Source organism: Nycticebus coucang, chromosome X (assembly GCF_027406575.1).
Source record: "Nycticebus coucang isolate mNycCou1 chromosome X, mNycCou1.pri, whole genome shotgun sequence".
NCBI classification, from domain to species: domain Eukaryota; kingdom Metazoa; phylum Chordata; class Mammalia; order Primates; family Lorisidae; genus Nycticebus; species Nycticebus coucang.
In genome coordinates, this window is record NC_069804.1 from 16,743,349 (window position 1) to 16,815,437 (window position 72,089).

Sequence of the window (72,089 nt, forward strand, 5' to 3'; positions counted from 1 at the left end):
GGAGAGAAATCTACTAATACCATGGCTCACTTTAGTTCAGAGACTGGAACAGTTTCAGCCCCCGTGTGGCCAAGTCAGGAGCAGCTAATCAACTGGTCCAAATTAAGATCATGTTAGATGCCAAGCAAGGTGATGAATCAGAAAATATGACACAAACTAAATCCTCAGAAATGCCACCTCTTGGGATTCAGAAGCAAAACTGCTTAAAAGACATAATAAGGGCTGTTTCCATGTTTTCTTATTGAATTTTTGTGGTTTCATGCATTACACTTAAGCCTTTTATCCATCTTGAATTAATTTTTATATATGGCGAGAGATGCGGGTCCTGTTTCAATCTTATGCATGTGGCTATCCGATTTTCCTAGCAGAATTTCTTGAATAGGGCTTCCTGCAACTTGCATGGAACTAAAGAAACCTGTGTGACGTATCTCGGGAATGGAAAACCAAATACTATGTGTTCTCACTAATAAGTGGGAGCTAAATGATGGGTACACACGGGCACAAAAAGATATAAAGGACATTGGAAGCCAAGAAGAAAGGAGGGGAAAGGGTGAATGACAGGTGAAAACTTACCTATTGGGTCAGTGAACATTATTCTGGTGACAGGCACATTGGAAGTCCTGACCTAAGCATTATACAAGGTATCCGTGTGACAAAAACTTTGTACTCCTTTAATATTTTGAAATAAAAAAACTATAACAATAATAATAAAGACATTAAAATAAGAATCAAGCGTGATAACTTTATTTTCCAGTTTACTGCTTTTCCCAGATTCCTTTTTTTTTTTTTTTTGCAGTTTTTGGCTGGGGCTGGGTTTGAACTCGGCACCTCTGGCATATGGGGCTGGAGCCTTACTCCTTTGAGCTACAGGCGCCACCCCAAAGCAAGTGGGCATATTCTTTTTTTTTTTGCAGTTTTGGCTAGGGCCGGGCTTGAACCCACCACCCCTGGTATATGGGGCTGGCACCCTACTCCTTGAGTCACAGGCGCCACCCCCCAGATTCATTTTTTTATCTAGTTGAAAACTGCTAACTTCCATTTCTGCTGTACTTTTGCAGACATTATTAATTCATTTGATGCTACAATAAGCCCGTGAAGTAGAGAAAGTATTATCAGTCTTAGTCAGTATTATCATTCTTAGTATTATCATTCTTAAACCAAAGTAAAAGCAACCTGCCTCTTTCCCACAACCAGAAAAAAATTATTTGGCCATAGAAAACTCAGAGTGTGTTGAAAAATATCTGCATGTTATTCTAGATGTCCAATAGTATCTTCGTGACATTGACCCCATTCCTAATCTATCAGCATAAAGCTCATTCTGCCACCAGGGCAGCAGGCTGAAAGTGCTAGGAAATTAATGGTCACCGTCAGTTCTCAACCCAGTCCTTACCTGACAGACTTTGGGATACAAAAGCTTTGGCAGGTGGGACAACACTGAAGTATTTTTCATTGATACATAACATTTGTATGTCTTTATGAGGTATGCGTGATGTCTCGTTACATGTGTAGAATGTGTAATGACCAAGTCAGGGTATTTAGGATGCCCATAACCTTGAGTATTTACCATTTTTATGTGTTGTGAACATTTCAAGTCCTCTCTTCCAGCTATTTTGAAATATACAATAGCTGGGCTATTAACTGTAGTCACCCTACTCTGCTGCTGAACAATAGAACTTACTTCTTCTTTCTAATTGTAAGTTTGTACCCATTAACCCACCTCTCTTCACTCCCCTGTCTAGCCTCTGGTAACCATCGTTCCACTCTTTATCTCCATGAGATCAACTTTGTAAGGTCCCATGTAACAGTCTGAGTGAGGAGATGTGATATTTGTCTTTCTGTGCCTCGTTTAGTTCACCTAACCTAATGTCTTCCAGTTCCATCCATGTTGAGGCATGTTTTTTCACTCCATTTTTAAGTTCTCCAGCAGGTTTAAGTTCCAGTACCACCTTTAGAGAGAGAGATTACAAATCAATTTAATATGTGCAGGGGGAGAATCACAGAGTGATTACACCATATCCCAAAGGGACACAGAAATGTATACACCCTCATTTTAGAGTGGAGGGACAGATGAGGACTACAGGTAATTCTTTTGAGAGGCAATAAATGGTTACTGTGGAGGATGAATACAGACTTGGGGGAATGAATGGGTGGGGGAAAACACACTGATTTGTAAATGGGTCTCTTTAGAAATTACAGTAAATTATCCAGAACCACCTTGAATTGGCTTCTTCCTTTTCCTGTCTCACTTTCCACTCCCAACCAGTGTTTTCTTCATCTCCCAATGAAAAGACTTGTGCTTGAATCCTTGTCTCAGGGTTGGCTTCTGTGGTAACCCGACCTAAGACAATCTCTCATTCAGGAAAAAAAAAATTGCAACATGTCTTACACAATTTCTACTTATTATTTAATGTCAGAAATAATTTGTTTCTGATCTCCTGATAAGTAAAGAATTTGTGGAAAAATGTAAGCAACGAACACATTATTTAGTGAGCATCCCTCAGCATATAGAAGTGCGTACTGATGGCCTTATTTACCACGGAGCAGTGCTGCTCAGGGCTAGTGCAGAGGGAGACAGGAAAATAGAATATTGAAGGTTGGTATTCACAACTGAAATTTGGCAAGGATGTGGGACCAGGGATCGGTTAACAATTCTTTATGTTAGAGATGTCACAAATAATTTGCCTGTGTGTGCTCTGAAAAGCTGCTAACTCAGTGCTCCAAAGACTTCTGGGGAACACAGTGGAGTTTTCCTCGGCCCTGTTTCCAGGTGGGAATTGAGACACGCAACATGGCTGACACTTTCAGGAAGGACTGCTCTTTCCCTGGAGACTTTCTGTGAAAATGTTCACCTGCTCATTCTCTGTAAGATCAGAGTGAACCTGGCTCTAGACTGCCCAACTCTATAACTTGCCCCACTTTTGGAGGAAATTTGTTCTGTTCTTTATTCTTTTTAAGATGATTTGCTATCATTCATCACTCATTCCTTACAATAGCCCTATGAACAAATGGAAGGGAAAGCTAGGAGATTGTGAATGGGTTATTCAGTTCAAATTACCCCTTGCAGCATCTTCACACCCTTCCTCAGACAGAAGAAAGTCTCCAAAGATCATGCCAAATCTTCCTTTGAAGTGACAAGTAGATGAAAAATAGTTCAAAAGGATCTTTTCTTTTTCTAAGAATTTAAGATCCTACTGCACCACTCTGTAGTTTAAACAGCTTTACAGAGACTTTGGGGTTATATTTACATTCCTCCTTCTGCTTTATATCTGTTTTAAAAGGCCAAATCCATTCTAAGATAAATAAGGCTTTATCTCTGGGAAATATGTCATTGAGTTCTTTGCAATGCATGGGCTCTGCTTCTGGGACTATTGTTTTTTATCTCCTGTGGGATAATATTGTCCCCTTGTCTGAATAAACGTAGCACATATTAAAAACTGTGGCAAAGAAGGAAAAAAGAAAACCAGAAGGAAATAAGCACTTAAAATAACAACCAGGAGAGAACTTCTCTTGTTCTTTCTTGTCCTTACTCCAAAAAGGGGCTAATGCAGGCAAAAAGGGCCTGGTATTCTTGCTTGGTTTTGATAAGGATGATGTCATGGCTCAGCAGGGGTGGATGCCAATTACATTTAGCATCACAAAAGTTTTCCTCTTTTCAAATTTCACATTCCATATTTGGACGTCACCTTGGCTAGAGACGGGAGAGGGCTTGCAGACAAATGGCTTTCAATGAGCAAATTCCTTTCTATGCAAGATAAATCTTATTTGACTTTTCATTATATGTGCATATGAAGCAGATTTAAAAGTGGTATTTTATTTGTCTAAATTTATTTTCTAAGTTCTAAGTCAGGTAAGAAGCACTTGCTATAGTTTGTATGTTTGTCCCCTCCAAATCTGGTTGAAATTTGATCCCCAGTGTTGGAGGTGAGGCCTAATGGAGGGCATTTGCATTGCAGGGGTGGATCCCTTGTGAATAGATTAAAGCCCTCCCTAAGGAGTGAGTGGGTCCTCTATTAGTTTCTGAGAGAGCTGGTTGTTAAAATGACACAGCTGGTTGTTAAATGCACAGATAACACCTCCCTTCTTTCTCTTGCTTCCTCTCTCACCCTGTGATCCCTGCACACACTGGTTCCCCTTCACCTTCCACCATGAGTGGAAGCAGCCTGAGGCTCTCACCAGATGCAGAAGTTGGTGCCATGCTTATCCCTGCCACCAGCAGCTGCTGTGGATGCTGGAGGCTGACAGCATTTTGGGAATCGCCCTCAGCCAAAGAGAGCTGCCTCACCAAGGTCATACATCCATCCTGGGGGGTAGCTCATATCCGATGATTGGTGAGTGAGGGAGGATAAAGTCCTGGGCCCTTTGTCTCAAGGAAATCAACTAGGAAAAGACATCCATGCAGAACTCTCATGAGTTTTACTGAGGCCTTTGTTGTGATTGTGTCATGGTTCAAATATTCCCCCTACTGAATTCTACTGCCTTGGCATCAGACCAGCCATCACCTTGTTAGAGTGCCTACCCTACCTGCATACATAGTGACATACCTCAGGTCTCTAAATTGGCTAATATCTCTTTAAGAATTGACAAGCTGGTGAGTATGCCAAGGTGAAGACATCTATTCTCGGGCCTGTAGTTTGTAAACTGGGTAACAGCTTTTCTTTTTTTAAGGCTGATATTCTTAGGAAGATCAAAGGGGTGTTTAAACAATAATTATTCTTAGAACCCAGTGAGTGAGTGTGTAAGTACAGCATACTGCATTGCTAGGCCCCGCAAAAACATACCAGTGTGTTATATCTTCCTTAAACAGACAGAATTCACCACTTAAGTAAACCAACAAATAGGTTGAAAACGTAAGTGCTAATAGAGCAAAGTGATATCCACTAAGATGTAAAATTTATTTCAGGAACATCAAGAAAGTGACTTACATGGAAACTCACTGAAGTGTTGCCATTAAAATCTTGAAGTGTCAACATTCTTTGAAAATGGAGTCTATTAGCAATGCAAATGTACAATTGCCTCCTCAGGCTGGGCTTGGATGGTCCTGTTCAAGCCAGAGTAAAAGGCTCTAATGACTTTGAATGGATATCTCAGTTAAGTAGGAGCCTTATCCAGCCATTTAGGGGTAAGGAAAATGTATTGAACCGTGAATATGCATATATATATGTTCCCCCCCACCAAAACAAACAACCCACAGAGGTTCAGTGCCTGCGTCCTAAGTCTGGTCTGAATGTGAAAGATCTTCCTAAGGAGTCACTTGTGGCCTACTTAAGGAGGCTAAGTCTCTCTTAACAGCTAGAGGGTAAAGCATTGCTTATCCCTGTGAACTAGCCCTCAGGTCTCCCTAAATTACAGGGCAAGGACAAACCAGAGGTCAGAGCAGTGAGCTAAGCAGGGAAGAGCTCAAGTTACTAGAGCCAGTGGCTTTTGAATATTTTTTGACTGTGACCCCAATAAGAAATCACTCTACATGGTGATACGGTGCCTACATGCAGTATAGCTACAAAGTAAACAGAGAGGTTTTACAAAATAATATCAACTTCTGTGTTTTCTATTTTATTTATTTTATTATTATTATTACTATTTTTTTTTTTGCAGTTTTTGGCCAGGGCTGGGTTTGAACCCGCCACCTCCGGCATATGGGGCCAGCGCCCTACTCCTTTGAGCCACAGGTGCCCCCCTATTCTATTTTATTTTTTAAAAAATTTAGGTCTCAACTCACCAAAGTGATTTCACCACCCACTAAAAGGAGATGACCTGAAATGTGAAAGAAGCAGTGCCAGGGGGCCAAGACCAAAACTGTACTTTTTGCCCTAGACTGGGATTATGGTCTGAATGTTTGTGGTCTCCCCCAACATTCTCATATTAAAATCCTAACACTCAAGGTGACTATATTAGGAGGCAGGGCCCTTGGGAGGTTATTAGGTCATGAGAGTGGAACCTTCATGAATGGGATTAGTGCCTTCATAAAAGATACCCCAGAGACCTCTCTTGCCCTTTCAACCATGTGGGGACACAGTGAGAAGATGACTATCTGTAAGCTAAAAAGCAGGTCTTCATCAGACACCAAATCTGCTGGTGCCTTGATCTTGGGCTTCCCAGCATCTAGAACTGTTAAGTAATAAACGTCTGTTGTTTATAAGTTACCCAGTCTAAGGCATTTTGTTATAGCAGCCCAAACAGATTTGAGACAAGTGGATTCACAGAAGACCATTGGTCATGGCTTTATTTAGAGCTGACTAAAATCCCATTGTTTAACCAAAGGAAATTTTTCTCATAAGATATCCAGTTGCGATCTCAGGGCCAGCCCCAGCCCAACTGTGTACCTGTCCTTTTCATCACTCTTCTTCTAGATCAAATATTCAATTTTCTGTTCCAATTGAATTAGAATTGGCCTATGTAAAATTATGCGTTCATTTACATTATAAACTATACAATTATAAACATTATACATTATAAACAATAATGCCTCCCCATGCCTATTCCTTTCCACTCCCCAGAATTAACAACAGCAAGCATTCAGACAACTATCCTCTTACCTGTGTGATGCATTTGCATATTATAATTAAATACTCACCTGAATTTTATAATGCAAATGTAATTGTATTCCATTTATTGTTTCATGACTTGCTGTTTGAATTTAAGAAATATGTCTTTGCAAGTCAGGACATGACTTTCAAATCATTTTATCTAGATGTACTACATTCTTTTTTAATAGTACTTTGCTGAGGTACAATTTATTTACAATCAAATGCACATAACTGAAATACAGCTTGAAGACCTTTTACACATATACTCCTCAACTTACCAAGGGGTTAATATATCTCACTAAACTCATTGTAAAATGAAAATATCATAGGTAAAAAATGCAGAGAGTCTTTGGTCAAAGAATCACTGGTGCTTAAAGTCTGAAACCTGTGGTTGCATCAATTTCACATCATCGTAAAGTCAGGAAATCCTAAGTCCAGCCATGTAACTAGGGACCGTCTGTGTTCCCATGTGACACTCAGATCTCAGATCAAGATGTAAAACTGGCCCTTCCAGTCACTATCACACACACACCCCCAGAAGCAGCCACTGCCAACACCATGCAGTAATTTAGCCTGCTAAATGTCACATTCATGGACACCTAGAGTAGACACTCTTTTGCGTCAGGACTCTTGTATACAACATCATCTTTTGGAGAGTCATCCACATTTTTGCATGTATTGGTAGTTTGGGGGTTTGTTGCTGTTGCTGAGCTGTCTTCCCACGGTGGTTTGGGAGGGAACACTACTTTGGGACGCCTGGAAATAAAATTATTATGAACATTCTTGTAGAGGTCATTTTGTGCGGACATGTGCCCTATTTCTCTTGGGAATATACTTATAATTGCTGGGTCATTGGTCCCATGCACTTAATTTTATTAGAAACCATCAAACAGTTTTCCACAATGGCTGTGCCATCCTCACTCCTACCAGCAGTATATGGTGCCCCAGCTGTTCCACAGCCTTGCCAGTACTTTGTTTCCAGTCTTTACGATGTTAGCCAGTCTGATAAATGAATACTAGGATCTCATTACAATTTTTATTTGCATTAATCTGATTATTAATGATGTTAGGCATTTTATCATGTTCTTATTGGCCATTCCTATATCTTCTTTTAGGATGTGCCCAGTCTAAAATTTTGCCTACTTCTTAATTGGGTTGCTCATCTTCTTATTATTGATTTACAGAATTTTTTATATGTCCTGGGTACAAGTCCTCTATCAGACATATGTCTTGTGAATAATTTCAATCTATAGCTTTCCTTTCACTTGAATATCGGCCACATTATTTTTAATGAGAGCACATTTTCCCAAAGTTGTGGCAATTTCTTAACCTGTGCCACCACTTTTACATTCATAAGGGAAAAAATTGTGCTTTAGTAGAAAACTGTGCATTATTTAGACTCTAAACTTTAGAGCGCACCTTTCTCGATCCTCAGATTCTGATTCTGCACCTGTTGTGGTCTTTCAGCCACTTTGGGATTTGGTGAATTGTGTGTAACTGACAGCAATGCATCTACAGACGTGCACATAAGTTCTGTCTGATGGAGATTCAACGGACTTCCCTCCTTCGCTGTAGAAAAAGCCAATTTTTCCACCATTTGCACATTCACTGTAATATTCCTGGTGTATACAAGTGTCTGCTCCTTGGATCGTCCTTTGAAATAGTTATAGCACATTAGCAGTTCCCTCATTAGTAATGAGTTAAATGAAATATTCCGCACGTGTTCATTTTTTTAATCTGTATGACAGCCATGATTTTTTATAAAAAAGTTAACACACTATTTTCAATGTTTTTCCCTTTTACGGAGGATGCTGCAGCCCTGTGGCATATTCATCTCTGTGCAGAAGTCTCTCCCAGGACTAAGACGTCCTCATGCTCTCTTCGCGCTCCAACTCAAGCCAACTTTGAGGAATGGATTCAACAATTTAATGAAGGCATAAGGAATGAGTATGGACAAAACTTACATTTTTATAGGAGAAAACATCAAATGAGGATCAAACCAAATAAATACTACTAATGGAATTTCAGACATGCTAAGGCAGGGTGACTGAGGAATGCCCTTGCTTATTGGATACTATTTCCTGACTGCTATGTTAGGCACCACAGACATAATCTTTGCCCCTGAGGTGAAAGCTATATTGATTAGTTTGATGTAAGCACTCCAATTTGTACAAATAATCAACACACTGAAATTGGCATAAATGTATATATGATCTATGTACAAAAGACTTAATAAAAAAATAATAATAATGATCTTTGCCCTCAGGAAATTCAGGCTAGTGGCAAAGACAAATAGGTAAGCAGGTAAGTGAAGTTAAGGCTGGCTCTGTGTGCTCTGATACCACCAGCTGGAAGAAAGGAAATTTATCAGTCTCTGGTCCTCAGATTTCTGAATGCTTTCAGAGTGTCTGGAAGCGCTTTCATATGGAAACAGCCTTTTATATTTGAAAGATAAAATAAAAGAAGAAATTAAATTTTGATCTTCATTCTTTTCATACAAGAACACACATTCTGATAACGAAGATGTTCCACTTTATGGCTAAGAAGTATCTGAAATATTCATTAAACCGCTGTTTGGCAGGTATAGGCACAAGCAACTTGTGAGTTCCCCATTTCAAACGGCACCTTCTCCTGGGGTAGTGAGAGGATCAAATGCATTAACATGTTATAGTACAGCAGGGAGCAGTCAGAAAAACAGAAGCCATGCTGAATGTACAGGGCAAAGGGTTTTAGCATGGGAATTAGTGCCTTTACAGGACTAGCAAAAGAAGTAGGAAAGACAAAGTCAAAGAAGATGCCACCAAAGGTAAAAGGAACAGACATCGAGACCTCAGCTTGAAGCATCATGGGGGAAAATTCTCAAAAGATTATTGGGAAGCTACTGAAGTTCTCAAGAATCTGAAAAATCCTCTCATCCCTGGCCCCACCTCTCTGTGCAGCTGTGAAAGGTATGTGTCTCGAGTTCCTCAGGCAGTTTCTGTAAATCTCACGTCTGTCCATGTGTCCGGCTATGGAGAATAATGGCTTCTCTTTCTCTACTGCCTTCAAATTTCATGCAAGTTCCTCTCACTGACAAAATCTAAATTGGAACTATCCTGGGACAGAGGGTGGGGTGGGGGTGGGAAATGGGCTTCTCGGCTTCTCTCCTGCAAAGCAGATTCTAGACAGGGGAGGTGGTGTTGCTGAGTTGAGGCTGGAGTGGCTGGCCCCCATAGAAAGCACACTAGCTGACACACAGGTAGGGCTCAGTAAGTGGTGACCATCATCATCACCATTCGTGAAGCATCAGAAATACCGAGCAAGAACTAATCTTCGTAATGTCTGAAACTACTATTTTTCTTCCAGAATTTCTTTCCATAGCCCAGCTTCCCCATGTCACACATGTCACTATGGGTGCAGCAGCCAAACAAGGGATCAGCCATCACAGTCCTAGAAGACTACTGCTGAATAACTCGGTAGTACCAAAACACGCACGAAAGGATTTATGGGCGAGTGGTAACAACTTTACCATAAAAGCGAGACTTGAGGTCTAGTACTGTCTTTGGTGCTAACAGCTCTACAATTTGGGGCAAGTGATTGAACTGTTTTTCTACTGATAAATTCAAAAGGCCACAATACTGAGGAGAGTGCATCACCTTGAGGGTTTCTTCCCCAAAAAGCACATTCTCAATCTAATCAGGAGAAAACATCAAACCCCAAAAGAAGGACACTCTATTACACAAAGCAACTGACCAGTAAGTAGTCTTGGAAAGTGTCGAGGTCAGGAAAAACAAGGAAAGACCAAGGAGCTGTCAGAGATTGGAGGGGACTAAGGAGATATAACAGCTAAATGCCAGGTAAGACCTTGGATTGAATCCTGGAAGCCAAAAAAGAACTTTAGTCTGGGGTTCACAGCATTGTACTGATGTTCATCTCTGAATTCTGATCATGGTACTATGGTTATGCAAGCTGTTAACATCAGGGGAGGCTGAGTGAAGAGTCTAAGAGAACTCCCTGTGCAACATATTTTTGTAGCTCTTCTGTATGTCCAAAATTAGCCCCAAATAAAAAGTCAAAAATTTAAAGACTGAGATATCCAAGAAGTATCAAGAGTGAATTCTTTGTTTTGCACCCACAAATTATGTAGCCAGTCCTACATGAACATAGATGGAAAACTGGAAAAAACATTACTGTGATGTAAAATTATGAGGCAGTAGCAAAATGATTCCCTGGACTTGAGGGGGTGCTGGGAGCAGCAGAGACAGGAGCTGCTCCATGTGAATGAGCCTTGAGGACAGGAATAAGGATGGCTATGGGCCAGTGGCTGAAGACCAGCTGGGACAAGGCACATCTCAGCTGCTGATGGCTAAGGAAAATGGCGAGAATCTGATTCTGATGCCCGCTCCCCAGCTTGGCACTGTAGAAGGCCCCTACAATTTAGAAGCAAGTCTGGAAGAAAAGACGAAACACTACCCATTGGCATTCTCCCAAACCTACCCCCATTCATGCCCTGGATTATTTCCTTGCCTTCCAAGGAAATCAAAAGCCTTGAATGACTACTCCCAGTGCACAGAGGCTCAAAATAGAAATTAAGTTGTTATAGAAAAATAGTTATATTGCTTGCCCAACTGTGTTTGGAGACTGAGATTTATACCTGTTATTCATCCATCTTCCCGATCAGTTTTGCTAATTATCTGAGATTACCAATCATTCCACCTCAAAGTAGATGACCAGATATTTTTTAACATGGTGAAAAAGGTCATTATAAATTTAGTGTATGGTGAGTTAAACTATTATAAGTTAGGGTGAAAGGAAGGGGTGACAAGTGCTTTATTCTTACCAAAGAGTGAGTATCACTCAATTCCCACAGGGAAGTTATTCTGCTAGATGAAGATATGGGCTATAAGGAAAGCTGAAAGGCAGAGGCAAAAATCTTAGCCTTGATTGCCAAAATTAAATATTACCATATATCAAAGTAAATATTAAAGCATAAAATGACATGCTTTAATAACACTTCATTCTACCCAGGAAGGACAAAACAATGCTAAAGTTTTCAATAGCCTTATAATTATACCCATCATGGTAAATTATTGTTTCTGGGTTTAACTATTCTGTCTTCCATATCAAGGAAGAAAGCAAACATTCTAGCTGTGTTACATTTATTAAACTAGCTGAAAGTATATGTCGTTATTAACATAAAACATTGTAGAAAAAAATCTGAGCATTTGTATGGAGAAACTGTAAATGTTTATTGATTGTATTTGAAAAACCAAACAAAATGTTGAAGACAACTTAGCAAAAAATAAATCTTATGCACAGCCATTTTAAATGTTTAACATCGAAAAACTGTTTGACATGGGACTATTACAATAATAGAATTAACTTGTGAAATTTCGACAACAGTAAAGATCCAAATTAGTTTAAAGTAAAGTGCAACAAAATTTACTTTGCTCAATAAAATGGGATTTTTACAGAAGTTATTTTGTATATTCCAATTCAAACCATGGGAAAGACTTTATGGGGTACAATGTGTGTCTTGAACATAAAAATTACAAGCAAATACATTTGCATTGTCCAAATCTGTATGTGTAAAATATGGATTACTTTTCTGCATGAGCTCTATTGCCAAGAGTTTCAAAAGTTATTTGTGAAACTGAATGGTGAAACCGAAGACTATCTTAAATGAATGAACTAATCTGAATAACCCTAGACATAACCTTTTTTTTTGCCCTCTATGGAAGATTTTGGATGCAAGAGTTTTTGAATTATCTAGCTTTCAAGACCATAATAATAATAAAAAAATAAATAAAAGAAAAAAATCCTTTGTAGGTATAACCTAAAGATGTATGTAGAAATACTGTGGTTTTATTCCGGTAAAGTCAACTACTATGGTAAATTATTTTCTTAAAGAACAGTCTTAACAACAAATCCTTAACATCTTATCCTTATGTAACTATGTTTCACTCAAATTCTAAAAGTTTAATTTTCAAAACATACTTGAAAGTTTAGAGAATAGTCTTAACAACAAATCCTTAACACCTTATCCTTATGTAACTATGTTTCACTCAAATTCTAAAAGTTTAATTTTCAAAAGATAGATTTAGAAGTTTAGAGAGACTTAGAAGTTTAGAGAATAGCCTGAAAAACAAATCCTTAATACCTTATCCTTACGTAACTATGTTTCACTCAAATTCTAAAAGTTTAATTTTCAAAAGAGAGACTTAGAAGTTTAGAGAGACTTAGAAGTTTAGAGAATAGCCTGAAAAACAAATCCTTAACACCTTATCCTTACATAACTATGTTTCACTCAAATTCTAAAAGTTTAATTTTCAAAAGAGAGACTTAGAAGTTTAGAGAGACTTAGAAGTTTAGAGAATAGCCTGAAAAACAAATCCTTAACACCTTATCCTTACATAACTATGTTTCGCTAAAATTCTAAAAGTTTAATTTTCAAAAGATATACCCTATGAAAACAAAAATATGTATCCATTCTATGAAATGGTCGTTTAAAATTATCTCAGAGTCACAAAAATTTAAAAAAAAAAACTTCTCAATTTTCATATGAATTATTTGACTCAGTGACTCATTACTTTCGATTGAAATTGTTTCTCTGCCTCATAAAAAATATGAATTAACATCAGTTATCTAAAACAAAGCCATGGGTCATGAGCACATGGCCATAACTAAAGACTGAACTCTTACATGGAAAAAATTTGCCTTTTGAACAATAACTAAAAATGCTTAAAATGAGTATAACTGAACTGTTTGAGAAGTTGGAAGCAGAGAGATGGTGTTAAAACTGACAAAAATGTTTCTCAAACACAAATTATATGTACTTCCTATGGCTCAAACATTCGAGAGCATTCTTAATCCTATTTAGGAGCAAAAAATGGAATTACTTTTAAATTCTCTAGTAATTCCAGCAATATCCTTTAAGACACTTTTTTCTCATTGAATTTCTGATCTGTTTTTTTCTCATTCAATGTGTATGCATTTCGACTAGTAGAATCTATCAGAAATACACAGCAAATGTATTGAAATCTTCACCTAAACATTTCAAACACCAAGCCTGTTAGTGTCTGAATTAGGTTAGGTTCTTGTTATTCGTAGTGACGTTTTTCAATTTAAATTGTAAAGATGGAACCCAAAACTCTCCTGATATGATTTTCTAGGTTCGCCCTGAGCAAACTTCTGTGAAAAAATGTTATCAGGAGGAAACTCAAAGAAGGCTGTTGTCATCAGAAGTAAATCCAAAGAATATAGGTCTCGTCCCTGGAAAGCTTAGGTCAAACACTATGACTTCATCCTAGGATACTGGTGGCAAAAGCCACTGCAGGTGTTTTGATTGTATGTAAATCATAGCTTGCTTCCAAATCAGTGGACTTCAGACCTAAGCTCATGTTCCTATGTCCAGCAAATGCTGTGTCTACAATGTCCATGCTTGTATGTAAATGTTTACATGTTTGTATGCTCAGCAGTATGCTTTTCCTGTCCAAGTTCAGGTTTCTACCTGACTACCTTGGTCTGCATTGCTGATGCTCAGAGGTCATCTGTCATTAAGTGCTAAGAGTACTGCTCTTCTCACTCCGCATTCAATAGCAGTGGAAACCACCATGAAAAAATCACTTTCATCCTCTCCAGAAGAGGGCCTCATCAGATCACTGACCACCACTTCACTCCCAAGATAAAGCATCTCATGTCTTCCTAATGTAATTCTGCTCCCTTCCAGGCAGAAAAAGAGCCTTGCCTATTTCTTCAGGTGTGAATGAAAAACTACTCTACTATTACAACCAGCTAATTCTGGAATTATAACTTGAGAAACACACAAAATGATGTAACAGGATTTTTAAAGTTACATGGTTGACATGAGGTACTATAGTCAGTTAAGTCGGTTTATCTCTTTGGCTCTGACCCTGATGAGCTAGCTGCGGCATGCGGCTGTGATTTGCCCACGGACTTCCAGAGGCCACTTCTGAGGATACAGATATAGCTGTTGATAGATGACACACACATTCTCCAATCATATCCAGCTTCCGAGAAATCACCAGACGGGTAGTTGTCTTGGAGAAACTCTGGTGGTTAAAGACCCAAAATGCAATAGTTACTTAGCAGTCACACCTCAGAGAAAGGAATCTATTCAACCTTAATTCTACTGCTGTGTCTGTGAAAGGGTTGCTAGGACTTTAATTAAAACACATGAACTGTAATCATTATTAAATTAGCTAAGCAAATCTTTTAATCTAAAAGGACAAATTACATGGAATTGCACCACTCTTAAATCACAATGAATCAACAATCTCCCATGACCTTGCTACATACCAAAAGAGAAACCCTCTGTTGCCTTGAGGACCCAAGGTCAACTTTTCTTATTCTTAAATGCATCAAATACGCATCTAGGGTGTCACTTGCCATCTAACAGAGACAGGCTAAGCCTCTGTGATGCATTATGAGACAGCAGTGTCTTCATGCTTAGAGAGACAAGAAGCTGTGACTTCCAACTTTTTGGTACTGCTGGATTTACCTCTGGCAAAAGGAATTGGGGTCCTTAGATCTTGTGGTTAGAGGAAGAGTTCTCTATAAGGGAAAGTGACAGAGTAAGAGAATTCAAGGAGACAGAAAGTGGGAGGACAGACAAAGGAAAAGGTGAGAAAAGAGGTGCTTATTAGAAGAGCAGAGTCACCCTCAGATACTTTTTAGGTGATCGCCTAAGTGCCTCTGACCCCCAGAAAAGGATCTGGTGGTCCCTACAGGTCACATTAACTTGCTGTATTAATTCCATTTGTTTTTCAATAGGATTAATAGGCTAGTAAATCAGGACAATGCCATAAACACAGCATATAACCAATTTTTTTAGCAAGGCCTATGTCAAAGTTAAAAGGGTTTTGTATCCAAAGGACTAATTAATAAATCAGGGGTAGCCTGGAAAGAGGCTTTCGTGAAGTGTGTGGGACTGGATTCGGTATCTGGCTCTATTCTGACACATGTTTTTCTTAACCAAAAAGAAGTTATAAGAAAGCATGCTTATCCCATCTGCCCGTGATAACAAAGCTGGGAGAGATAATTAACACACTGGAAGACAAGTACAACACTGGCAAAGCTTTCAACAGGTGGCAACACAGAGCTTAGACTCGGTGGTGTTTCCCACAATGTGTTCTCTGGAACACCATCAGAAATTTCTTGTGCAAATGGGAAAAGCTATACTCCGTAGTTAGTCCACACATGGAGATTTACATTGCCCATAAGCATATTCAAAGCTCTGAAAAAGCCCACGGTAAAAACATATGAAAACACCTTTCACTGATTCAAAGGTTCCAGATGCAGCCATTGTCGGTGGGGTACATAAATGAAGGACGAAGGACATGGCCGAGCTTAAGACAACAGAGGGTCAGGGGTCAGGACCGGGGAGATCCAGGCAGCCTTGACAGCTGAAGGCATTAAAAACATGTTTGAAAAGTGAGAGTCAGCGAGGCTCAGTGTCAGTGATCCGAGCATTTTGGGAGGCCAAGGTACAAAGATCATTTGAGGCCAGAAATTTGAGACCAGCCTGGGCAACCGAACAAGACCCCATCTGCACAAAAAAAATAAATTAAGTAAAAAAACATTAGCTGGGTGTGGTGGTGTGTGCCTGGAGTCCTAGCTCCTAGGCAAGGTGTTATATCAGGCCCATTGCACTTCAGTCTGGGCAACAGAGAGAGACCCTGTCTCCAAAACAAAAAATAAAGCAACCAAACAAATCTGAGAATCAAGTGAAATCTATCTAATGACTGAGGACTTTGGGTGTTGGCTTAACATCTTTCCTGTTTGACCGCAAGGTACTTCATTCACGAAACATCTGTTAACATGCTGCTGTCTTTGAGAAACAGTTTCAGGAATACCGACCCATACAAACAAGATAAAATGCAGGAGGAATATATATTTTTATATTTGTATTTTTTCTGTGCTTACATTAAAAAAAATACTAACAGTATAAATGGTAGCAGCCTGAATGTTAACAACATAAGTACCGGATAAGTATCAGTATACAGGAAAAAACCCTAAGGGTCCTAGTGGACCATAAATTTTAAAATGGCAAGTGTATTAATGGCCTAATAGCTAATAGTACTATTGTATCATCTGAAGGTAGTCATTGAGTCAGATCATGAAGGATCAGGACATTTCTGTAAGGAATTGTGAAAGGAAACGATGGAATTTAACTATGAAAGTATAAGGCGTAAGAGGCCAAAGGTTGGGTAGAACATTTTTTCTCTGACCCTTATGCTTCCACGTGGAGAGATCTGTCCATTGGAAAGTTTGGGCAAACTGAGCATATACGGTTCACGAATGAAGCTGCTATTTTTATCTCCACTTGCCTGACTTGAGTAGCTGTCTCTTCCTCATTTCTGAACGTAAAAGAGAGGGGAAAGGGGTGCATTTATGATCTCCTAAAGTCTCGGCTGGAAATAATAGCTGTCATTAATTACTTGAAGCTCCAGCCTGTGATTGGATGGACTCCGTTTAGCTCGGGGAAGGGATTCCCAGGACAAATGTATTATGACGTACAGGGAGGTACATTTTGAGTCACTGGAAGGACTTTGCCATGAATTGGAACTCTTTTAAAACACAATGGACTCCCTTACTGTGACAGAGGAGCCTCACCAATGGAAGTGCTCAAGCCCAGGGCAGGCGATTCTATGTCAGAGCAAAGATGGGAATTCCTGCTCTGGGTGGAACATTGTATTAGAGGACCCATAAAACACTTCTGTTGCTAAGATTCTACAGTTCTGGAATATGAAGACATGTACAAGGAGTTTAAGGAGTGAGAGTTGTGTGTGGAATAAAAATCTGTAGCCTGGGCGGCGCCTGTGGCTCAGTCGGTAAGGCGCTGGCCCCATATACCGAGGGTGGCGGGTTCAAACCCAGCCCCGGCCAAACTGCAACAAAAAAATAGCCGGGCGTTGTGGCGGGCACCTGTAGTCCCAGCTGCTTGGGAGGCTAAGCCCAGGAGTTGGAGGTTGCTGTGAGCTGTGTGAGGCCACGGCACTCTACCGAGGGCCATAAAGTGAGACTCTGTCTCTACAAAAAATAAAAAAAAAAGAAAGAAAATCTGTAGCCTACTAACTTTCTCCATATAAATTATACTCAAGAATCCTTAAGTGAGGCTCCGCGCCTATAGTTCAGTGAGTAGGACGCCAACTACACACACGGAGGCTGGTGGGTTCAAGCTTGGCCCCAGCCTGCTAAACAACACTGACAGCTGCAACCAAAAAATAGCCAGGCATTGTGGCAGGCACCTGCAGGCCCTGCTACTTAGGAGGCTGAGGCAAGAGAAGCACTTAAGCCCAGGAGTTTGAGGTTGCTGTGAGCTGGGACACCACAGCACTCTACCCAGGGCAATATAGTTAGACTGTGTCTCAAAAAAAAAAAAAAACTCCTTAAGTGATACTGAACTCTCATCAAAAAGTATAAGATAATAATAGTACCTTATATAAAATCAATACCTTTGGTGACATAGTCTCCTTTGATGACTAATTTCCAGAAGAGTTCTCCCCAAATAACAATGTTTTAGGATGAGAAATGATATTAGAAGAATGAATTGGTTTATTCATTGAATGAATGGGGTACCAATCAGCAGTTCAAATATATGAACATGTCTCAAAAACATCATGTTAAGTGATAATGTAACTGGCTTATTGTACCCTCAATGAATCCCCAACAATAAAAAAAAAAAAAGAAAAGAAAGAAGAAAAAAAAATGTGCAAAAGGTATGTACCATACATCCCCATTTATGTACATCAAAACAACTACAGAACAATATTACATATTATTTATGGATCTATTAACATAGGTAGCAAAAGAAGAAAGCACACATGGGAATGATATATCCAACTCCAGGACTTGGAGTGATTACTTCTGGGGAGCAGGAGAGGGGAAAAGGTTGATGGCTTGGAGTATTAATTATAGCAGTAGTACTTTATTATTTTTACAAAAAAATCAGGTTCACAAAAGACAAAATGTCTCTATCAATGATGGGGAGATGGGTGTTTATTATATTCTTATATTATCCATACATTTAAATGTATGGAACTCTGAACTCATTTAAAATGAACTAATAGCATTACAGAAATTATATTAGAAGCCATAAGCCCAGTCTCACCGTAAGTGCAGAGTTGTCCCTCTTCTCTCTTTGCTGGTCACCCAGCCTCTGCTGTGACTCTTTTCATTCTCCAAGTCTTATATTAAAGTGAAATATGCTTCCTTGTCAGCGTCTACTGCTTGGGCCTGGCTCTGCCCCTCGGGACAATGACTCTACTGCTTTCTCTCTGCTGAACTAACTCACACGACTGCCCTTCTACAAAGCAATAGAACTTCGAGTCTTATGGGAAATTTGTTAAAATCTGCTCTATGTGGATAGTATGTCAAACTCATGCTGAGTATTTTTTACTGCAAAAGACATCGTCCCAATTATAATATAATTCAGTAAAAGTTAAAACAAGATAAAATACTTAGGAAAATAGTCTTCATCAACTTTTAAGGGATTAACATATTCCAGATATTAAAGAACTATAAAAGTCACTTTCACCCCACATTAAAAAAATTTAATAGAAAGATGCTATTTCTTGCATAAACATATTCATTTCAGAATTGGCTATAAAACTGTTTTTACCATAAGGTAAGAGAAATTGGGTTCGAGGTGGTTTTTACGTTGTTTTCTTTTTTTTGTTTGTTTTTTGCCTGTTGGGTTAGTTTAGAGATGTTCAAATTGTAAGTTGCGATCAATTACTAGGTCGTGAAATCAGCGATAGTAGCACTTTAAAAAGAAATATAATAGAGCAGAAAACATTGAAATGCAAGGCTCACAAAGTGAACAGTATTTGTAAAACTTCTGCTTTGGTTTTTTAAAAATCACACAACACACATACACAGAGGCATATATACCATGTCCCAAAGTAAAATATATTTCTTATTATGGGTTTCAGCCCCCCAAAAAGCTTAAAAACGATTGGGTTAAATGCTAGCAAATGCTTCTACAAAGGTGTTTAGCCCGAAACACCAGTGCTGTCCAAATTTATTGGATATGAAAATATGTGATATGAAGGGTAGAAACCAAAGAGGGGCCAACTGAGATAGGTTGGGGCTCAAAGCTACATCTGTGCTAGGTACCAGCGACATAAGGAAATATTCTTCCTGTGAAGAGCTTCCTGCTTTGTCCAAATTTAAGATCTCACGAAATTGTTTTTGGAAGCTTTATTACTTCCTTTACATATGTCATAGAGACTATGCTATGCTAATGTGCACAAGAAAAACAGCACATTAACCTGCTCTGCTATTGTTGACACTTCTAAAAACTGATGAAGCCCTTCAGCTTCCACAATGACCCCGTCAGTGAATGTATTTGAATTCCCATACCCCTGGGTAGTGCAGACCAGGGAGCCATAGTCAGTAACACCTTTCCTGTCCTTGTAAGAGCCATTCAAGACAGAACGATTGGCCCTAAGAACCCAAAGACAAAGAGAAATACAATTCATAAACCTGCTCCTTGGTAGACCCTAATGGGAGACGCAGTATGAGCCCCCCCCCCCAGAACATACACACACTGACTGGATTTTTCTGTCTGCCCTTCCTCTCACACACGATTGGCTTTTATTCATTCTGACATGCTCTACATGTAACAAACCTCGCAGAGCGTTAATCCTGTTGGAGTTAAGGGCACTCATGCCATGAGCCAGATCGCCATAGACGGTGCTTCTGATGAGGATGTCTTCAGTGAACAGGTTGCGAATAAGGTGTCTCGCTGCCAGCTCTGGGCAAGACTTCCCTTTGGCTACATCCAGTATTAAATGCGGCATCTGTATATTTCTGCGTGGATTTCCCAAATAGTCTAGGAGCAAAAGCAAAAGATGTCAATTTTCATTGCAGATGTTAGGTTGTAGTTTTTTTAAAGGCTGTAACAGAAAGATAGATTTTTCTGAATTTTTTGGCTCAAGAATATGAAAAGTTAAAAGAATTTAACTTGCCCTTAGTGGTTTATGACAGTATTAGAGATGAATAGAAATCACTGCTAATGTGATTGCACAAGTTCCCACGTTCAAGGGGAAAATTTAGCATTCTGCTACCTTTTATGATATAGTAAGTTTTAAAATTACATTTAGTTACAAATTATAAATAATTTTAATGCACTTTTCTCCTACTTAAAAGAAAAGCTTTTTCAAAAATAAGCACCATGATTCTTGCTGAAATATTTCTAAGTATTACAATGTAGGTTTTCTTTTTAGTATTAAACTCATCATTTAAAAATCAACAAACTGGGGTGGCGCCTGTGGCTCAGTCGGTAAGGCACCAGCCCCATATACCAAGGGTGGCAGGTTCAAACCCGGCCCCGGCCAAACTGCAACCAAAAAACAGCCGGGCATTGTGGCGGGCGCCTGTAGTCCCAGCTACTTGGGAGGCTGAGGCAAGAGAATCGCTTAAGCCCAGGAGTTGGAGGTTGCTGTGAGCTGTGTGAGGCCACAGCACTCTTCCGAGGGCCATAAAGTGAGACTCTGTCTCTACAAAAAATAAATAAATAAATAAAAAACAAATAAAGTTGATCTCATAATTAAAAAAAAAAATCAACAAACTGCTCAGTCATCTTTGATAATGCATTTTAGATGCCTTATTTGAACTGAAAAATAATTTTTAAGCCTATTTTCATTTCTCAGCTCTATAGCTTAATCATCAACTTCAGTCCATAGTAATTCAATTAAACATATTTGAAAAACATTATACTTTGCATATAATAAAGGAACTATTTGTTGAAGAAAATATATTTAGAGAAATATGCTATGATTCTTACAAGTCAATAACCATATTTTTCATCTTGGACATCCATCACTTAATTTGAGGCAGTAGAAATTGTTGAAACATGCAGATCCAACATTTAGCAAGAAAGACTATTTAGAAACACTTTCAGTGGGTCCATAGACTTAACATCTGGGAGATTAACTTAGCAATATTTATCAACAAGAGTCAGAAAAAAAAGTTAACAATCTTTAACCTGGTAACTCAATTCTGAGACCTAAGCCTAACTTAAGAAAATAATTCAAGATATGGAAAAAGCCATCTGAATGAAGATGTGTTTGTGATAGCATGATTCATAACCCCTGTCCCCAAACAAACAAAAACCCCTAAAGTGGGAGGCAGTTAAATAAATTGGGGTACGCTTATTCGTGGAATGTTATATACCTATTGAGAACAATGATTATAAAGATTGTAGATGGTTGAGGAAAAACATACACATACTACAGTGTTAGAGAAGGAGGCTAATTATATATAGAGGTCGTAATGTTTTATGTAGAGCACACTACCCACAAACTGGTGGCTTGCTTGGTTCACAGTTGCCTTGTGCCCTCATTATAGCTGAGTCAGGGTTAGAGACACGTGACTCAAGCTTCCCAGATGCAATTCTTTCTCTTTCTCACAGTCTTGGAGCTGCTCTGGCTCCTGTCTGCTTGTGGCTCAATTAGTTCTTTGCTTCTTTAGACACAGGAGCTATTGGTCCCATGATTTTTGTCATCATTTAATTTAACCAGTCTGTTTCTATAGTGTATAATCTTAACAAATACAGCAGTCAGCTTGCTTTCATCATGGAAGAAAATAATACGAAGACCTATCACTTCAGTAATTCTCTTTGACCAGGATCCCGGGTAATGTTCTAGTAATTGTTGGGGTTAACACAGAGGCAGGGTAAAGACAGAATCAAGTTCTTCTGCCTCAGCTGCCACCCATTAGTATCAGTAATGCTAAAGTGCAGCATCCCAGGCAGGACACACTGGGAAGCATGAGTGACAGGTGGCACAGTCACTTACTGAACCACTGCCACACAGCACTAATCAAAGCAGGATGCGCCTTCAGCAGCCAGCTCAGCAGTAGGGGCACAATGTTCTAAGGAAAAGGATTCATTCATTCCTGCCAATAATCCTTCCTGAGCACCTGCAACGTGCCAGGCAAGCACACAGAAAACAGGAACTGCGTCCGGGCCGTGGACGGCACCACATCAGAGCGCCCCCATGTGTCGGGTGAGTTGGCCCAGGGCTGCTTTTCACAGGAAAAATACCAGATTCAGCTTCACATTAAAAGTGATCAGTCTCAGAAGTCGGCATCTATAGTTCATTAACTCATTAACGTAAGAGGTTGAATTGGTTTGTTTTCTTATGAAGTTTTTCAAACACACATAAAAGTCAAGAGAATAATACAATGAGCCTCACAAATGCATCACCCAGATTCAACATCTATCAGCAAGAGAACTTATTTTTAAAACTCACCCAGTGCTTCATAAGGTATCAAGGAGTTGTCAGTAGAAGGCTGATTCATTTCTTCGGGGGCAGCATCAGGGCATTGCTGAGGATCCCCACTTTCGTGTGTGCTCGGGGCGCTTGCCTGCGGAACTAACTGAGAACTGCCTTCCACGCTACCACCACTTTCATCACCCTGACCCGCAGATGCCGCTGCTGCTGCTGCATCAGAGCTGGTAGGGCTTTTGTATCGGCCAACATTGTTCTGCTGAAACACAAAACTGGATCTATAAACAAAGTCCTACAGCGAGAAAATAAGTACGTGCTCCATTATCTACCAATGGCCCCGGTAGATAAGGGAAGCAACCGTCTCTAACAAGGTGAGCTGAAACCACAGGACTGCTGTGTGCCACAGGCTATCTGAAAAGGGTAAGTGTGGATTCTTCAACTGCTGCTTCTTGAGGACCTTGGTCTAACCAGCTGTCTAACAAACTGAACGAGAACTGGGGGCATAAATGAAGTGCATAATAAACATTTTGTGAATAAGTAAATAAATTCGGTTTTTGGAGGATGACAACTTTTTGTTTGTTTTTAATGTTGTGTTTATTTATTTACTCTTTCCTTAGTGGCTTTCAAATCTGCCTGCACATTTGAATTACCCTAGTGGTCTTTAAAACATATGGCTGTTCTGGGCCCCACCCTCAGCAAGTTCAACCAGAATCTCTGGTGGTACAAGGGGGAAGCTCGGGCATCAGTAACTATTTTTCAAAGTGTCCCATGTGATTCTAACATTCAGCCATGGTTGACAATCACTGCTCTGGGCTTCTTACCTGCACACAAATCACTGGGTCAGGGAGTCTTGCTAACATACAGATTCTGCCTCAGCGAGTGCAGCATGGAACACAAGACCCTGCACTTCTCATAAGCTTGCCAGGCTATGGACCCACTTTGCGTGGCAAGGACTCACCCCATTCCTAGTCAAGCACACAGCAGGCACGTGGCAGATGCTGCCTCTCTTCTGAGGCCTAAGCAAATATGCAAATTACCATTTTCCAGGCAGTATCTTAATTTTACATTCAAATTGTTTAGGGTGCAATTTTTGAAGGCTATAAAATGGAATGTTAAAAATAAGCAGATTTGGTTTCAGACAGATGGTGCTTGAGCTATCACTGAAATCAACCCGTTCACCAGGAAAACATGAGCTCAGCTACAAATAGTCTTGGCAAATAGTTACCATAAACTTACTCTAGAGACGCAGGAGTAACTAGACGCGGTGAGCATAAAATGGGGTTTTCAGAGAGGGTGCGGAAGTTACGAATTGTCATTAAGTTAAACGCTTCGTCAGAAGACAATAGATAGGACGCTCTTCCCAAATAGCCCATTTATTGGTTAAAAAAGAATCTCCACTGTAATTTGAAGACAGAATGGATGAGAGAGAAACCGCGTTCTTGTTAACACATGCCTATACCGAGTGTAAAATATCTGTGCTAGTTTAACCTCACAGGCATGCATTACTTTCACCAGGTTCCACCACCACCAAAACCGGGCAAGTAACAAAGAGCCTACGTTTTCTCCCGTGCCGACCTCAGCCACCACTGAAGCAGCCAGGCAACACAGACGGCCTTTTGTGTTCCCCGGGGAGATGCTGAAAAAGTTTGCCAAATACCTTGTTAGCTGAAACTTTTCCCTAGGATTGTCCTTGGCTTCAAATATACTAATGAGATCATTATATTTATCTTTAGGATCTTTTTATACAGCATAAATATAAGACAAGTAAAATAAACAGGCGGTGTGCTGTTGAAAGAACACCCCCTGCCTCCTACCTTAAGTAAATGAGATTTTAGCCATAGCCTGAAGACCTTGTGTGTTGTGTTATCAGTTTTGGAATGTATACACTGGACAGTACGAACTTACGCAGCAGTTACCATATGTAGATGAGAAATAACTTACTGATGCTCTTCTGGATTTATAATGTAAATAGCGGATCAGAGAACTGATATTAAAAAGACAGGTTTTCCAGTCTCTTCCATATTCCCTCAAATCATAGGTGCGAAAAACTGTTGTCAGATATTCTGCAAACAGCAAGAAGTATTCATGAAAATTAGAACAAAAATTAACAAGTAAGACATTTTTAATTTAAAATAAATACTAACTTTTTCTATTTCTAATGGTCTTTTGTTCCCTCTAACTCATTCTGAAAGTTTCGAAATTTCACCCAATGAGGATGTTTTGCTGAATTATGTCAATTCCTCTACTGTGAGATCCCTAAAACTGACCTAAGGAGTCAATACTGAGCTCTTGGTACTTAAGAAAAAGTGTGTAACCAAAACTCAATTCTTTCAGGGTGCTTGGACCATTTAATAACCAAATGGATAAGTCAGAACTAAAAAGAAAAAGAAAACATGCAAAGGGAAAACAGTATTATTGCAAACATTATTATTACTGGGCATTTACTGTGTATCCTCCAGAAGCTATTCCCTTGGCTGAGAACCTTCCTATTCCCCTTACCTAGCTAAGGAGTCTAGACTCCAGCTCAAACGTCCTGTCCCTATCCAAGCCTTCTTGAACTCCCTCAAAGCTGCTGTGCTCTGAGACTCCCCAATACTCTGACACTGGACTGGAATTCATGCTTCCACCACCATGTCCCTTTTGAGACTGTGAGCTCCTTGCAGGCAGAAATACTTATTCACTGTGGTATCCTCAGTACCCATGAGTTCTAGGACCTCAATGTACATTTCTGGAAGCAGGAAGACAGGAGGCTAAAGTGGACCGGCCATGAGATCTTATTTCTGTGTTACCAGTCACTAGCACTAAAAAGTCAGTTGTATTCCCCACTTGTTTTTGTGGGGGCTTTTTCATCATTTTTAGTAGCAAGTTTCAGTGCTAAAGAATTGACTTAGCACTAAGCACAAGCACCTATAATCAATAAGGCTTGCTTTTTGTCTTAACCAATCAATAGATAAGTTTTGTTCATTAGAAGTTGTTGCCAGTTACGTATTATTAAATTGTAAAATCATAGTCAGACAGCGAAAAAACTGAACAGATCTAGGATTTACAGACTTCGTTGTTATTAATATTTCTCCAACTGCCAGTAACACTCATTCTATCACCAAACGATGATTCAAAACAAGATTCTACTGTAACTTTACATATGCATACCTCTTATTGCAGCCAATTTGTTTGGGTCTAGAGGTTGACGGCCTTGTACATTGCCACCCACAGAGCTGTTGATCAGGACTTCCTTGGAAAACAAAATGCGAACCAAATAGCAGGCCGCATGCTCAGGTCTGGCCTTCTTTTGTGCAGCCACCAAATGAGCTTGAAGTATCTTGACTTTTCTTCTTGGATCACCAAGATAGGCTTTAAAAGTACAGGGGAAAAGGAAAATTTTTGTTTTTATCTTGCAAGGCTGTCAACATTCTTCACCTTTGCTAGTCTTGAATTTGCTGTATTTAAACGAATCTGTTCATTGGCCTGAATAAATTTAATTGTTAGGCTATAGGTGCCTATGTAAACATGTTGCTTTGACTTCCCATTGTTCCTTTTTTTTTGCAGTTTTAGCCAGGGCTGGGTTTGAACCTACCACCTCTGGCATGTGGAGCTGGTGCCCTACTCCTTTGAGACACAGGTGCCGCCCCCCCATTGCTCTCTTTTGTACTCTAAAGGTATGCTCACCAGCCTGGGCAACATAATAAAACCCCATCTCTACAAAAAAAAAATTAAAAAATTAGCTATGGTGTGGTGTGGTGGTGTGCACCTGTAGTCCCAGCTACTTGGGAGGCTGTGAAAAAAAGATCACTTGAACCCAGGAGTTTGAGGCTGAAGGGAGCTATGATCCTGCCACTGCACTCCAGCCTAGGTGACAGAGTGAGACCCCATCTCCAAAATAAATAAGTAAATAAATAAATATATACTCAGAGCCATATTATTGAGTGAGTTTATGCTCCTTGATTGAAGTATATGCTCCAAATTGAAGACAATCTGGAAAGTATGGGTGGGGATAACTAAGAAAATATTCAGATAGCTAGCATTTATTAGTAGCTACTATATATCAAGCACCGTACTAAATATTTTGCATCTGTAAGCTCGGATTCATCACTCTAACAACTCCACCATTATTCCCATCTACCAGAGGAGGAAACTGGGGCCCAGGGAAGCTAAGTTATTTGAAAAAAGTCACACTGCTAGGTGTAGAACCAGTTTTAAAATCTCAGTCTGTCTGTTTAATCGTCCACTGTTGTCTTCCATTCTTTTGCCTATTTCTTTCTGGAAACATAAAATTGAAATCACACTTTACATATAGTTTGAATCCTGCTTTTTCAGTTAACATTATATTTTGAGCATTTCTCTGCTTTCTTCTTCCACTTATGTTTTTCAAGTCTGCATTCCTGTCATCACGATTTTCCTGACAGGTAGTATTTATCTTGTATTTATGTTCTGAGCATTGTGTTAAGAGATTTAATGCATTGTTCCATTTGATTTCACAATTCCACCAAGTAGATACTATTATTTTTGTCACAGAAAAAAACAATGTTTTGGTTAGGCAAGTGGTGGAAGGTCACAAGGATACTAAGACACGGAGTTGGGATTTGAACCCAGATAGATGGACTCAAGAACGTGTGTCCTCAACCATTAAGACTTACTGCCTCGCATGTATATCCTCGCATGCTGTGGATATACCTGAAGTCACAGAATTCATTCCCTAGTGTCTCTTTGTCTTTTTCTAATTTTTCACAATTCTATAAAGGATATTCTTGTACTAAACATTTCATGTAATTTTTTACTATACTTTCAAATTGAAGTGAGATTATGGAATGAATTGGAATAAATATTTTTATGGATTTTTATACAAACCACACTTCAGAGAATTTGCACCAATGTTTGCTCCTAACAATAGTGTATTGGAGTGCCCATTTTAGTACAAAGGGCACAGTTTTTGAAGCTTCTTCTGGTATGGGTAACAAAACAATTAAAAGGAAAAGGCTCTCCCCTAGGGTAGGAGTCAGCAAACTACAGTCCACCAGCCCTCCCTCCACCTGTCTATGTGAATGAGTCTATACTAGCTAGCATGCAGCCCCAACCAGTCATTTACCTGTGGGCTGTTGTTGGTGCTGTGTCACAACAGCAAAGGTGAGTAGTTGTGACAGTCAATACTATCTAGCCCTTCACATAAGTTTCCAGATCTCTGCCTTAGGATAGTAATAAGAGGTAAGTTGCTTAGAAGTCGAGACACAAACACAAAAGAACAATAAAATATTTGGAAGGCTTGCCCTTAGAGGCCATTTGGGGTCCCCTCATCTCTGCCACTGTGGCTTGGCAGGCAGTACAGCAGATTGATAAGAAACATGAACTTTAAAGTCAGAGAGAACTGGGATGAAGCTCTGGAAGTGCTACTCACCAGCTCCGTGACCTCAGGGATAGGGGATATAAAAGTGCCAACATCACAGGGTCATTATAAGTGTAAGTGAAGAAGAGGCAGGTCAGCTGATTGGCGCAGTGCCTTGCATGTAATACACACTCAACAAATGCTAGTCATTGTTTTGAATATCACCTAAAATCAGCCCTCAAAATAGGAAGCAAACAGCTTCCACTAGGAACTTCCATCAAGGATGTTGATGAACACAGGTTAAATAGCAGCTCTTGTAATATGTGTCATTTCAAACTCACTATAATTGAGAGGGATACAGATAGATAATGAGAAAGAATCTTGGCCACTGTCATTTTCCCATAAAGTTGGGAGATATCATTGTGTCAGAGCTGTTTTCCATGCTGGTTTCTACTTTTATCAATATTTTTGTAAGTAAAATCCAGAAAGAAAAGCTCTCAATTGTAAATTCTTTATCCAGAAAAACTTTTTCAGGCATGGGGGGAAATAAACACACTATCAGACAAAAGAAAACTAAAGGTATTTGTTCCCAGCAAATCTACTCTTAAAAGAATGGCTAATAAGGCCGGGTGTGGTGGCTCACGCCTGTAGTCCCAGCACTGTGGGAGGCCGAGGCGGGTGGATTGCCTGAGCTCAGAGGTTCGAGACCTGTATGTAACAGCAGTGAGCCAGAGCAAGACCCCGTCTCTACTAACATCAAAAACAGCCAGACGTTGTGGTGGGCGTCTGTAATCCCCGCTACTGGGGAGGCAATGGGAAAGAGCATCGCCAGAGGAAGAAGAAAATGAACCAAAAAAAAAAGAGTACTTTAAACGAAGAAGAATGAACAAGCAAGCTGAAATTAAAAATTAAAAAAAATGTTTTAAATGAATGGCTAATAAAAGGGACTTTACATCTTTTGTATTACCCTAGATGGAGTTGAAACACATTCTTCTTAGTAAAGTGTCACAAGAATGGAAAAGTAAGTATCCTATGTACTCAATACTGATATGAAGTCAGTAGATGATCTACTACATGCCCACATAAGAGCAAGACTCAATTCAATTCAAATTGGGAAGAGGGAGAGAAGGAGCAAAGAGGAGGAAGGAGAGGGATTGGTGTGCTCCCACTTAACGGGCACAATGTAAAGGTCTATGGCACTCCTCCTGGGTGCAGGACACAACTACACAGCGATTCTACCTAACAAATACAAACATTATCACTTAACTGATGGTACCCTCACATTAATCTGAAATTTAAAAAAAGGAAAGGAAAAAAAAATTTTAAAGAATGGCTAAAGAAAAATTTTCAAACAGAAAAGGTTATGATGATATAAGGAATTGCAGAGCATGAGGAAGGAAGGAAGAACAGAAAGAGCAGAAATATGCATGGAGAAACTAGATCATTCCTAGATTGCTGGAGGAGATGAAAAGTAAACAGCTACACTGAAAAACAGTTTGGCCATTTCTTTAAAAACTGCAATTACCACATAACCCAGAAATTTCACTCTTAGGAATTTATCCCAGGGAAATAAAAGCACATATTGACACAAAAACACGCACATGGAAGTTCTTACTAGCTCTATTTGTGATAGCCAAAAAGTGAAAACAATCCAGATGCCCTTCAACAGGTGAATGGTTAAACAAACTGTGGTTAAATCTATACCATAGAACACAATTCAGTGATAAAAAGGAGCAAGAGAAAAAACAGAAGTATGGATAAACGAAAACTATCCTGAGTTTTCTAAATTATATGGGATGACAGAAACAAAAATGAAAATGCCATCTGATGTTTATGACCTATGATGTTTAAAAGTGGGGAGGGCAGGGCCGGGCACAGTGGCTAATGCCTGTAATCTCAGCACTCTGGGAGGCCGAGGCAGGTGGATTGCCTGAGCTCAAGAGTTCGAGACCAGCCTGAGCCAGTGTGAGACCCTGTCTCTAAAAATAGCCAGGCATTTTGGCAGGCACCTGTAGTCCCAGCTACTTGGGAGGCTTAGACAAGAGAATCACTTGAGCTAGAGAGTTTGAGGTTGCTATGAGCTATGCCATGGCATTCTACCAAGGGTGGCAAAGTGAAGACTCTGTCTCAAGAAAAAAAAAAAAAAAAGTGAGGAGGGCAGAGGAACCTAAGTGGAGGAGGTAAAGTTTCAACATTTTATTCTAACTGAGAAAATATTGATTCCAGTAGACTGTGATATGTCACATATGCATATAGTAATAACATCCAGAGCAATCGCTAGGAAAACTACACAAAGCAATATATTAAAAGACATAAACAAATCAAGATGGAATACTAAAAGTGTTCAAATAACTCTTGGGAAGGCAAGAGAGAGAAAGAAAGGATTAAGAAAGGAAAAAACAGAAAAATAATAAAATAGAAGATTTAAACCATATGATATCAATAATTACTTTAGAGGCAAATAGTCTAAACACATTAATTAAATTGCAGCAATTGACAAAGTAGATAAAAGACCCAAGTATATGCTGTTCATAAGAAACTATACAAATTCAATAACATTGGTAGGTTAAAAGTAAAAGGATGGGGCGGCGCCTGTGGCTCAAGGAGTAGGGCACCGGCCCCATGTACCGGAGGTGGTAGGTTCAAACCCGACCCGGCCCGGCCAAAAGAAAAAAGTAAAAGGATGAAAAATACCAGGCAAGTATTTTATTCAAATAAAAGAAAGACGAGTGGCTATGTTGTTAGCAGATAAAGCAGACTTCAGAGCAAATTACCAGAGACAAATAAGGACATTATATAGCAATAAAAAGATTAACCTCCAGGAAAACATAATGATCTTCAATGTGTACACACCAAACAACATAGTCTCAAACTATATGAAGTAAAAACTGAAAGGTAAAGAAACAGACAAATCCATAATTATATAGTTGACCTCAACACCTGACTCTCAGCAACTAGACAGAAAATCAGCAAGAACGTAGAAGATCTGAATAACACAATCAACCAACAGGATTTTCATTACAGAATATTTCACCCTTTAGATAAAAGCAGAGTACACATTTTTTTCAAATGCCTATAGAACATTTATCAAGACATTTATCAAGAAATCATATACAGTATATTTTGTAACCACAAGGGAACCAAACTAGGAATCAACAACAGAAAGACAAGAGGAAAATTTCCAAAAACTTTGAAATTAACTAGCATACTCCTTTCAAAATCCAATTCTTAAAGAGGATGTCTCCAAGGAAATTTAAAAATACATAGGACTTACAAAAACATACCAAAACATATGGGATACTGTTAAAGTAATACTGAAAGTGAAATTTATAAATTCATAAATTTCACTAAATGTTTACATTAGAAAAGAGGAGAGGTCTCAAATTCATAATCTAAATTCCTAATCCAAAAATGGGAAGAACAAAGTAAGCCCAAAGTAAGCACGAAGAATGAAATAATGAGCAAAAATCAATGAAATTGAGAATATGAAAAAAATAATAAACCAATGAAGTGAAAATCTGAAGCCTCAAAAAGAACAATAAAAGTAATAAACTTCTAGAAAGACAAAAATAAAGTGATAACACAAATCATCAATATCAATAAAACAGGATATTACTACATATTCAGTAACCATAAAAGGATAATGGGGAATACTACAATCTATATTATACTCATATTTTCCATAACTCAGAAGAAACAGATCAATTACTCCAAAACTAAAAACTATCAAAATTCAACCAAGATGATATACAAAATCTAAATAGTGTCATAATCATCAAAGAAGTTAAATTTATTAATTCAAAGTCTCCTAAAAAGGAATCTACAGGCTTAGATGACTTCACTAGAGATTTTTACAAACATTTAAAGAATTAATACTAATTTTTCATATATTCTTTTATAAAACAGAAGAAGGAACACTTATCTACTCACTTCATGAGGCTATTATGCACTGATACCAAAACCAAACATAGTGTAAAAAAATAAAAATATATGGGCAGCACCCGTGGCTTAAAGGAGTAGGGCGCCCGCCCCATATACTGGAGGTGTGGGTTCAAACCTGGCCCTGGCCAAAAACTGCAAAAAAATAATAATAATAATAATAAAAATACGTATCTCTCATGAACATGGACACAAAAACATTTTAATCACATATTTGCAAACTAAATAAATAATGTATGTAAAGAATTATATACCATGACCAATTATGATTTATTCTAGTTACACAAGGCTGGCTCAACATTGAAAAACCAAAACCACTATAAAAACCAATCACTGGGGCAGCACCCGTGGCTCAAGGAGTAGGGCGCAGGCCCCATATACCAGAGGTGGTAGGTTCAAACCTGGCCCCGGCCAAAAATTGCAAAAATAATAATAATAATAATAATCACTATAAGCCAACATATCAACAAACGAAAATCATATGGATGGTGACACAGAAAAAGCACTTGCCAAAATTCAACACTCATTAATGATTTAAAAAAAAAAAAACTCTCAGCAAGTTAGGAATAGAGGGAAACTACCACAATTTAATAAAGAACATCTACTAAAACCTCCAGTTAAAAATCATACTAAATAGTGAAATACTGAATGAGCTCCCCCTGAATTCAGAAACAAGGGGCAAAGATGTCTACTCTCACCACTCTTATTCAATGTGACACCAGAAGTTCTAGCCACTGTAATAAGGCAAGACAAAGGAAAAAAAACACAAAAGAAAGAAATAAAATGGTCCCTATTTGCAAATAGCATAATTGGCTACACAGAAAATTCCAAGAAATTAACAAAAAACCAGAAATACTCCTAAAATTGATAAGTGAGTTCAGTGAGGTCACAGAATACAAGATCAAAATTAAAAAATAAAGCTCATTTTTACATATTAACAATGTGTAAACCAAAATTTTAAAAATACCATTCATGATATCTCTAAAGGAAATGAAATACTTAGCTAGAATCTTTTTTAAAAAATACATATATAGTCTAAAAATTACAAAATGCTGAGAAAAGAAATTAGAGACCTTAATAAATGAACAAATATACAATGCTCATAGATGAGAGGACTCAACATACTATAGATGTCAATTTTTCCTAAATTGATCTGTAGGTTTACTGCAATTCCTACTAAAATCCCAGCAAGTTTTTTTGAAAACATAAACAAGGCTATTCTATCATTAATACGGAAAGGCACAGGACCTAGAATAGTTAAAACCATCTCAAAAAAGAAGAATAAAGTAGGGGCGGCACCTGTGGCTCAGTGAGTAGGGCGCCGGCCCCATATGCCGAGGGTGGCGGGTTCGGACCCAGCCCCGGCGAAAACTGCAACAAAAAAAAATAGCTGGGCGTTGTGGCGGGCGCCTGTAGTCCCAGCTGCTCGGGAGGCTGAGGCAAGAGAATCGCGTAAGCCCAAGAGTTAGAGGTTGCTATGAGCCGTGTGACGCCACGGCACTCTACCCGAGGGCGGTACGTGAGACTCTGTCTCTACAAAAAAAAAAAAAGAAGAAGAAGAATAAAGTAGAAGGGAATCACTCTATGTGATGTTAAAGCTTATAGTGTAACAACAGTGATCATGACTATGTGATTCAGCAGGAGATAGAAACAGAGACTGATGGAAAACAGACAGCCTACAAATAGACTCACATAAATGTGCCTAATTCACTTTTTATAAATTTCTTTTTTCCATATGTATGGACATATATAATCATAATTATTATTACTTTTTACAGAACAGGGTCTTGCTCTAAGGTGCAGGCTGGAGTACAGTGGTATGATTATAACTCATCATAATTTGTAACCTCCAAATCCTGGGCTCAAGCAATTCTCCCATCTCAGCCTACTAGTAGCTAGGATTATAAGCACACACCAATATACTCGGTTAATTTTTTAAATTTTTGTAAAGATGGTATCTCATTATGTTGTCCAGGCTGGTCTCAAACTTCTAGCCTCAAGAGATTCTCCCTCCTCAATAGCCTAAAGCACTGGGATTACAGGTGTGAGCTATTGCACCTGGCTGCCTAACTGATTTATTATTAAGGTACAAAAGCAATTCAATGGAGAAAAGATAGCCTTTCAAAAAATAGTGCGGGGGGGGGGGGGGAGAGGGTGGGGAGGGAGGAGGAGGGAGGGTGGAGGGAGGGTGATTGGTGGGATTACACCTGCGGTGCATCTTACACGGGTCCATGTGAAACTTAGTAAATGTAGAATATAAATGTCTTAACACAATAACTAAGAAAACGCCAGGAAGGCTATGGTAACCAGTGTGATGAAAATGTGTCAAACGGTCTATAAAACCAGTGTATGGGTGCCTCATGATCACATTACTATACACAGCTATGATTTAATAATAAAAAAAATGGTGCTACAGATTCAGCACCTATAGCTCAGTGGCTAGGGTGCCAGCCACAAACACCAGAGCTGGCGGGTTCGAGTCCAGCCCAGGCCTGCCAAACAACAATGATAACTACAACAAAAAAATAGCTGGGTGTTGTGGCAGGCACCTGTATTCCCAGCTACTTGGGAGGCTGAGGCCAGAGAATCACTTAAGCCCAAGAGTTTGAGGGTGCTGTGAGCTGTAATGCCACAGCACTCTACCCAAGACGATAGCTTGAGACTATCTCAAAGAAAAAATATGGTACTACAGAAATTATATATCCATAGGCCAAATAATATAATAATAATAACCTCGGGCAGCACCCATAGCTCAGTGGTTGGGGCGCTGGCCACATACACAGAGGCAGGTGGGTTCAAACCCAGCCTAGGCCTACTAAATGACGACAACTGCAACAGAAAAAAATAGCTGGGCGTTGTGGTGCCTGTAGTCCCAGCTACTTGGGAGGCTGAGGCAAGAGAATTGCTTAAGCCCAAGAGTTTGAGGTTGCTGTGAGCTGTGACTGCACAGCACTCTACTGAGGGTGACATAGTGAAACTTTGTCTCAAAAAATAACAATAATAATAACCTCAACTAAACCTCATATCTTACATGGAACCAAAAACTCAAAATGGATCACAAACTAGATGTCAGTTGTAAAATTATAAAACTTGAAGAAAAAAATCTTTGATGAGAAAAAATTTAGGTTCAAAGAGTAGGCAGAGTTCATAGATTAGATACCAAAAGTGCAGTCCATGAAAGGAAAAGTGGACCTGGAAAAAATTAAAAACTTTCTCTCTCAAAACAAAACACCTGTAGGGAAGACAAAAAGGCCAGCTGCAAACAGGAAGAAAACATTTGCAAGCTGCATATTCAATGAAAAACTAGTAGCTACAATATCTAAGTAACTCTCAAAACACAGCAATAAAAAACATTAAAAAACAAACCTTGCTGTTAATATTGTAAGAAAGGATAGTTCAGAGTAAAGGATATACAGATGCGAAAATAGAGCATGAAAAGATGTGCAAGGTATGCCTGATAGCCAAAGGCACAGGCATGCACGTATTAAACCCACAACGAAGTAATGCCATATATCACACACCCATCAGAATGACTAAACCAAAGAAAACCGTGACAACACCAAGTACTGCTAAGGATGCAGAGGGACCCAATCACTCTTGTGTTCCTGGTCGGAATGTAAAGTGGTACAGCAATTCTGGAAATAGTTCGATGGTTTCTTAAAGAACTAAACATGCAATTATTATACCGCTCTACTATTAACTGCACTCTTGGTATTTATCACAGAGAAATGAAAAAGGTATGTTCACACAAACATCTGTATTCTAGTGCTCACGGCAGCTTTACTTATAATAGCCAAAAACTGGACATAATCCAGATGTCCTTCAACAGGTGAATAAATAAACAAATGGTACATCCATACCACGAAACAGTCCTCAGCAATAAAAAGGAAGGAGCTACTGAGACATGCGAAAATTTATATGAACCTTCAGGAAATTATGCTAGAGGGGAAAAAGGCAATCCCCAAAGATCAGAGGCTATATAACATTATATAACATTCTTTCAATGGCAAAATTATGAAGAGGGAGAATACGCTCGTAGTCAGATAGGTTAAGGACGGGACCCGGGAGGGAATGACATGAAGGAGTGGGTGTGGTTATAAAAAGCAATCAGAGCGTTCCTAGAAGTAATGGGGACAGCTCTGTCCCACAACTCGAGTGGTTAAGCACCTGAACCTAACCTGTCATAACACTGCAGAGAACTACAGACACTCTCACACAGGGAACACAGGGAAAGCTAAGGACATCTCAGTCGTTCTGGTGATTCTATTAGTGTCAAAACCCTAGTTGTGACATTTTTACTATATTTTTGCAAAATATTACTACTGGGGGACACTGGGTGAAGGATAGACAAGATCTCTCAGTATTATTTCTTACACTTGCTTGAGTTTAATTAGACATAATTTTTTAATCTTTCAAAAAGGTTACTTTAATCTTAAAAAAATTGTGGAGCACATTGCAAGTACAAGTTGGTTCTATCATGTGTAGAACACAAATGTCCTAATGCTATAATTGGGTAAATGAGGTGAAAGCTATGTTGATTAGTATGATGTAAGCACTCCAATTTGTACAAATAATCAATACACGGAAAATGGCATAAATATATTTATGATCTATAAGAGACTTAATAAAAAAAATAAAATTAAAAAAAAAGGAATGCTTGGGCGGTGCCTGTGGCTCAAAGGAGTAGGACGCTGGCCCCATCTGCTGGAGGTGATGGGTTCAAATCCAGCCCCAGCCAAAAAAAAAACAAAAAAAGAATGCTAGTGACTCTAGATTAAAGGATGCTACTTACAATATGTGTCATTTCAAACTCACCAAAACTGGATTGGGGGCGGAGAAACGGTGAATCTGGGTGGCTGTCATTTTCCATTACACTGAAGTGATTCGTCTCAGAAGACACTTCTGGGCTGGATTCTGTTTTGAACAACATTTCAATATATAAAACATTGTCTTAGGGCTAGAAAACAAGAAATCTCAACCAGGCAAAACTAGCCTTCAGGGATGAAGGAAAAAAAAAAAAAATTCTCAGACAAAGGAAAACTTTTTTAAAAACTTGTCACTCCCGGACTTACCCTCAAAGAATGCCTACAGGAAGATCTTCAAACTAAAAGGGTATGCTGGAGAAACTAAATCAAGCATACACTGCTGGTGGGAATACAAAACGGTGCAGCCACTCTGGAAACAGCTTGGGAGATTTTATAAAACGAATCCTACAATGACCACGGGACCCAGCAATTGTACTTTCGTGCAGTATCTCAGAGAAATGGAAACTTGCGTGTGCACAAAACCTGTACAGTACCTGAGTGCTCACAGCAGCTTCACTTCTAATAGCCAAAACCAAGAAACAAGCCGGATGGCCTTCAACAGGTGAAAAGATAAACAAACTGTGCTACATCCACGCCATGGAGTAGTCCTCACCCATTAAAAAAACCACCACTGAATGCATCCCTGCGGAATTGTGCCGAGTGGGAAAAAATCAATCCCCAACCGTTAAAGACTATGTGAGACTATTTTATTTTATTTTTTTTGCAGTTTTTCTTTTTTTTTTTTTTGGCCGGGACTGGGTTGGAACCCGCCACCTCTGGCATATGGGGCCAGCGCCCTACTCCTTTGAGCCAGAGGCACTGCCCTGGGTGAGACTATTTATATAAAATTCTCAAACTGACAAAATTCTAAAGAAGGAGAGCAGATTAGTGTCTGCCCAGGGCAGGGACAAGGCTGGGTAGGGGCAGAGGAGGAGGAAGGTGGGTGTGGCCCTAAAAGGCAATAGGTGAGATCACTGTGGTAATACAAATGTTCTGTATCTTCCCTGTAAGAAAAGATTTGGAAATCTACTCATGTTGTTAAATTATATCAAATGGAACACAGATACACACACACACGTAAAATGGGTTTTAGCACCATACTTTAGTTCTGTAAGACCACAGTACGGGAAGTATGCATGAGATCTCTCTGTATTATTTCTTACAACCGCATGTGCAGCTGAAATTTTCTCAAAATAACTTTTAATTTTTCATTAACTTTTAATTAGGAAAAGCTACTGGTAACTCACATTACAGGAATTAATGAATCCAAATTTCATAGCGTTACTTACAGTAGCATTTCAAACTCGCCCAAGCTGAAGTATGTTGACCACTAGTCCCTTTTCCAATAAAGGTGGGTAGTTTATCATTTGAGACTGTTTTCTAGGCTACTTTCTACATTAACCAACATTTCTATAAGGAATGTATTTTTCTTTCTTTTTATTGGATGAATATATAAGGGTACATACAATTAGGTTGTGTTGCTTGCATTTGTTAGGTAAAGTCCAAGTTGCAGTTGAGCCCTTCACCTCGGTGTACCACGTACCCTACATTGTACCTGATGTAGGTGAGAGCTCAGCACACCCCCCCTTCTGGAATTTAAATGTGTTTTCCTCTCCTGTGGGTGTTGTAGTTGAGGAATGAATTTTCAAATGCTGTGAGAAACGCTCCCAACTATGTATTCTATATCCAGTGAAACTATCATTCAGAAATGAAGCACAAGTAAAGACATTCACAGACAAAGACTAACCAAAAGTACTTCTTACTGGCTGACTTATACTTAAAAAATGGCTAAAGAAAAATCTTCCGTCCGAAAGGACAGAAAGAATAGAGCATCAGGAAGAAAGGAAGAGCAGCAATATCGCTGTCAAGAAACTAGATCATGCACACATTGCTGGTGCAAATGGAAAATGGTACAGCCACACTGGGAAACAGTTTGTCAGTTTCTTATAAAACTAAAGATGCAATTACCAAAGCACCTGGTGATTGCACACTTGGGCATTCATTTCAGAGAAATTAAAACTCGTGTGAATGAATGAAATGAACAAAATGGAGCAAAGCTAAAACTTTGCATGAGTGTTCACAGCAGCTTTACATCTAATCGCCCAGAACAGGAAACTCCGAGGTCTTCAATGGGCAAAGTTATAAACCAACCCTGGTACACCTAAACCAGGAAATATTCCTCAGTAATAAAAAGGCAGGAATGACTGATACACACAACAGTGTGGATGGGTCTTCGGGAAATTATACTGAGGGAAAATGCCAATCCCAAAAGGTTACATACCACTTGATTCTTGATTTCATGTATGTAATACTTTGGAGAACAGATTAATGGTTGCCAGTTGGGTGGGGGGAGCAATGAGTGATAGGGCTCACTGCAGAGAAGTGAGTTTAGTTATAAAAGAGCAGTATTAGGGTCCATGATGGTGATGAGACCGTTCTCGGGCTTGCCCATGTTGGAGGGCATATTAACCTACATGTATAATAAAACAGAACTAAAACATACACATACACATGCGCACAAATAAATACAAGTAAAACTGTGCACATCTTAATAATATCTGTGGAAGGTATCATGTCAATATCCTGGTTGAAATGATTTTCTACAGCTTTTTGCAAGATGTTACCAGTGGGGAAAAGTGGGTAATAGAAACACAGGATCTCCCTGGATTATGCAGCTAAGTTTTTCTGAAAATAAAAACTTTAATTAGAAAAAGTTACCATTAACATTCATGTTGATGAATCTAGATTAAATAGTGCTAATGTATCTTATATGTAATGCTACATATAAGAAGCTCATTTCAGGGCGGTGCCTATGGCTCAGTGGGTAGGGCACCGGCCCCATATACCGAGGGTGGCGGGTTTGAACCCAGCCCCAGCCAAATTGCAACAAAAAAATAGCCGGGCGTTGTGGCAGGTGCCTGTAGTCCCGGCTAGTTGGGAGGCTGAGGCAAGAGAATTGCTTGAGCCCAGGATTTGGAGGTTGCTGTGAGTAGTGATGAGACAGCACTCTACCAAGGGCAACAGAGTGAGACTCTGTCTCAAAAAAAAAGAAGTTCATTTCAAACTCACCAAAATTCTGAAGGATGCCGGAATGTGATGAAGGAATAATTTGGTTACTGTCGTTTTCCAGTAACAATGGGTATTTTATCAACTCAGGGCTCCTTTGTAGGTTGGCTTGTGCATTGACTAAGATTTATATAAATAACATATTTTCAAATATTGAAACACAATAAATATAAACCATGAATTCTATATCAGGGAAAAGTACCCTTCAAGAATGAAGGGAAATAAAGACATTCTCACACGAGGCAAAACTAGAAATATTTGTCACTAGTAGCCCCATACACTTAAAGAATGGCAAAAGGAAAATCTTCAGGCAGAAAAAAAAATGGTAAAAGAGCAAATCTTGGATGAAAAAGATTTTTCTTCCTTCAAAAGCAGCAGAAATATAGATGTGGAGAAACTGGATCATTCATATGTACTTGGGAGTGTAAAATGGTATGGCCTCTCAGGAACACTGTTTGGCAGTTTCTTATAAAACTAAACATGCAATTACTATTCAATCAAGCATTTTCCTTCTTGGACATTTATTCAAAAGAAATCAAGACTTATGTTTACATAAAAATCTGTATATGAATGGCTATAGCAATTTTACTTGTAATACTCAAAAACCGACAACAACCCAGAAGTCCTTGAATGGGTAAATGAATAAACAAAGGGTGGTCTCTCTGTCCTATGGAAGAGTACTCAGCAATAAAAAATAAGGACTACTGGGCGGCGCCTGTGACTCAGTGAGTAGGGCGCTGGCCCCATATGCCGAGGGTGGCGGGTTCAAACCCAGCCCCGGCCAAACTGCAACCAAAAAATAGCCGGGCGTTGTGGCGGGCGCCTGTAGTCCCAGCTGCTCAGGAGGCTGAGGCAAGAGAATCGCGTAAGCCCAAGAGTTGGAGGTTGCTGTGAGCTGTGTGACGCCACGGCACTCTACCCGAGGGCGGTACAGTGAGACTCTGTCTCTACAAAAAAAAAAAAAATAATAAGGACTACTGATACATGCAACAAGTTAGGTGACTCTCCAAGGAATTAGGCTGAGGCAGGTGCAGTTATAAAAGAACAAGATGAGGCATCCCGGTGGAGAGGGAAGTGTTCATCTTGACCATAGTGGTGAGAATCGAACCTACTCATGACAAAATTGAATAGAACTAATTCACACTCACAAATCAATACAATCCAACTGGGAAATCTCAATGAGATCTATGGATTATATCAAAGTCAATATCCTGGTTGTGATGTTCTACTATAATTGGGCAAAATATTATTGAGAGTGTAATGCCAAAGGTCCTTCTCTGTATTACTTCTTACAACTATATTTGTATCTTAAACTACCATAAAATTAAAAGTTTCTTTTTTTAGAAAAGCTACCACTAACTTTATATTAAGGCTATCAGTAGATGTAGACTAAATCCTGCTACTAGTAGCATGCATCATTTCAAACTCACCAAAACTAGGAGGAATGGAGATAGATGGAGAGGTGGCATGTTGGCCACTGGCATTGTCCAATATTGAGGAATTCACTGTTCCACTGTTGCTTTCCATTCTGGTTTCTGCTGCTTTTTCTGGCTTTTCTATGATTATAACTTTTTCAAGTACTGAAAGACAAGAACTCTCAACTATGAATTCTATACTGGGTGAAATTAAAAGAAGAGGAAATAAAGACATCCTCACAAAAAGGAAAATTAAAGGAATTTGTCCCTAGTAGATTTACTAGTAGATTTAGCTACTTAAAAAAGCAGCTAAAGGAAAATCTTTGAACAAAAATGATATTACAAAAGAAATAATCTTGGAGTATCAAGAAGAATGATGGAAATATCAGAAATATATGTGTGGAAAAACTGAAAAACTGAATTACTGCTGCTAGAAATAAATAATGGTACAGCCTTTCTGGGAAACTGTTTGGCAGTTTCTTATAAAGTAAAACATGCTATTACCATAAGACCCAGAAACTGCAATCTTGGCATTCATGACAAAGCAATGAAAATTTATATTTACACAAAAATCAGTACATGATGTCCAAAAACTGGAAAGAAGAAAAACCAAACGTCCTTCAATGGGTGAATAGTTTTCAAAAAAAGAAAACTGTTCTATCTATACCATGGAAAGCTATTCATCAATTAGAAGGAACTCTTGAGAAACAAAAACTTATATTTATACAAAAATGTGAACATGAATATTCACAGCAGCTTTACTCTCAATAGCCAAAAACAGACAAAAAAAAAAAAAAACACAACTAACTTAAATGTCCTTCAGCAGGTGAATAGTCAAACAAAATGTAGTATATTCATACCATAGAATACTATTCAGCAATAAGAACAAACTATTAATACATGAAATAACTAGGATAGGTCTCCAGGAAACTAAGCTGAGTGGAAAAAAGCCAATCCCAAATATGACTCCACTGATGTAACAATCCGAAGACAAAATTATAGAGATGGAGAAGAGATCGATGGTAGCTAGGTGTTAGTCATCAGTCAAGGGTGCAGGGAAGGGTGATCTCAGGGTTACATATGGTTACCAAAAGGTATTAAGTTCGAGGGCTCCTTGTGCTGATGGAAGGGATCTCTACATTGACTGTGGTGGTGGACTCACAAACCTATTTATTCATGGAATAAAATCACATAGCACTAAATACACACACGAATGAATACAAGTAAAACTGGGACCGTCTCAATAAGATCTATGGATTGTAGCAATGTGAATATCCTAGCTGTGATATTTTGCTGTATTTTTTGCAAAATATTACTATTGATTGGGGGAAATTAAGGGTATACAAAATCTCTCTGTATTATTTCTTATATCTCTGCTTGATTCTGCAATATCTCAATCTGAAATTTTTAATTTTCCAAAGCTATCACTAAGAATTAATAATTTTGATGAATCTAGGTTAAAGAGCACTGCTTATATTATTTCTTATATCTGTGTGTGATTCTGAAATATCTCAATCTGCAAAGTTTAATTTTCCAAAGCTATCACTAAGAATTAATAATTTCGATGAATCTAGATTAAAGAGCACTACTTGTAATATGCGTCATTTTAAACTCACAAAATCTAGAAGTGGAGGAAACAGGTGAAGAGGCAGTATCTGGGCCTTGTATATTTCCCAACAGGGCTGGGTAATACATTGTCTGAGAGTTGCCTTCCATGTTGGTTTCTTTTCCTGGCATTTCTATAAGTACAAATTTTTCAACTGCTGCAAAACAAGAATGTTATAAGAATTCTTAAGAATGAATTCTATATGAAGTAAAACTACCTTTCTCAGAAAAAAAAGACAAAATAAAGTCTTTTCTTAAATAAACAACAAAAAAAAGAACTAAAAGAACTTGTCCCTAGCAGAGTTACCTGTGTAAAAGGTTAGCAGAAAGTTTTCAGATACAAGGAGTATGATAAAAGAAGGAATCTTGAAACATCAGGAAGGAAGAAAGAATACTGGAAAAATCAGAAATATGGATGTGAAGAAACTAGATCAGCCATATATTGCTGTTGGGGATGTGTAATAGATAGCACAGCCTCTCTGGAAAACTTTAAGGAAGCTTCTTATAAAACTAAACGTGCTATTGCCATAAGACCTAGCAATTGTTCTCTTAGAATTCATGATGGAGAAATGAAAGCTTATATTTAAACAAAAACCAGTTTATGAATGTTCATTAGCAGATTACTCCTAATACTAGTTATACTCCTAATACTAGATTACTCCTAATACTTTTTAGTTATATACTAAAAAGTGGGAGAAAATAATGTCCTTCAATGGGTAAATGGTTTGAAACAACTATTATACATTCAAACCATGAAAAACTATTGGGCAATAAAAATGGAGGAACTATTGATACACACAACAACCTGTATAAGGAATTATACTGACAGAAAAAGAAATCTACATACTATAAGATTCCCTTTATGTAAACACTCTTAAAGTGACAAAATTATAGAGGCCAGTGTTTGGCAAGGATTAGAGAACAGACATTGGGAAGGAAAGGGTGACCTAAGAGAGGTGTGAGTAGCTATAAAGAGCAAAATTAGGCAGCCTGGTGGTGACAGAAATGTGTCTTAACTGTAGTAGTAGGAATCAAACCTACTTGTAAGAAATTTACATAGAAATAAATATAAACACACACAAATTACTGCAATTAAAATCAAGGACATGTCAATAATGTGTGTATTATATCAATGTTGATATCCTGCTTGTGTTATTTACTACATCTTTACAAGATATTATTGTTAGGAGAAAAGGGCAAAGCATAAAGAGGATCATTTATGTTACTGCATAAAAATACATGTGACTTTATCGGTGGGACCACCTATGGTTCATTTTGCAAGGGTACATGTCAAATCTCTTAAGTGTAGAGTCTAAATGTCTTAACACAATAATTAAGAAAGTGAGGTGAAGGCTATGTTAACCAGTTTGATGTAAGCATTCCAAACTGTATATAAAATCAGCACATTGTACCCCATAAATGCATTAATGTATACAGCTATGATTTAATAAAAAATATTATTTCAAAGTTGAAAGCTGAATTTTAAAAATGAGCTACAACTAGCTTGTATTAAGGATGTTGATGGATCCAGATTCAATAGTACTACTTGTAATGGAGCATCTGAAACTCACCAAAATTAGTAGGGGGTAAGACAGATGAAGAGGAAGAACCGTGGTCATTGTCATTTCCCAAAAAAGTTGGGTAATTCACTGCCTCAGCATTGTTTTCCAGGCTGGTTTCTATTTTTGGCATATCTACAGAAAGAACATTTTTCAAGTACTTAAGAAGTGAACTCTCAACCATGCATTTATATGCATCAAAACTGTCCATAAGTAACTTATAGGAAACAGTCATTCTCATATGAAATAAAACAAAAATTATTTATCCCTCCTAGACATACCCTTAATGAAAGGCCAAAGGAAAATCTTCACACAGAAAGGATATAATATTACAAGATCATACGCTATTAAGGAAAAATAAATCAGTGGGACCTCACCTACGGTGCATATTGCAAGGGTACATGTCAAATCTATTAAGAGTAGAGTATAAATGTTTTAACACAATAATTAAGTAAGTGCGGTGAAGGCTATGTTAACTAGTTTGATGTAAACATTCCAAATTATATATAAAATCAGCACATTGTACCCCATAAATACATTAATATACATAGTTATGATTTAATAAAAAATTTTAAAAAATAAAAAAGATGAAAGGATATGATGAAAGAATGAATCTTTAAGCATTAGTGCTATTAAGGAAAAATAAAATTAAAAATAAAAAGATAAAAGGATATGATGAAAGAATGGATTTTTTAAGCACTAGGAATAAAGAATTATTGATAGAAATAGTAGAAATATGCATGAAGAGAAACTGGATCACTCAAACATTATTGATGAGGTGAAATGGTGCAGTCCCTCTGAAAAAGAAATTTAGCAGTTTCTTGTAAAACTAAATATGGATTACCATATGACCCAAAATTGTACATAAATTTATGTTTACACAAAAACTAGTGTACCAATGTTCAACAGTTGTACATCCATACCATGGAATAGTACTTAATAATAAAAATGGAGGAACTATGGATAGATGCATCAATTGGCATGAATTTCAAGAAAATCATGCTCAGTGAAGAAAAGCCACATCCAGAGGTGACACAGTATTTGATTCCACTTAAATAACAATATTCAAGTGACAAAATCATAGCAAGGGAGGTCAGATCACTGACTGTCAATGGTTAAGAAAAGAGAGTGTGGGCGGCGCCTGTGGCTCAGTGAGCAGGGCGCTGGCCCCATATACCGAGGGTGGCAGGTTCAAACCCGGCCCCGGCCAAACTGCAACAAGAAAATAGCTGGGCGTTGTGGCAGGCGCCTGTAGTCCCAGCTGCTCGGGAGGCTGAGGGAAGAGAACCACATAAGCCCAAGAGCTGGAGGTTACTGTGAGCCGTGTGACGCCACGGCACTCTACCTGAGGGTGGTACAGTGAGACTCTGTCTCTACCAAAAAAAAAAAAAAAAAAAAAGGGCAGCGCCTGTGGCTCAGTGAGCAGGGCGCCGGCCCCATATACCGAGGGTGGTGGGTTCGAACCCAACCCCGGCCAAACTGCAACAAAAAAATAGCTGGGCATTGTGGCGGGCGCCTGTAGTCCCAGCTACTTGGGAGGCTGAGGCAGGAGAATCACCTAGGCCCAGGAGTTGGAGGTTGCTGTGAGCTGTGTGATGCCACGGCACTCTACCAAGGGCAATAAAGTGAAACTCTGTCTCTACAAAAAAAAAAAAGAGAGAGTGTGGGAGGGAAAGGAGACCAGAGGGAGGTGCTTGTGGTTGATAAATGAGGGATCTTCGTGGTCGTGATGAAAATGTTCCGTATAGTAACTAGTGGTGGACACGAAACCAAACCAACTCATGAGATAAAACTGCATTAGAGTTAAATACACACACCTAAATGTGAATTTAATCAACATGAATGTCTTGGTTGTGATATCTTTTTTTTTAATTTTTATTAAATCATAACTGTATACATTAATGCATTCATGGGATACAATGTGCTGATTTTATATACAATTTGGAATGCTTACATCAAACTGATTAACATAGCCTTCACCTCACTTATTGTGTTAAGACATTTATACTCTACACTTAAGAGATTTGACAGCTCACATAATAAAATCCCAAAACTACAGATGTTGGCATGGATGTGGAGAAAGGGGAACACTTCTGCATTGCTGGTGGGAATGCAAACTAATACATTCCTTTTGGAAAGAAGTTTGGAAAACACTCAGGGATCTAAAAGTAGACCTGCCATTCGATCCTGGAACCTCTACGAGGTATATATCCTGGTTATGATATCTTAATTATAGTTCTGCAAGATGTTATCATTGGAGAAAATGGGTAAAGCACAAAGGGGATCTCTGTATAATTTCTTAGAACTACATGTCAATCTAAAATCTCAAAATAAAATGATTAATTAAAAAAAAAAGAGTTGTGGGCGGTGCCTGTGGCTCAGTCGGTAAGGCGCCGGCCCCATATACTGAGGGTGGCAGGTTCAAACCCGGCCCCGGCTGAACTGCAACCAAAAAATAGCTGGGTGTTGTGGCGGGCACCTGTAGTCCCAGCTACTCGGGAGGCTGAGGCAAGAGAATCGCTTAAGCCCAGGAGTTGGAGGTTGCTGTGAGCTGTGTGATGCCATGGCACTCTACCGAGGGCCATAAAGTGAGACTCTGTCTCTAAAAAAAAAAAAAAAAAAAAAAAAAGAGTTGCAAGAGGGACTTTACCTAACAATTGCAATCAGTGTAACCTGGCTTATTGTACCCTCATTGAATCCCCAACAATAAAAAATAAATAAATAAATAAAGAGTTACCACTAACTTGGATTAAGAATGTTGATGGAAAAATAAACTCTCAACCATAAATTCTATATGCAGCAAAACAATTCTGAAGAAAGTAGGGGAAATATATTTTTGCATGAAAGAAAACTAAACAATCTTAAAGAGAGACAAAAGAAAATTATTCCAACAAGGAATTTAAGAAAGAAGGAAATCTCCTCCATTGGGAAGGAAGAAAGATTAATAGAACAGAAATATGAATATGGGGAAACTAGATCACTCATACATTCCTGGCAGAAATGGAAAATGGCGAAGATTCCCAGAAAAACTGTTTGGAAGTTTCTTATAAAATTAAATGCACTATTACCGTAAGACCCAGAAATTGTACTCTTTGCATTCAAGACACAGAAATTAAGACTTCTATTTACACAAAAACTGTCCATGAATATTTATAACAGCTTCACTGCTAATACCCAAAGCCTAGAAAAACAAAGATATCCTTTCAACGGGTGAATGGCTAAACAAACTGATACAGCCATACCATGAAATATAATTCAGAAGTCAAATTGAGCCCTTCATCCAAGGGGGATGCTGTATACCCATTTGCGGGGCCCATTAGGTGAGTGATCAACTACAACTTGAACTTTACCTTAGAAATGCAAGCAATGTAACCTAACCATTTGTACCCTCATATTAATCTGAAATTAAAGAAAAAAGAAAACTTATGTTCACACAAAAAGCTGTATACAAAAGTTCACAGCAGCTTTTTTCTTAACAGCCAAGAACCGGAAATAATCCACATGTCCTTCAGTAAGTAAATGGTTATAAATCAACTTTGGTATATGCATATGATGGAATATTGTCAGTGATAAGAAATAAACTATTAATACACACAACCTGCATGACTCTTTTTTTTTTTTAACCTGCATGACTCTTAAGTGAATTAGGCTGAATGTAAAATTGTTTACAAGTCCTCAAAGGGCTATATATTGTATGATTCCATTTATACTACATATAATACCATTAAAATGACACAATTAGAGTGATAGAGAATAGATCATGTTTATTAACGATGAGTTCTGGGGAAAGGATGTGACTATTAAACGGTAACATGAGAGAGTTCTTTGTGGATTTGGAATAATTCTGGATTATGAAATGGTTACTTGAGTCTACCCATGTGATAAAATATCACTGAACTGGACACCAAAAACAGACAAAGAGAGCACATAAATACTAGTGAAATCTAAATAATGCATCTGCCTGGGTTAAAAGTATTATATCATAGTCACCTTTCTGGTTTTGACCGTATACTGAGGTTATGTAACATTATTGAAAGAAGCTGGCTGGAGAGCACACAGAGACTTTATACTGTAATTTTTGCAACCCTTGTGAGTCTTAAACTTTTCAAAATAAAAAAGTAATTTTAAGTTTTTTTTAAAAAGTAAAAACAGAGAAAACTGTTGATACATGCAATAACCTGGATAGGTTTTCAGAGAATTATGCTAAATGAAATGACATAAATTGACATTTATGCTAAATGTCAATCCCTAAAGATTACATACTGTAACATTTCTCTAATATTCTTGAAGAGCCAAAATTATAAACAGAGAACATATCAGTAGTTTCTAGGTGTTAGGGATGGGGTAGGCTGGAAGGGAAAGGTGACGTGAGGGGAGTGATTGTGATCAATTATCAAAGTGTAAGATGAGGCATCCTTGCAGTGATGGAAACGTTCTGTATCTTGACCATGGTGGTGGATTTCAAACTTACCCGTGTGATAAAACTCCACAGGACTAAATATACACATACAAATTAATACAAGAACACCTAGGAATATCTTGGCAATATCTGCGCATCATCTCGATGTCAATATATGGTTGTGATATTTTACTTTTAAAGATATCATCATTAGGGAAAATGACCAAAGGATAAACAAGATCTCTGCATTACCTCTTAGAACTATGTGTGGATCTAAAATTATCACCATCTAAAAAGTTTAATTTAAAAAGAGTCACACCAGCTTGCACTAAGAATGTTGGTGAATATAAATTAAACAGTGCTGTTTGTAATCTGTACCATACCAAACTCACCAGTATTAGGATTGTAAAGAGGTGAATAGAGTGTATGTTGGCCACTGTTATTTCTGAATAAAGGTGAGTAATTCATTCTCCCAGGTCTGTTCCCAAGGTCAGTTTCTTCGTTTACTGGCATTTCTATAAATACAAATATTTTCAAGCACTCTAACACAGAACTTTCATCCACAAACTCTATACTAGGGAAACAATCCTTCGAGAAAGAAGGAGAAATAAAGACATTCATACGCTAAGGAAAACTAAAACAATCTGTCCCCAGCAGAATTACCCTTAAAAGAAGGTTAAAAGAAAATCTCCAACCAAAAAGTTAAATATAAAGGAAGAAATTTGGGATCATCAGGAAGGAAGAAAGAACAGAAATTCTCTGCTCTATGTAGCTGGCAGGAATGTCAAGTGGTACAGCCACACTGGAAAACAGTTAGGAATTTTCTCATAAAACTAAATGTGTATGGGTCCAAACTTAACAAATTGTGTACATTTAATACGTGAATTTTTTACATATCAATTACTATGGTTTGACTGTGTCCCCTTCAGAATTCAGGGGCTGCTGATGTGATAGCACGTGTATTAATAGACTGGGCCTTTCAGAGGTAATTTAGGCCATGAGGGCTCTTCCCTCATGATGGATTAAAGACCTTAGAAGGGAAGGAGAATTTACACAGCATTTTGTGAACTTGTCCTTCTATCTCCTCCCATGTGAGGACACAGCATTCCTCCCCTCCAAAGGACGCAGCCCTCAGCAGACAAATGAACCTGCTAGTCTTGGTCTTAGACTTCCCAGCATCCACAACTGTGAGAAACTAAATATCTGTTCTTTACACATTACCTAGTTGGTGGTATTTTGTTAGAGCAGAAAAAAAATGGACTAAGATATCAAATTGTATCTCAATAAAGAGGTTTGTTTTAAAAAAATAAACGTCCAATTAACATACAACCAGCAATTGTACTCTTGGGTATTCGTGTTAGAGAAATGAAGATGTATATTTATACCAAAACCAGAACATAAATTTTCATAGCAACCTTATTCCTAATAGCTCAAATCTGGGGAGAAGAACCCTAAAATTTCCTTCACTAGATGAAAGGTTAAATCATGGTATACCTATACCATAGAATAGTACTCAGCAACAAGGAGAAGACTACTGATACGTACTTGGTTGAATCTCCAGGGAACTAGGTTGAGTGAGAAAAGCCGCTACCAAAAGGTTATATACTAAATGCAACCAATTATATAACAATATTGAAATGACAAAATTGTAGAGATGGAGAACAGGTCATGGTTGCCAAGGATTAGGAACAGGTGAGTGGGGGAAGGGCAGGCCTCCAAAAGGGGAAGGGTTTGGTCATAAAAGGGCAACGTGTGAACCTTCTGATGACAGAACCATTTTGCATCTTGACTATGAGGGTGAACATACAAACCTTCTCATGTAATAAAACTGCAAAGAACTAAATTCACAAACACACGAATGAATCACTATAACCTTACAAGATGCTACCACTGGGAGAAATTTGGGAAAGGGAACTATTTCTTCCAACTGTGTGCAAATCTACAATGATCTTGATATTAAACTTTTAATGTAAAAACTAACACTAATTGGCATCAAGGATCTTTTTAAATCTAAATTAAAGGATGATGCTTTTGATAATATGTTATCATTTCAAACTCACCAGAATTAGGACGGATGCAGAAAGATGAATTAATACGTGGGTTCATATTCTCATTTTCCATTAAACCCGAGTAATTCACCATACCAGGGTTATTTGGCAAATCATGTGCACGTGACAGAATTGCTGTAGGCACTCCCGGAGGAGCTCGAGCAGGTGAGATCTCACCACTGGTATTATTATCACCTTCGTTGAAAAAACACGATAGTTTGGAGAGAACAGGAAATGAGTTGGCCTGTACGAAATGCGGATTTAATGAATGTGAAGAGACAATTCTGGGGAGTGGTGGACTCGCCCTTTGGTCTGGCTGCTGAAACTGACGAGATGCTTCTACTGGGTTGACCCAGGCAGGAGGTTCCTTCCTTGCCTCTGGGAATGGTGAACTACAATTCACCTGTCCACAGTAAAGAGAACAAAATGAATTAAGCTCTTCTCTTAGGTTCCAGCACTTCAATGTCTCCATGAGATATACATACAATGCAATCAAAACATTTTTGTGTAAATTCCAATTACCTCTAAAGTGACATCAACCCCATATAAATCAACTGTGACTAAAAATGAGGATTTAAAGCATTCATACTTATTTTCCTTGAACCAGCATTTTCCATTGTTAAGGGTAAATGCTTATTTTCATGATATGTTTTTAATTCATCTTCAACCTTACACTTTAATTGCATTTTCCCCATGATGTTTACTAACATAAAAATCCTCAGCATAATTTATCAAAGCTTAACTTCAGCATTCTTCTAACAGTTTTAGCGCCCCATCTGCTAATTAAAGTTAAGTAGAGATCAGCCTTGCTAATCTCATGTTTACTAGTTCTAGTCACTTCTGATTGTTATCTTTAAAAACTAAAGATTTATCCAAAAAAATTAACAAACTAGAGATTATCAAAGGTGTATTTAGTATTCTAAGAATATTTTTATAATACTTACACATTTTACAAGCATTGATTTCTCCCAAGATTGTTGCATTTTTGAAAGAATTCCACACAGCTGGCTAACCTGCCTGTTCATGTTTTCGATGGCTTCTTGTAAATTCTGAGATAGTAAAAAAAAAAAAAAATAGTAGTTCTATATCAAAAGAAAAGCAACATGCAAAAATACCATTCAGTCAAATGTTAACTGCTAGACACAACAAAATTTCTCAAGCCCTCAGAAGCATCTTGCTTCCTACTTGAGGCCTGGTTGTAGGTAACATAGAGCCAAGTGGCTGAGCTAAAGAGCCCCAACTTTTCCTTCACACAGTTGTTGAGAAAGTTCTAATGCTAGAAAAGAATGTACCACACTTCCAGGGATGTCCAATCTGTGACCTCTGGGCTGCATGCGGATTATGTGACAACTGTTTTGTTTATCTGTGGTGTCAGTTATCATGAAAATTACCCATGGACCTTTTTGGTTTGCTCATCAGCTTTCATTAGTGTCAGTGTATTTAACGTGTGGCCCAAGACCACTCTTATTCTTCCAATGTGCAACAGAGAAGAAAATAGGCTGGACACATCACACTGATGATGGAGTCATTTCACATCAAGGAAGGCACTATTTTAGGAAAGAAATATTCAAATCTGCTAATAGGCTAAAGACTCACTCTCCATATGACTCATGAACATTGTAAGTCATTATCATGTTCAAATAACACACACACATATATATATACATAAAAGTCTATAGACAGTGAACATTCTACTCCAGAAAGAAGATTGAGCCAACTATAACAGATGTGACTTTTGACTTCAAAGTATTTTAAAATCATGCAGTCAACAATTAACCATAAAACTATTAAGTACACATCCCTATATGCCAATTGGGCACGTGACTGGTAAAAACCTGAGGATTCTTCTTAAAATACACAGACATTTCAGGCAGAAAGTATACTTAAACAAAAGGCCAGAAACGTTTCCTCATTCATTCATTCAAATCAACATTTATTGAGGGCCTACCACCTGTCAGAACTACGTTGCTAGGTGCTGGGAACCTGGACTTAGGAAAAAAGCTCCTGTCCTAGAGGAACCCCCATCTCAGCTGGGGACAGAGACAAGTAAAGAGGCCAGTCCAACAGAGACCAAGGGATTCACAGTACGGACCAGTGGTTCCCAAAGTGTGATCCATGGAGGGGCAGCGTTGACACCACCTGCAAGCCAGTTAGAGATCCAAACCCTCAGGCTCCACCCCGCACCTACTGAGTTGGGCACTCCGAGAGTGGGGGCACCAGTCTGTGGATTAATAAGCCCTCCAGTGATCCTGAAGGTCACTTAAGTGTGAGGACCACTGGCCGGCGGCTCTGAGATAAACAGCGCAGGCTCTAGGAAAACGAGGTTGGAGCCAAATACTAGAGTTCTGCTGCTTACCCACTATGTGACCTTGGGCAAGTTACTCAACTTCTCTGTGCTTCTATTTCTTTATGTAGGGAATCAGATAAAAAATCTCTCTTAGGGTTCTTTTGAGGACAGCAGCCTTGCTATGGTGTTATGCTAACGCTGACAGTGACAGACTACATGATGCTGGTCCAACAGCGCTCAGTGGTATCATCACATCACCACTGTCACTGCCATTTCATGCCGTGACACAGGTCAGAACAGGAGGCTAAGCGTGCACAGAGGAGCAGGACCTAACCCAGGAGGGCCTTTCAGAGAAGGTGATGTGAGTTGAGAACGAGAAGCTGAGAAGATGTTTGCCAGGTGAAGACGTGTGGACAGGCACACGGGCAGGAGGAACAGCGTATTCAAAAACACCCGGAGAGAAAAGGAAGCCAGATATATGGACAGTACTATCATGATGGCACAGGAGCTGGGTTTGCACAGGAGGGAGAGCGCTAAGTGACAAGAAATGAGGGATGGGAGGCGAGAGGCCTGGCTTTTCCAAGCCATGAGAAGGGGAAGGAGTGACAAGGACAGGAATGGAGCCCAAGGGGACGCCCAGCGGAGGGCAGTGTCTGAGCACAGGAGAGAGGGGCAGATGCAGAAACCAGAGCAGGTGTCAGCCCTGACAGTGGAAGAACCTTTCCGTCACAGTGGTCAGGGAGGGGTGAGGAGGAGGACAGAGTTGGCCATATGGTGGCCTGTCGGAACAGGAACAAGACGTAGAGAGGAGGATTGTTCTAGGAGAGAATGGACAGGACAGGGGGGTCTGAAGCGTGCAGGGGTCCCTGGGACTTGTGAAGGGTGACAGGGCAAGGACAGCCAGCAAAGGGTATCCACCTCCACTCCCAGTCTGAACAGGGCCTGGATGGGGGGTGGACAGAAGAGGGTGCTGGGCTAGGACAAGCCACTCAGTGGAGGGACTGGAAGAAAGGAGAGCAGGCAGAAGCATCTAGAATGCAGGCAAGAGGCAGAGGAAGGAAAGAGCCAGCACTTGGGGCAATGGAGAGGAGCCCTCAGGGCCATTTCAGCCTTGGGCACTTTCCATCCTAGATGCTACCCGAGCTTGCCCTGTGCTGAGCAGACCTAGGTCACCGCAAAGGACCCTCAGGCAACGGGTAAGGCAAGGAGGAGAGCCCGCACCTCCCTCCAGCCCGCCTGAGCCCTCCTTCCTCTCCACCTGGCCAGCTGTACATGTCCCTTGGACACATTCCACTTCTGTCCTTTTTATGCCCTAACTCCATCTTGCTAAGGGCTGTCAACACTCTCCCTTTAAAACAGGAAGCTCAGCTGAAAGAGTTTAGTGATAATTGCAAAACCCCAGCTCCCCCTTGTAAGCACTCCCCTTACCAGGTGTTGGCTCTTGTCAAATTTGGCTTGCATTAAGGACTCCCCCTCCCCTTCCGAAAGCCCCTTCTGAAAGGTTTCCACCCCCACTTCTATGGGTTGAGAGACTTTGAGGTGTGAACCTGCTCTCAGTGCAGTCCATCAACAAAGCACCCTTGCTTAATTTGGACTTAGTGTGCTGGCGTTTCTCCATTCCACTCATTTCAGGTATGACATTGAGTTACATTTAAAGATGGTGCATACCATTTAACATCCTTAACATCTCACTAATGACAATGACCCAGACAAACCCTTTCACTTTTCTTTTTTTTTTTTTTTTTTTTTGCAGTTTTGGCTGGGGTTGTGTTTGAACCCGCCGCCTCCAGCATATGGGGCTGGCACCCTACTCCTTTGAGACACAGGCGCCACCCACCCTTTCACTTTTCAAAGTGTGTGTTAGCTCATTTCATTCAAGAAACTTTATATGTTAAGAAGCATTTGTTCCATTTTTAAGAAACTTCGATTACCTCTGGGGTAGGGAGCTCACGAAATTCCTGGTAAGCACATACCTCTGTCGATCTCTAGCAACATGCTAATTTTTAAGAAATGCCCTCAAAACAAAACACATACTTTGACAAAACATTGATGGGCTGCCATTTTGTTTCAATTGACATATCTTGATATCTCAATTTAAATACCATATGGTCTGGGCAGTGCCTTTGGTTCAGCGAGTGGGGTGCTGGCCCCATATACCGAGGATGGCGGGTTCAAACCCAGCCCTAGCCAAACTGCAACAACAACAAAAAAAAATAGCCAGGCTTTGTGGTGGGCGCCTATAGTCCCAGCTGCTCGGGAGACTGAGGCAAGAGAATCACGTAAGCCTAAGAGCTGGAGGTTGCTGTGAGCCATGTGATGCCACGGCACTCTATCTAGGACAGTAAAGTGAGACTCTGCCTCTACAAAAAAAAAAAAAAAAAAAAAACATAAATACCATATGGTCAATATACTAAAAGATTATGTTAGAAAAATTAAATATCAATCTAGATGAAAAATGCTTAACTCATCAGTTATGGGCTTTTTTTATTGTTGGGGATTCATTGAGGGTACAAGAAACCAGGTAACACTGATTGCATTTGTTAGGCAAAGTCCCTCTTGCAGTCGTGTCTTGGCTTTTTAAAAAGAAAAAGCTGCAGAAATCATTTTTATTTCAGATTTTTCACTTTGGGAAACTGTTCTAACTAGAATTTTTTTTTTAAAGTGTACCACAGTGGGGTGATAATCATAGAAAATTTGACACAGCAAAATTTCTATTAATAGTACAATGAGACAGTTGGAGGCTTGGGAAGATGGTAGCCAAGTAACAGCTTCTTTGGGGCATGGTGAGATTGGGGAGAGAAGACTCCAGGCACCTCTGGCGTATGGGCTTTGCCCAGAAAAAACCCTTTGGGGATGCAGGGAGGCAGTGAGAGACTTCTGGACCCCAGGAGGAGGACAAAAGAAGTGGAGAAGTGGCAAGTGGTCATGTTCAGTCTGATGTTCAGTCTGAGGCCGTGGTGGGTGCCACGGCTGTAGCTACAGCAACAGCAAAATTGCAGATGGGGAAGGCCTTCCCTGTAGATTGTTTTCTTTTTGTGGACTTGGGAACTTGGTTGAGCTACCTTGGGAGACCTTGGGCAAGTGTGCAAGTGACTTTTAGCGTTCTCCAGAGTCCAGGACTGAGCTGCTGGGCTGGAAAAGAGCTTTCATTGTTTGGTTTTGGGCTGCGTGCAGCCATTGTAGGCTCCTGAAGGCTCTGTCCTCAGGGTCCCAGAGCAAGGCCTGTGCTGGGAGACCTTAGATGAGTAATCAAGTGACTTTGAACAGTGCCCAGAGGCCAGGACTGAGATACCAGGGAAGAGAGAGGATTTCATTGTTTGGCAGTAGGAGAGCTGTCTTGCAGCCTCAGCCCTCAGGGGCTGATAAGTGGCCAGCCGCTTTAGGAGAGATCCCAGCAACACATGCTTTCCTGAGAAAGCATCTGCTTAGCCAAGGGTGGAGGTTTAAAGTGTCTTTTAAGCAGGCTGAAGAGAGAATCAGGCTCTCAACCCTGCTTGGTTAGAGGACAAAGTAGCCAATAGAGGCCTCCAGTCTCCATCTTACACAGCTGTATCAGCATTATGATTAGCATCTAATACCCCACTATATGTATATTGTTTGGTTTTGTTTTCTTTTTTTATTTCAACTTTTTCCTCCTAGATTTTTCTTTTTCTTTTTTTCTCCATTTTTTGAATGTAAATATAATTTTTCACTGTTACCTACTTTAATAACAAGAGCTTCACTTTTCCTAGTTTTTCTGCCCCTGTTATTTGTTTTTTCTCCCAATTTTATCCTGTAAGGTTTTTTTGTTTGGTTGGTTTGGTTTGATTTATAGTATTTTTGTTTTTCTTTTCTATTTGGTGGAGGTGGGATACTGTGTCTGCCCAGGCTGGCAAAGACCTGCAGACCTTAAGGGAACCACCCAACCCAGCACCCCCAGAGGTTGGGGGTTTTTAAGGTATGGGTCAAAGTACCCTACTGTACACCTCTATTATTCCTGTCTCCCTCTTTCTGTGCCTCTCTTCTTTTTGTCAATCTTCCCTTTTACTCACTCTCTTTCCTTTCTCTTTTTTCTTTTTTTTAATCTTTTTTCCCTTCTCGCTCTTCAATCATCTCATCCTTTTAGTCCTATACTAAAAGGACTTATTAACACCTTATGTTAGAGGCACAGTAACTTAAAGAGCAGAGGAAGTGAAAGGAAAACTAGAGCAAGGAAACAAACAAAAGAAAACACTCATGAGGAAGACACAGCAGAAAAATCCTGGCAACATGAAAAGCCAGACCAGAGAAACTCCCCCAAGGGACCACGAGGTAGCTGATGCAGAGGATTTCATCCATAAAGAAATGTTAGAAATGACAGAAGGGGAATCTAAAATATAGACGATAAAAAACAATGAAGGAAATTGCTGAGAATGTAGAAAATAACCAAAAGGAAATCCAAACACAGAATCAAATAAGAGATGAACGATATGAAGAATATAGAAAGGATATAGCAGAGCTAAAAGAATTGAAGCAGTTAATCAGGGAATGTAAAGATGCAATAGAAAGTATCAGTAACAGATTAGACCATGCAAAAGAAAGAATCTCAGAGGTAGAGGACAAAGCTCTTGAGCTAGCTCAGATACTTAAAGAGTCAGAGAAAAAGAGAGAGAAAGCAGAACACTCACTGACAGAATTATGGGACTTCATGAAGCGTTCAAACATATGAACTACAACAGGGGTCCTCAAACTATGGCCAGTGGGCCACATGCAGCAGTGTGATTGTATTTATTCCCATTTTGTTTTTTTACTTCAAAATAAGATATATGCAGTGTGCATAGGAATTTGATCATAGTTTTTTTAAAAAAAACTATAGTCCAGCCCTCCAACAGTCTGAGGGACAGTGAACTGGCCCCTTGTTTAAAAAGTTTGAGGACCCCTGAACTAGAGGTATCCCAAAAGAAGAAGAAGGATGCCCAAGAGGAATGGAAGGCATACTGGAGAAAATTATAAATGAAAATTTCCCAAATATCACCAAAGATTCTGACATACTCCTTTCAGGGGGATATCAGATCCCAGGTTGTCTCACCTCAAATAAAGCTTCTCTAAGACACATTGTGATGAACCTGTCCAAAGTCAAGACAAAAGAAAAGATTCTGGGCGGCACCTGTGGCTCAGTGAGTAGGGTGCCAGCCCCATATACTGAGGGTGGTGGGTTCAAACCTGTCCCCAGCTAAATTGCAACAAAAAAGTAGCTGGGCATTGTGGTGGGCACTTGTGGTCCCAGCTACTTGGGAGGCTGAGGCAAGAGAATCACCTAAGCCCAGGAACTGGAGGTTGCTATGAGCTGTGTGACACCATGGCACTTTACCGAGGGCGATAAAGTGAGACTCTCTCTCTACAAAAAAGAAAAGAAAAGAAAAGACTGCAGGCTGCAAGGAGTAAGCGCCAATTGACCTACTTGGGCAAACCTGTCGGGGTGACTGCAGACTTCCCAAATGAAAATTTCAAGCCAGAAGACAATGGTCTTTAATCTACTTAAACAAAACAATTTCTAGCCCAGAATTCTATATCCTGCTAAGCTAAGCTTTAAAATTGACAAGAAAGAAAGAAAGAAAGAAAGAAAGAAAGAAAGAAAGAAAGAAAGAAAGAAAGAAAGAAAGAAAGAAAGAAAGAAAGAAAGAAAGAAAGAAAGAAAGAAAGAAAGAAAGAAGAGAAAGAAAGAAAGAAAGAAAGAAAGAAAGAAAGAAAGAAAGAAAGAAAGAAAGAAAGAAAGAAAGAAAGAAAGAAAGAAAGAAAGAAAGAAAGAAAGAAAGAAAGAAAGAAAGAAAGAAAGAAAGAAAGAAAGAAAGAAAGAAAGAAAGAAAGAAAGAAAGAAAGAAAGAAAGAAAGAAAGAAAGAAAGAAAGAAAGAAAGAAAGAAAGAAAGAAAGAAAGAAAAGAAAGAAAGAAAGAAAGAAAGAAAGAAAGAAAGAAAGAAAGAAAGAAAGAAAGAAAGAAAGAAAGAAAGAAAGAAAGAAAGAAAGAAAGAAAGAAAGAAAGAAAGAAAGAAAGAAAGAAAGAAAGAAAGAAAGAAAGAAAGAAAGAAAGAAAGAAAGAAAGAAAGAAAGAAAGAAAGAAAGAAAGAAAGAAAAATATTGACAGACAAATAAAATCTTTTCTTGAAATGCAAATATTAAGAAAGTTTGCCACGGCGGCGCCTGTGGCTCAGTGAGTAGGGCGCCGGCCCCATATGCCGAAGGTGGTGGGTTCAAACCCAGCCCCGGCCAAACTGCAACAAAAAAATAGCCAGGCGTTGTGGAGGGCGCCTGTGGTCCCAGCTGCTCGGGAGGCTGAGGCAGGAGAATTGCCTAAGCCCAAGAGTTGGAGGTTGCTGTGAGCTGTGTAATGCCATGGAACTCTACTGAGGGCGATAAGGTGAGACTCTGTCTCTACAAAAAAAAAATTAATTAATTAAAAAAAAAAAAAAAGAAAGTTTGCCACAATACCACCAGCTCTACAGGAAGTACTTTCACCTGTTCTACACACTGATCACCACAATGAACTGCCAGCAAAGTAATCACTCAAAAACTAAAGGACAGAACCTAGCTTCCACAACGATGCAAAAGATAAAACTAAGCAATGGACTTTAACAAAATAAGATGACTAGAACACCACCACACTTATCAATTTTCTCAATAAATGTTAATGGCCTGAATTCCCCACTAAATAGGCATAGACTGGCTGATTGGATAAAAAAAAAAAAAAAAAAAAAACAAGCCATCCATTTGCTGTCTGCAGGAAACACACTTAGCCTCAAAGGATAAATTAAAACTCAGCATTAAAGGATGAAAGACAATTTTTCAGGCAAACAGAATGAAGAAGAAAAGAGGGGTTGCAATTTTATTTTCAGATATAAGCAACTACAGTAAGAAAAGACAATGATGGACATTTCATATTGGTCAAGGGAAAAATAGAACAAGAAGACATTTCAATTCTAAATATTTATGCATCCAACTTAAATGCTCCCAGATTTCTGAAACAGACCTTAACTAGTCTGAACAATATGATACCCCATAACACCATAATTGCAGGTGACTTTAACACTCCTCTTACAGAACTTGAAAGATCTTCTAAACAGAAACTAAACAAAGATACGAGGGACTTAATTGTGACTCTAGAACAACTATTTTTGATGTACCTATATAGACCACTCCATCCCAAAGCTAAAGAATATACATTCTTCTCATTGGCCCATGGAACCTTTCCCCCAAATCAATCATATCTTAGGACACAAAACAAACCTCAACAGAATCAAAAGAATTGAAATTTTACCTTGTATCTTCTCAGATCACAAGATCTAAAAGATGGAACTCAAGTCCAACAAAAACCTTCAACCACACATAGACATGGAAATTTAAAAACCTTATGCTGAATGACAGTTGGGTGCAGGAAGAGATAAAAGAGGAAATAATTAACTTTCCTGAGCATAATAACAATGAAGACACAAGCTACCAAAACCTGTGGGATACAGCAAAAGCAGTCCTGAGAGGAAAATTTATCACTTTAGATGCCTACATCGGAAAAACAGAAAGAGAGCACATCAACAAACTCACAAAATATCTCATGGAACTGGAAAAGGAAAAACAATCTAAGCCTAAACCCAGTAGAAGAAAAGAAATACTTAAAAATTAAATGAGAAATTAATGAAATTGAAAACAAAAGAATCATTCAGAAAATTAATGAAACAAGGTGTTGGTTTTTTGAAAAAATAAAATAGATAAATCTTTGGCGAGACTAACTAGAAATAGAAAAGTAAAATCTCTAGAAACCTCAATCAGAAATGATAAAGAGGAAATAACAGATGCCACAGAGATATAAGAGATTATCTCTAAATACTACCACAAACTCTATGCCCAGAAATTTGACAATGTGAAGGAAATGGATCAATATTTGGAATCACACCCTCTCCCTAGACTTAGCAAGAAGAAATAGATCTCCTGAACAGGCCAATTTCAAGCACTGAGATCAAAGAAACAATAAAAAATCACATAACCAAAAAATGCCCTGGTCCAAATGGCTTCACACCAGAATTCTATCAAAACTTTAAGGAAGAGCTTATTCCCATACTGCAGAAATTATTCAAAAAAATTGAGGACGAAGGAATCTTCCTCAACACATTCTACGAAGCAAACATCACCCTAATATCAAAAACTAAAAAGGAGAACTTCAGACCAATTTCACCAATGAATATAGATGCAAAAATTCTCAACAAAATCCTAGCCAATAGATTACAGCTTCTCACCAAAAAATTCATACACCATGATCAAGTAGGTTTCATCCGTGGGATGCAAGGCTGGTTTAACATACGCAAGTCCATAAACATAATTCACCATATGAAAAATGCAAAAACAAAGACCATATGATCCTCTCAATAGATGCAGAAAAAACATTTGATAAAATCCAGCATCCTTTTCTAATTAGAAAACTGAAGAGTATAGCCATGGGTGGCACATTTCTTAAACTGACTAAAGCCATCTATGACAAATCCACAGCTATTATTTTACTGACTGGAGTAAAACTGAAAGCTGTTGCACTTAGAACTGGAACCACACAAGGTTGTCCTCTGTCACCATTACCATTCAACACAGTGCTGGAAGTTCTACCCAATACAATCAGGCAAGAGAAGGAAATTAAAGAGCATCCAAATGGGAGCAGTGGAAGTCAAACTGATGGTATGATCTTATATTTAGAAAACCCCCAAGACTCAACCACAAGATTCCTAGAAGTGATCAAAAAATACAGTAATGTCTCAGGATATAAAATCAATGTCCAGGGCATGCCTGTGGCTCAGTTGGTAAGGCGCCGGCCCCATATAGAGAGGGTGGCGGGTTCAAACCCGGCCCCGGGTGAACTGCAACCAAAAAATAGTGGGGCATTGTGGCAGGCGCCTGTAGTCCCAACTACAAGGGAGGCTGAGACAAGAGAATCGCTTAAGCCCAGGAGTTGGAGGTTGCTGTGAGCTGTGTGATGCCATGGCACTCTACCGAGGACCATAAAGTGAGACTCTGTCTCTACAAAAAAAAAAAAAATCAATGTCCACAAATAATTAGCCTTTGTATATGCAAATAACAGCCAAGATGAGAGGCTAATCAAGAACACAATCCCCTTCATAGCAGCTTCAAAGAAAATGAAATACCTAGGCATATACCTAACAACAGAGGTAAAGGACCTCTATAAAGAAAATTATGTGGGGCAGAGACAAGATGGCTGACTGAAGCCAGCTTTCCACAGAGGCTCCCATCCAGAAGGAGAGTTAAAGGATGGAAATTTAGCAAGTAACCTGGTGGGTTAGAGCTGCACCAAGAGAGAAGGTTGAAGAATGCAAATCAACCCCGCTGAGGCGAGCTGCGACCCCAAGGATACAAACAAAAGGTACAAAATCCATCACCAAGCAGACAGGAGTCCTCTCCCCCATGAGAATGGCTTGGAGTGCCCCACAAACAAACGAGCAGAGTTCAAAGGTCCTCGCACTACACTCCACAGGAGAGACCCTCTGAAAACTGGACCTACCTCCCCTACTAGGGTGCTGCAGCGTTCTCCTGCCAGGCATAAAACTGTATATATTCTCTACCTGCAATTCTGAGCTGCCAGCACTCCCCTTCACTCTCACTCTGAGGTCTGGAGGCCTATACCCCAGGAGTCCAGATTCTTGAGTAATTTCTCAAGGGGTGTGGACAGGGCCTAGACTGAAGCTGGTCAGTGCTGATTCTGCGGCACAGGAGTGAGGAGAGGACAGTCAGCTGAGAGGGAACCACACCAGAGCGGCGGTGCCCCAAGGCGCACAGCAGCAGCCCTTTTGGCAACAATAGGGCTCCCAGATATACTGAAGCCACACCCCCTGTCTCCCTGGGCAACCAGAGGAGGCCAGGCATCTTCTCAGGTGACAACCACTGCAGAACAGATCTGGGACGGAAATGCATGCCCCATGAGTAAAGGGTTTGCCTGAGGTGGTACCGGCCTGGGTGGAGCCCAGGGACGAGAAAACGCACATGCACAGCCAGGAAATTCCCAGGACGGGGCTGACCCAGAGGAATGCTTTACTGAGCCTAAGATGCACCCAGCCCTCAGGGGATCGTCAGCCTATAGACAAAGGAAGGCAGGAGGCTAGAACTGACAGCTAACCAAATACAAACCTTCAGGAAGAAAAAGAGAGGGTCTGAGACGCAGGCTCTGGGAACTCAAAACAGCTTCTCTTCTGCAGGGGAATTTAGCAGGGACAGAAACAAATTCCTGCAAAGTTGTTCTGTTCTGTTCTGTCAGTAACATCAATCAGGGCGGGGCTGGAACTGAGTGAACACCCCCCAGCCTCCATCAAGTGTCCGAAGTTGTCAGGCCTCACCTCCCCCTGCTGGATAGAGGTAGACTGCAGTGGCCTGGCTGAGCAGATATAGATTTCCTTGTGATTTAGGTAGGTGCAACCCCTGGAGTATCTGTTCACTATGGGCAACTGGGTCACAGCCCTGCAGGGCTATCAGTGACTGGATGTGACAGAGGTGCAAGGTGGGGAAGGAGGCATCAACCTTCCCAGACTCATCTATTTGCTGGGGGGGGGTCCTCCTGACTTCACGGAGCACTGGAGCAAGTAATATCTGAGTTTTCACCAGACCCCTGCGATCCAGTTGCCAGAGAACTCTTAAACTCTCCCACCTGAGACAGGTGCTGATTGAGACAAGTGATTTGGAGCTTTTGAAATGAACCAATCACCCGAGGACTATTCAAGTGGTGCCCTGGGTGTGTGGTTGTTGGAAGGTTTGATTTTCCCTTTCCAATTCTTGCCTGTGGGGGGGGGCGGGGTGACTTAATTGCTGGTATTTCTCCACAGCTGATACTTCAACACAGAGTAACTATTTCACTAGGGTCAGACAGAGACCAGGTGAAAACAAGACAGAACCACTTAGCCACACCACACCAAACAGGTCCCCAGTTGCTCAAGCCATAGCACTGTATGGTTCCTCGACAAAGCTTCAGGGGAAAAATCAAACAATGTAAAATAATCATGGGGCAGAATCAGCGGAAAAACTCTGGTAACATGAATAACCAGAATAGATCAACCCTTACCTCCCCAAGGAAAGATATGGTAGATGTAACTGAAGATCCCATTCATAAACACCTGGCTGAGATATCAGGAATTGAAATCAGAATTTGGATTGCAAACAAGATTAATAGAATGGAGGAAAATTTTGAATTAGAAATTCGAGAAGCAATTCAAAAGTCAGAATTAGAAATTCGAGGAGAAATTCAAATGTTGTCTCAAGAATTTAACGAATTTAAAGACAAAACCACCAAAGATTTTGACACACTGAACCAAGAATTTTCAGCCCTCAAAGATCTGAAAAATACAGTAGAATGCCTCAGTAACAGAGTGGATTAAGCAGAAGAAATGATTTCTGACATTGAAGACAAAGCTTTTGAACGCTCCCAAACTCTCAAAGAGGAAGAGAAATGGAGAGCAAAAACGGATCATTCTCTCAGAAAGCTCTGGGATAATTCGAAGAAGGGTAATATCCACCTCATTGAAATCCCTGAAAGTGATGAAGTGACCTCACAAGGCACAGAGGCCCTTCTCCATGAAATTATGAAAGAGAATTTTCCAGACATGCCAAGAGATTCTGAAATTCAGATAGCAGACAGTTTCAGAACCCAAGCACGACTCAATCCCAATGAGACATCCCCCAGGTATATCATAATTAACTTCACTAAAGTTAATATGAAGGAGAAAATTCTGAAAGCAGCCAGACATAAGAAATCCATTACCTACAAGGGGAAGAATATTAGAATGACTGCAGATCTCTCTGCTGAAACTTTTCAAGCCAGAAGAGGGTGGTCATCGACATTTAATCTCCTAAAGCAAAATAACTTTCAACCCCAGATCCTGTATCCAGCTAAACTGAGTTTCATTTATCATGGAGAAATTAAATACTTTAATGACATTCATATGTTGAAGAAATCTGCCATAACCAAACCAGCTCTTCAGGATATTCTCAGACCTATCCTCCATAATGACCAGCCCAATCCTCTACCACAAAAGTAAACTCACTCAGAAACTTTTTATCAAACTCCAACTTCCACAGTGGCAAAAGGATTAAAAATGTCCACTGGACTTTTGAAAAACTCAATACCCAAAATTTTACCAGGCTTACAATAGTCTCCATTAATGGGAATGGCTTAAACTGTCCTCTAAAGAGGCACAGGTTAGCTGACTGGATACAAAAACTCAGGCTAGATATTGGCTGCATACAAGAGTCACATCTTACCTTAAAAGATAAATAGAGACTCAGGGTAAAAGGATGGTCATCCATATTTCAGGCAAATGGTAATCAGAAAAAAGCAGGTGTTGCAATTCTATTTGCAGCTACAATAGGCTTTAAACCAACAAAAGTAAGGAAGGATAAGAATGGTCCCTTCATATTTGTTAAGGGTAATACTAAATATAATGAGATTTCAATTATTAATATTTATGCACCCAACCAGAATGCACCTCAACTTCTAAGAGAAACTCTAACAGACATGAGCAACTTGATTTACTCCAGCTCCATTATAGTCAGAGATTTCAACACTACTTTGGCAGTGTTGGATAGATCCTCCAATAAGAAGCTGAGCAAAGAAATTTTAGATTTAAACCTAACCTTCCAACATTTGGATTTAGCAGACATCTACAGAACATTTCATCCCAACAAAACTGAATACACATACTTCTCACCAGCCCATGGAACATACTCCAAAATTGATCACATCTTAGGTCACACGTCTAACCTCAGTAAATTTAAAGGAATAGAAATTATTCATTGCATCTTCTCAGACCACCATGAAATAAAAGTTGAACTCAGTAACAACAGGAATCTGCATACTCAAAAAACATGGAAGTTAAATAACCTTATGCTGCCCCGGCCAAAAACCACAAAAAAAAATAAATAAATAAAATTTCAAAGGCTATTGAAACCCATTAAATGAAAGCCATAGGCCTCAGGGGTCTGCCCAGGAGTCCTGGGCCCTGGGTCCTGCAGGTGTCCTGCTGAGCTTCCCTTGCTGTGCCATGTCCCCAGAAAACTTTGTCCCGGTCTCTTCACCTCTCACCTGCCTTCTCTGCTCCTCTCCAAAGTGATCAAACAAGCTCTTGAGAGGAAAAAAGTCCTCACACAAACCCTGACCTGAGAGGCGAGAACTTCACCAAGGAGCACCGTGCTGAGGGTGGGTGCCAGCAACTTCCTGGAGCCTCCGTGGGGTTCAAGCTTTGTGACCAGATTCTTCTAAAGGGAACCAGGAGGCTGCCTGCTGGGTACTGTGAAGGTTGCTTCAAGTAAGTGATGTGTTGTTTCTAATCAAGGTAACATTTCTGGGTTTTCAGACGGTTCCTATTTCCTGGTAGGTGCTAGGTCACACATTTTGGTGTTGCAACTAAAACTTACTGGACTTGGGAATGACAGCTATAAGCACACATCCTTCAGAAAGGTGAAGTTCGGTAGGAAGAGATCATCTGTTAAGTGAGCTGTCTTTTTCCGTGTTGAGTGTCCCATACCTGGATCTTGCAGAGGGGCACAGCTTACCTCTACTACATTTGTTCTTCTGTGACACCAACCTGGGTCACGCCCTTTTTCTGAGCCTCCATCTGCAGCTGTTTTAAGAAGACTTCACTCTTACACCAGCGGTGCATCTTACAAGGGTATATGTGAAACTTGGTAAATGTGGAATGTAAGTGTCTTGGCACAGTACCTGAGAGAATGCCAGGAAGGCTATGTTAACCAGTGTTATGAAAGTGTGTCAAACGGTCTGTGAAGCTAGTGTATGATGCCCCATGATCATATCAATGTACACAGCTATGATTTAATAAAATAAAAATAAATAAATAAATAAATAAATAGATGAGATTAAGAAGGAAATTGCCAAATTTTTGGAACAAAATGACAATGAAGACATGAATTATCAGAACCTCCGGGATACCGCAAAGGCAGTCCTAAGAGGGAAATTTATAGCACTGCAAGCCTTCCTCAAGAGAATGGAAAGAGAGGAAGTTAACAACTTATTGGGACATCCCAAGCAACTGGAAAAGGAAGAACATTCCAACCCCAAACTGAGCAGAAGGAAAGAAATAACCAAAATTTGAGCAGAAGTAAATGAAATTGAAAACAAAAGAATTACACAGCATAAATAAATCAAAAAGTTGGTTTTCTGAAAAGGTCAATAAAATAGATAAACCTTTGGCTAAGCTAACCAGGAAAAAAAAGAGTAAAATCTCTAATCTCATCAATCAGAAACGACAAAGACGAAGTAACAACAGACTCCTCAGAAATTCAAAAAATCCTTAATGAATATTACAAGAAACTTTATTCTCATAAATATGAAAATCTGAAGAAAACTCACCAATACGTGGAAGCATGTCACCTTCAAAATTTAGCCAGAATCAAGTGGAAATGTTGAACAGGCCAATATCAAGTTCTGAAATAGCATCAACCATACAAAATCTCCCTAAAAAGAAAAGCCCAGGACCAGATGGCTTCACGTCAGAATTCTACCAAACCTTTAAAGAGGAACTAGAACCTATATTACACAACTTGTTCCAAATATAGAAAAAGAAGGAAGACTACCCAACATGTTCTATGAAGCAAACATCACCTTGATCCCCAAACCAGGAAAAGACCCAACAAGAAAAGAAAATTATAGACCAATATCACTAATGAATATAGATGCAAAAATATTCAACAAGATCCTAACAAACAGAATCCAGCAACACATCAAACAAATTATACATCATGACCAAGTCGGTTTTATCCCAGGGTCTCAAGGCTGGTTCAATATATGTAAATCTATAAGTATAATTCAGCACATAAACAAATTAAAAAACAAAGACCATATTATTCTCTTAATTGATGCAGAAAAAGCTTTTAATTATATCCAGCATCCCTTCATGATCAGAACACTTAAGAAAATCAGTATAGAAGGGACATTTCTCAAACTGATAGAGGCCATCTACAGCAAACCCACAGCCAATATCGTATTGAATGGAGTTAAATTGAAATCATTTCCACTCAGATCAGGCACCAGACAAGGCTGCCCATTGACTCCACTGTTCTTTAACATTGTAATGGAAGTTTTAGCCATTGCAATTAAGGAAGAAAAGGCAATCAAGGGTATCCATATAGGGTCAGAAGAGATCAAACTTTTGCTCTTCGCAGATGATATGATTGTATATTTGGAAAACATCAGGGATTCTACTACAAAACTCTTAGAAGTGATCAAGGAATACAGCAGCATCTCAGGTTACAAAATCAACATTCATAAATCGGTAGCCTTTATATATACCAACAATAATCAAGCTGAAAAAAACAGTTAAGGACTCTATTCCATTCACAGTAGTGCCAAAGAAGATGAAATATTTGGGAGTTTATCTAACAAAGGACGTGAAAGATCTCTATAAAAAGAATATGAAACTCTAAGAAAAGAAATAGCTGAAAATGTTAACAAATGGAAAAACATACCATGCTCATGGCTGGGAAGAATCAACATTGTTAAAATGTCCATACTACCAAAAGCAATATACAATTTTAATACAATCCCTATTAAATCTCCACTGTCATACTTTAAAGATCTTGAAAAAAATAATACTTCACGGCGGTGCCTGTGGCTCAGTGAGTGGGACACCGGCCCCATATGCCAAGGGTGGCGGGTTCAAATCCAGCCCCGGCCAAACTGCAACAACAAAAAAAAATAGCCGGGTGTTGTGGCGGGCGCCTGTAGTCCCAGCTGCTCAGGAGGCTGAGGCAAGAGAATCGCGTAAGCCCAAGAGTTAGAGGTTGCTGTGAGCCGTGTGACGCCACGGCACTCAACCCAAGGGCGGTACAGTGAGACTCTGTCTCTACAAAAAAAAAAAGGAAAGGAAAAAATAATGCTTCGTTTTATATGGAATCAGAAAAAAACTCAAATAGCCAAGACATTAATCAGAAATAAAAAAGCAGGAGGAATCACGCTACCAGACCTCAGACTATACTATAAATTGATAGTGATCAAAAGAGCATAGTGCTGGCACAAAAACAGAGAAGTAGATGTCTGGAACAGAATAGAGAACCAAGAGATGAATCCTGCTACTTACCATTATTTGATCTTTGACAAGCCAATTAAAAACATTCAATGGGGAAAAGAGTCCCTATTTAACAAATGGTGCTGGGTGAACTGGCTGGCAACCTGTAGAAGACTGAAACTGGACCCACACCTTTCACCATTACCTAAGATAGACTCTCACTGGATTAAAGATTTAAACTTCAGACATAAAACTATAAAAATACTAGAAGAGAGTGCCGGGAAAACCCTTGAAGAAATCGGTCTGGGCGAGTATTTTATGAGGAAGACCCTCCAGGCAATTGAAGCAGCTTCAAAAATACACTACTGGTACCTGATCAAACTAAAAAGCTTCTGCACAGCCAAGAACACAGTAAGTAAAGCAAGCAGACAGCTCTCAGAATGGGAGAAGATATTTGCAGGTTATGTCTCCGACAAAGGTTTAATAACCAGAATCCACGGAGAACTCAAATGTATAAACAAGAAAAGAGCAAGTGATCCCATCGCAGGCTGGGCAAGGGACTTAAAGAGAAACTTCTCTGAAGAAGACAGGTGCACGGCCTACAGACATATGAAAAAATGCTCATCATCTTTAATTATCAGAGAAATGCAAATCAAAACTACCTTGAGATATCATCTAACTCCAGTAAGATTAGCCCATATCACAAAATCCCAAGACCAGAGATGTTGGCGTGGATGTGGAGAAAAGGGAACACTTCTACACTGCTGGTAGGAATGCAAATTAATACATTCCTTTTGGAAAGATGTTTGGAGACTACTTAGAGATCTAAAAATAGATCTGCCATTTAATCCTATAATTCCTCTACCCAGAAGACCAAAAATCACATTATAACAAAGATATTTGTACCAGAATATTTATTGCAGCCCAATTCATCATTGCTAAGTCATGGAAAAAGCCCAAGTGCCCATCGATCCACGAATGGATCAATAAATTGTGGTATATGTACACCATGGAATATTATGCAGCCTTAAAGAAAGATGGAGACTTTACCTCTTTCATGTTTACATGGATGGAGCTGGAACATATTCTTTTTAGTAAAGTATCTCGAGAATGGAAGAAAAAGTATCCAATATACTCAGCCCTACTATGAAACTAATTTATGGCTTTCACATGAAAGCTATAACCCAGTTATAACATAAGAATAGGGGGAAGGGGGAGAGGGAGCGGAGGGAGGGGGATGATGGGCGGAGGGAGGGTGATTGTTGGGATTACACCTGCGGTGCATCTTACAAGGGTCCATGTGAAACTTAGTAAATGTAGAATATAAATGTCTTAACACAATAACTAAGAAAATGCCAGGAAGGCTATGAAAATGTGTCAAATGGTCTATAAAACCAGTGTATGGTGCCCCATGATCACATTAATGTGCACAGCTATGATTTAATAATTAAGAGAAAGAAAATTATGTAACCCTAAGAAAATAAATAGCAGAAGATATTAACAAATGGAAGAACATACCATGCTCATGGCTGGGAAGAATCAATATTGTTAAAATGGCTATGCTGTCCAAAGCAATCTACAGATTCAATGCCATCCCTATTAAAAAATCAACATCGTACTTTCAAGACTTGGAAAAAATAATTCTGCACTTTGTATGGAACCAGAAAAAAAACGGTATAGCTAAGGAAGTTCTTAGCAATAAAAACAAAGCCAGGGGCATCAGCCTACCAGACTTTAGGCTGTACTACAAGGCCTCAGTGCTCAAAAAAGCAGGGTATTGGCATAAAAACAGAGACATAGACATCTGGAACTGAATAGAAAATCATGAGATGAAACTAACATCTTACAGCCACCTAATCCTTGATAAACCAAACAAGAACATACACTGAGGGAAAGACTCCCTAGTCAATAAATGGTGCTAGGAGAACTGAATATCCACATGTACAAGACTGAAACTGGGGGGTGGCACCTGTGGCTCAAAGGGGTAGGGCGCCGGCCCCATATGTCGGAGGTGGCGGGTTCAAACCCAACCCCGGCCAAAAAAAAAAAAAAAAAAATACTGAAACTGGACCTGCACCTTTCTCCACTCACAAAAATTGATTCAAGATGGATAAAAGACCTAACTTTAAGGCACAAAATGATAAAAATCCTCAAGGAAAGCATGGGAAAAACACTTGAAGATACCGCGCCGGGTGAAAGACTTTATGAAGAAAGACTTCCATGGCAATTGCAACAACAACAAAAATACACAAATGGGACTTAATTAGACTGAAAAGCTTCTGTACAGCTAAGGAGATAACAACCAAAGCTAATAGACAACCTACACAATGGGAAAGGACATTTGTATACTTTAAATTGGACAAAAACTTGACAACCAGGATTTACCAAGAATTCAAATTAATCAGCATGAAAAAGCCAACAATTCCTTATATCAGTGGGCAAGAGAGATGAATAGAACCTTCTCTAAAGAAGACAGATGAATGGCTAACAAACATATGAAAAAATGTTCATTGTCTCTAATTATTAGAGAAATGCAAATCAAAACCACCCTGAGATATCATCTAACCCCAGCAAGAATGGCCCACATCACAAAATCTCAAAACTGCAGATACTAGCATGTATGTGGAGAGAAGGGAACACTTTTACACTGATGATGGGACTGCAAACTAATACTTTGGAAGGAAGTATAAAAAACCCTCAAAGAACTCAAAACTAGGCCTCCCATTTGATCCTGCAATCCCATTACTGGGCATCTACCCAGAAGGAAAAAAAATCCTTTTACTGTAAAGACACCTGCACTAGACTGTTTATTGCAGCTCAATTTACAATCACCAAAATGTGGAAACAGCCTAAATGCCCACCAACCTAGGAATGGA

The 72,089-nt window shown here is 39.3% G+C and overlaps 1 protein-coding gene across 1 annotated transcript; it reads right to left on the reverse strand.

The window, feature by feature from the left end:
- Nucleotides 1-14,396: 14,396 nt before the first annotated feature.
- Nucleotides 14,397-59,544, reverse strand: BEND2 (BEN domain containing 2; the record flags this gene model as incomplete). Its single annotated transcript, XM_053580449.1, is given in 12 exon segments — nucleotides 14,397-14,575; nucleotides 20,158-20,361; nucleotides 22,784-23,054; nucleotides 24,704-24,825; nucleotides 25,913-26,113; nucleotides 28,421-28,496; nucleotides 28,498-28,604; nucleotides 41,320-41,469; nucleotides 42,921-43,067; nucleotides 44,481-44,603; nucleotides 50,928-51,159; nucleotides 59,473-59,544. Coding segments are annotated over 12 exon segments (1,884 nt in total), but the record flags the coding sequence as incomplete, so codon positions are not given.
- Between the last annotated feature and the right edge of the window lie 12,545 nt (nucleotides 59,545-72,089).